This window comes from Erythrolamprus reginae, chromosome 3, assembly GCF_031021105.1.
Source record: "Erythrolamprus reginae isolate rEryReg1 chromosome 3, rEryReg1.hap1, whole genome shotgun sequence".
In the NCBI taxonomy this organism is placed as follows: Eukaryota; Metazoa; Chordata; class Lepidosauria; order Squamata; family Dipsadidae; genus Erythrolamprus; species Erythrolamprus reginae.
Window position 1 is genome coordinate 216,481,922 of NC_091952.1, and position 72,089 is coordinate 216,554,010.

General features: G+C 39.8%; 3 protein-coding genes across 4 annotated transcripts in view; 1 reads left to right on the plus strand and 2 right to left on the minus strand.

Annotated features, from left to right (window-relative positions):
* Nucleotides 1–21,898: 21,898 nt before the first annotated feature.
* TRAM1 (translocation associated membrane protein 1) lies at nucleotides 21,899–38,858 on the minus strand. Its single transcript, XM_070747918.1, has 11 exons — nucleotides 38,302–38,858; nucleotides 35,145–35,208; nucleotides 31,056–31,177; nucleotides 30,803–30,919; nucleotides 29,754–29,812; nucleotides 29,357–29,441; nucleotides 27,532–27,602; nucleotides 26,851–26,955; nucleotides 26,079–26,222; nucleotides 23,783–23,940; nucleotides 21,899–22,482 (listed from the first exon to the last, which is right to left on the minus strand). The coding sequence occupies exons 1-11, from the start codon at nucleotides 38,422–38,424 to the stop codon at nucleotides 22,409–22,411; spliced, it is 1,122 nt and encodes a 373-aa protein (XP_070604019.1). The 5' UTR covers nucleotides 38,425–38,858; the 3' UTR covers nucleotides 21,899–22,408.
* A 3,345-nt stretch (nucleotides 38,859–42,203) lies between these two features.
* On the minus strand, nucleotides 42,204–53,509 carry LACTB2 (lactamase beta 2). Of its 2 annotated transcripts, none has more exons than XM_070749187.1 (7): nucleotides 53,248–53,509; nucleotides 50,570–50,733; nucleotides 48,075–48,198; nucleotides 46,540–46,718; nucleotides 45,017–45,165; nucleotides 43,714–43,795; nucleotides 42,204–42,634 (listed from the first exon to the last, which is right to left on the minus strand). In XM_070749187.1, exons 1-7 carry the CDS (start codon nucleotides 53,367–53,369, stop codon nucleotides 42,594–42,596), a joined length of 861 nt encoding a protein of 286 aa, XP_070605288.1. In that variant the 5' UTR covers nucleotides 53,370–53,509; the 3' UTR covers nucleotides 42,204–42,593. The 2 variants fall into 2 exon arrangements, with proteins under 2 accessions (XP_070605288.1, XP_070605289.1); XM_070749188.1 differs by having other exon boundaries at nucleotides 50,570–50,730; nucleotides 53,248–53,464.
* Nucleotides 53,510–64,879: 11,370 nt separating this feature from the next.
* XKR9 (XK related 9) overlaps nucleotides 64,880–72,089 on the plus strand; it is an 11,699-nt gene continuing 4,489 nt past the window's right edge. Inside the window, exons 1-2 of the mRNA XM_070749189.1 lie at nucleotides 64,880–64,994; nucleotides 67,469–67,954. Of these exons, the coding sequence (XP_070605290.1) occupies nucleotides 67,665–67,954 (290 nt within the window). The 5' untranslated portion in view covers nucleotides 64,880–64,994; nucleotides 67,469–67,664. The remainder of the gene's footprint in view (nucleotides 64,995–67,468; nucleotides 67,955–72,089) is intronic.

A 72,089-nucleotide genomic window follows, 5' to 3' on the forward strand; every position in this document is an offset into this window, starting at 1 on the left:
ACAGATTGTCACAGAAAATATCCATTGGTTTGAGAGTCAACACTGATTTGATGGCACATCAAGATGATCATTCTAATCAGCCCAGGTTGGCTAGGCCTTGGGAGCCCTTGACAAATTCTCCAGCTTGCTTTATATCTGACACACATTTTATTTATGGATGACAAATACCTTCCTCTATATAATTATTATAGGTATAAGTGTTCTCCCCTCTGGGCTATGTGTCCAGGAAATAGGTTTCCTGTTCTCACATGTGTGATGCAGTTTTAAAAGACCTGTTGCCCTTTGAGTGATCATTACAATCACTGTACATCCACCATCATGTGGTGGATATAATTCAGGCAGTTTAAATCGTAACAGTGAGAGCATAGTTCCCTCTAAGCTGAGCAGTGAGCAATCGCTCACTTAAAAATCATCAACTCAGAGTTTTCCAAACCTGCCCAGAAGCCGAGAGGGAAGGAGAGAGAGAGGAAGACAGGAAGAGAGAGAAACAGATAGAAAAAAGAGAGGAAGGAAAAGAGAAAGAAAAAGAATGGGAGTAAGGAAGAGAGAAAGAAAATCAAAATCTAGTTTGAAACTAGCTCAACTATTTAAGTGGCATTTTGATATTGATGGAGTTGCCCTATTATGAGCTCACTGTTATAGACACACAGTACAGTATTTTATTTTGAAATTCTCTGAGGCAAAACAGGGTGGGTTTTTTGTTTGTTTGTTTGTTTATTTGTTCATTTGTTCATTTGTTCATTTGTTCATTTGTTCATTTGTTCATTTGTTCATTTGTTCATTTGTTCATTTGTTCATTTGTTCATTTGTTCATTTGTTCATTTGTTCATTTATTTATTTATTTATTTATTTATTTATTTATTTATTTATTTATTTATTTATTTATTTATTTATTTATTTATTTATTTATTTATTTATTTATTTATTTATTTATTTATTTATTTATTTATTTATTTATTACTTAGATTTGTATGCCGCCCCTCTCCGAAGACTCGGGGCGGCTCACAACATGTAAAAAACAAATCATAAGCAATCAGACAATTTAAAATATTTAAATATTTAAAAAACCCCATATGCTAACAGTCACACACACAGACATACCATGCATAAATTAAACGTGCCCAGGGGAGATGTTTCAGTTCCCCCATGCCTGACGGCAAAGGTGGGTTTTAAGGAGTTTACGGAAGGCAGGAAGAGTAGGGGCAGTTCTAATCTCCGGGGGGAGTTGGTTCCAGAGAGTCGGTGCCGCCACAGAGAAGGCTCTTCCCCTGGGGCCCGCCAACCGACATTGTTTAGTTGACGGGACCCGGAGAAGGCCCACTCTGTGGGACCTAATCGGTCGCTGGGATTCGTGCGGCAGGAGACGGTCTCGGAGATATTCTGGTCCGATGCCATGAAGGGCTTTAAAGGTCATAACCAACACTTTGAATTGTGACCGGAAATTGATCGGCAACCAATGCAGACTGCGGAGTGATGGTGAAACATGGGCATACCTGGGTAGGCCCATGACTGCTCTCGCAGCTGCATTTTGCATGATCTGAAGTTTCCGAAACTTTTCAAAGGTAGCCCCATGTAGAGAGCATTACAGTAGTCGAACCTCGAGGTGATGAGGGCATGAGTGACTGTGAGCAATGAGTCCCGGTCCAGATAGGGCCGCAACTGGTGCACCAGGCGAACCTGGGCAAATGCCCCCCTCGCCACAGCTGAAAGATGTTGTTCTAATGTGAGCTGTGGATCGAGGAGGACGCCCAAGTTGCGGACCCTCTCTGAGGGGGTCAATAATTCCCCCCCCAGGGTGATGGACGGACAGATGGGATTGTCCTTGGGAGGCAGAACCCACAGCCACTCCGTCTTATCCGGGTTGAGCTTGAGTCTGTTGACACCCATCCAGGCCCCAACAGCCTCCAGGCACCGGCACATCACTTCCACCGCTTCGTTGACTGGGCATGGGGTGGAGATGTAAAGCTGGGTATCATCCGCATATTGATGATACCTCACCCCATGTCCTTGGATGATCTCGCCCAGCGGTTTCATGTAGATGTTGAATAGCATCTGGTTATTTATTTATTTATTTATTTATTTATTTATTTATTTATTTATTTATTTATGTGCCGCCCAGTCCCAAAGGGACTGCCGCTCAGACACTATACTTTTCCGCCCACCCCCCGAAAAATTAGAGGGAACACTGAGTGAGAGATCAGAATAGAAAACACCCTGATCCGCAGGACACTGCAGTAGATCTTGGTTTAGACAACTTACAACAGGCCCCAACAGCCTCCAGACACCGGCACATCACTTCCACTGCTTCATTAGTTAGAACAGTGATTTTCAACCTTTTTTGATGTGCGGCACATTTTTTACATATACAAAATCATGGGGCACATTGAGCGGAGAGGAGTGGGGGGGCTAAAAAAAGTTTGGACAAAAAAATTCGCTATCTCTCTCTTCCTCCCTTTCACCCTATTTCTCTCCCTCTTTCTCTCTCTTCCTTCCTTCCTTCCTCTCTCTCTCCATCCCTCTTTCTTTCTCTCTTCCTTCCTTCCTCTCTTTTTTGCTCTCTTTCTATCTCTCCCTCCTTCCCTGCCTCTCTTTCTCTCTCTCTCTTGCTTTCTTTCTCTCTCTTTCTCTTTCTCTCTTGCTTTCTTTCTCTCTCTCTTTCTCTCTCTTGCTTTCTTTCTCTCTCTTTTTCTCTCTCTTCTTGAGCTTCGCGGCACACCTGACCTGAGTTAGAAGACTGTCTGAAATGATGATATTGAATGCTGAACGAAAATCTACATAGAGGACTCTTGCATAGGTATTTGGAGATTCAAGATGTGGAATGTAGTGCAGAGCCATATTAACATCATCATCTGTTGATCTGTTTGCCCAGTATACAAATTGCAGGGGGTTTAATAGTGGATCCTTGATGGTTTTCAAGTGGGACAGCACTAGCCTTTCAAATGTTTTCTTAACTACAGATGTTAGAGCAACTGATCTATAGTCGTTCAGTTCCTTAAAGGTGGACTTCCTGGGCACTGGAATGATAGTGAAGCATTTGAAGCAAGAAGGAACATAGCACATGTCTAGTGATTTTATTGAAGATTCCTATGAAGCCTTTTAAGCAAGAAGGAGTTATTTTGTCTGGGCCTGGAGCTTTTCCTGGCTTTGTCTGTGAATAGGTCTTGCATTTTATTTTCTGTTATCACTAGGGGTTGTGAACCCAATGCTATAGGGTTAGTTTTAGGAGGCTTGGCTGTTGTTGGTGTGTCTGAAAAGGAGGTTGTGGAGATAGGTGACTGTAATTTCCTTTCAAACCTGCAGTAAAACATGTTTAGGTCATCTGCCAGTAGCTGATTTCCTTCAACCTGGGAAGGTGGTTTGCTATAACCAGTGATATTTTAAAGAGTGCTCCATATGTTTGCTGGTTCATTTGTTGCAAACAAATGATTCTTTAGCTTTTCAGAGTAGCTGTTTTTGCTGCTCTGATCTCCCTTATTGGGACATTTCTGGCCTGATTGTACAGCATTTTATCACCTTTTCTATAGGATTCCTCTTTGAAATGACGTAGCTGCTTAAGTTTAGCTATGAACCAAGATTTGTTGTTGCTATATATTCGCAAGTTTCTGGTTACACATAGGTCTTCATATGTCATCAACTGACATATAATGTTACAGTATCTGTGACTTCATCCAGATCTGCAGAGTTTCTTCAAAAATGTTCCAATCAGTGCAGTCAAAGCAAGGCCATAGCTTTAACTTTGCCTCCTCAGTCCAAGTCTTCACTGATTTAATTGTTAGTTTTGTGGTTTTACGTCTTTGCCTGTGAGCAGATAAAAGGCGAATTATGCAATGATCAGAGTGTCCCATAGCTACTTGTGGTAAAGACCAATAAGCATCTTTTAGTGTTGTGTAGCAATGATCTAAAGTATTTCTGCCTGTAGTGGGACAATTGACACGCTGAAAGTATTTTGGTAGCTCTTTTCTTAAGTTTGCCTTATTTAAATATCCCAAAATAATGGCCTTGTTTAAATCTCCCAAAATAATACTCCAGGGAAATGGAATATTTGGCTTCAGCCTCCATAGTCTGTTTAGCTAAAGTTCTTCATGCCTTATTTACCCAGGCTTGTGGATGAATATATATCACAATTAGTAGAAATGAAGTAAACTCCCGAGAAGAATAAAAGAGTTTGCAGTTGACAAGTAAGGACTCCACGTTTTCATCACAGAATACACAGAATACACACTCCTTTCTCAGGATATGATTTTGTCTTTTTTAGTTTTGAAATGGCTTTTGAATATTCCCCTTAAGGTCATTTCCATGGTTTTCTACACAACCTGGGATCCAACCTATATGGCCAAAATATTAGTCCAGAGCTCCATAGAACCTAATATCCTATTTCCTATAGTGATCAGTCTGCAGTTTTGGCCTTTCCGCTCTATTTTTCCAATTCTAGAGCTGAATGGGATGGTCTTCATTCTGTGTTAATCTGTACCTAATGTTTCTGTTTAACATCAAAAATATCAGTGCCTGTTTCACAACTATCAAGGAAACACATTACAGTTCTAAGTTTTACTGTCAAAAGAAAAGAAAAAATATTTTCTATTGATCTTTTAAAAATTGATTTTAATCATGTAGTTTGGACATCCAATCTTAATCCTGTAAAATGAATCGGTCAACCAAAGATTTGCAGTAACATTATCAGTATTAATTTCCCTTTTGGTTTCCAGGACAGATATAGTGAACTGAAGACAACTCTATGAAAGCAAAGCCAATGACCACAGCAAAGACCAAGTAAGTAGACTAGTTCTTTGAAATGTCTCTGAAGAGAACAAAATATCATTCTCATGTGCTCTGGATGGCTATTCTGACACAGAGGCTTCAGGACAGTGGGTTTTTGCAGGTCGGAGTGACCAGGAGATGATAGGATTAGTGAACTTGTTCATAACCATGGCTGAGTCTTTTAAAGGACACTAAATTCTCAAACCTCACTCCCTAATCATTTTCGTAAATTGCTCATTACTGATAAGTTATTAGAGACCTAAAATACCAGGTGAATCTTTCTTTGATTTTTGAACAAAAGGAAAAAAATAATCATAAGCGTAAGAATTTAAAGAATCTGAAATAAACAGCAAAAAGCTAAACATGATTTTGATCTTAGAAACAAACAGACTAAGGATCCAAATAAAAACATTTACAATAGGATTTTGAAATTAATTATAAATAAAACAGGTTCTCGTGGGAAATGGGTTCTCTTTTGGTTTTCACAAGAAAAATCAAAGATAAAAATGTCATCTTCTAGAGAAACTAGACTGTCGAAAAGATGTTATTGAAAAAATGACAGATGTAGAACAAATTTTATTTGACAAGATACAAGATGATATTGAAGCTAGATTTACAACTGACAGACCAAGAGAACGATTTAGAAAAGATGCTTCCTTGGATCTGCAAATGAAATTAGCTAAGGTTTTAAAATTTAAAAGCAAAATAAAATGACAAACCAAGAGAATGATCTGGATACTTTTTCTACTGCATTTACAAAAGAGAATGGCAAAAATTTTGAAGAACATTAGGTGATGAAATAAAAAATAAATAAGAAAAATCAAATCCTATAACAATATTTGAATAAACTGAAGATTAAGACTATTAAAAAGTAAAAGGAATATAAACTTGCTTAATTTGATTAAGATTAAAATAAGAAATGATGAACTTTTGGCAACCTTTTATGGACTTCTTTAATACCAGAATGGAAAACATGATGCTTTATGAATTTGTTTATAGGTAAGGGATAAATTATGGGAGGTAGAGATAAATTTTGTAAACTTAGAGGGGCTGAAAGGGCACTAAATTTGTTTATGCTTGTGATGAAGGTTGGAAGTAACATTTTTATATATGTTTTGTTTTTGTTTTTGTTGTATTCTTCCTTTTTTCTTTTTTCTTTCTCTTTTTAATGATACTTTATACTTTTTCCTATTCTCTTTTTTTCTTTTAGTTTGTATTATACTTTACTATTATAATCAAAATTCTTAATAAAAATTATACGTGCAGCCACAGTGATATCCCTTCAGAGCCAAACTTTTGATTCCCCTCTAGTGTTTAAAAGAATTGCAATTTATGCAGTTGGAACCCATAGATTTGGTGAAATTGTCAGACTAATGGAAAGTATTGTATGAGTATAATAGTTGATACGTGTCAGTACAAACTATTGTAAAACGCAAAATATATTTCCAGTCAAGTTCAATTCCTAATTATTTAAGTATATATATACTTTTATTGGCAACAATTCTGAAATACAGTGGTACCTCTACTTAAGAATTTAATTCGTTCCGTGACCAGGTTCTGAAGTAGAAAATTTTGTAAGTAGAAGCAATTTTTCCCATAGGAATCAATGTAAAAGCAAATAATGCATGCACACCCATTGGGAAAGAAATAAAAGCTCGGAATTTGGGTGGGAGGAGGAGGAAGAAGAAGAGGAGGAGGACAGTCGCTGCCCAGAGTGAAGGGAGCGTTTCTTTTCTTTGGCTGCTGGCAGAGGTTTATTCCCTCTCCAAGCACCCAGAGAAATGAAAATGCTTTGTTCGCTCTGGACTGTCAAAGCCTCCTTAAGTGCCACTGAAAGGCTCCTCTGGCAGCCCAGAAAAGCCCAAGATGGTTGGGATTAAAGGAATGGCAGGAAACTGACTGGGCCTTCATGCCACTCTCAAATTTCCTGGGAAATTTTTCCGGGCTCGGGTTTCTAAGTAGAAAATGGTTCTTAAGAAGAGGCAAAAAAATCTTGAACACCCAGTTCTTATCTAGAAACCTTCTTAAGTAGAGGTGTTCTTAAGAAGAGGTACCACTGTACTGGAAGGTCATGATCTACAGATGGGCTGGCATGCCTACTTATGGAAGGATGAAAAACAATAACAAGCTACCTTCAATAAACATCTGATAAGAAAATCGCTCTTAAAAACATGGTACAAGATAAAAAAAAAATTCTACAATAAAATTCCCAGATGGCTATCCACTATGGAAGCTATAACACACCCAAATTTAATAGACCCAACTAAGATTATCAGTTACAAAGAAATCCTACACCCAAATGGAGACCTAAAAACTAGACAAGAACTGGAGTTACAAAACTACAAGATTGACTGGTGGACATACATACAAATCAAATCTAGATACAATAAGGACAAACAAACACCAGGCATAGCAATCTCCAGCCAAATTCTAGATAAGATCCTAACAGGATGCGAGGATAAACAGATAACCAAATTATACCAGATTCTATTAGAACAGGATAAAGAAAAAGAAGTGATCAAGAAGAGGTACCACTGTACTTTCTTCTGAGATGTTTGACTTCTCAGTTTGGCCTACAAACCTGGGGAAAACTGAAATTTCTTAGAAGTTCCAATCTAAATATTAACCAGTGTCATGCTGCATACACTTTGTTGACCTAATGCTGCCCCCTCCCTGCTGAAATAATCTGTGCTAACATTGTACCACTTGCCAGGCACACAAGAATTATCTTGTTAAACAAATATTTATCCAATATTGTTGATGTGTTTTTCCCAATTTTCTGTTAAGTATTCTGCAATAGACTCTTCGGCTATAAATGACTCAAGTAAAACTCAACTTCTGCTCTTTGATTATCACAACCTGCCAGAGGGTCTTTTTTCTGTTTCTCTCCAGATTTTGTATAATTAACTTTAAAAAACATTTGCTATAAAATAATATACAATAGGTTTTTTTTTAAAAAAACATAACTTTATGCAGACACAGCAATAGCATTGGTCACAAATACAGGCAATTCTGTCAGATGAATTCAAATAGCAGATTCCAAAATAACAAGCAGAATGATGTTACCCATGTGTACCTTAATTCTACTTAGCATCAGAATAATAGCATGTTTAATAGGCAGAATGCTATATTTTAATATTTTGTTTAGTCTCCTAACCATCTTCATTGCAACAATGCTGATCTTGTCTAACTCTAGCATTGATGATGTTTGTCAACTGCCTAATCACAGTTGGGAAATCCGAAGATGATGATGATGATGATTATTATTATTATTTATTGGATTTGTATGCCGCCCCTCTCTGCAGACTCGGGGCGGCTAACAACAGCAGTAAAACAGTACAACAAAATCCAATACTAAAAAACAGTTAAAAACCCATTACATATATAAAAACCAGTCATACATACAAACATACCATGCATAAAATTGCAAAGGCCTAGGGGGAAAGTGTATCTTAGTTCCCCCATGCCTTGCGGCAGAGGTGGGTTTTAAGCAGCTTACGAAAGGCAAGGAGGGTGGGGGCAATTCTAATCTCTGGGGGGGAGTTGGTTCCAGAGGGTCGGGGCTGCCACAGAGAAGGCTCTTCCCCTGGGTCCCGCCAAGCGACATTGTTTGGTTGACGGGACCTGGAGAAGACCCACTCTGTGGGACCTGAGCGGTCGCTGGGACTCGTGCAGCAGAAGGCGGTCCCTGAGGTAATCTGGTCCGGTGCCATGAAGGGCTTTATAGGTCATAACCAACACTTTGAATTGTGACCGGAAACTGATCGGCAACCAATGCAGACTATGGAGTGTTGGAGTAACATGGGCATATTTGGAAAAGCCCATGATTGCTCTCGCAGCTGCATTCTGCACGATCTGAAGTTTCCGAACACTTTTCAAAGGTAGCCCCATGTAGAGAGCGTTACAGTAGTCGAGCCTCGAGGTGATGAGGGCATGAGTGACTGTGAGTAGTGACTCCCGGTCCAAATAGGATCGCAACTGGTGCACCAGGCGAACCTGGGCGAACGCTCCCCTCGCCACAGCTAAAAGGTGTTTCTCTAATGTGAGCTGTGGATCGAGGAGGACGCCCAAGTTGCGAACCCACTCTCTGAGGGGGTCAATGATTCTCCCCCCCAGGGTAATGGACGGACAGATGGAATTGTCCTTGGGAGGCAGGACCCACAGCCACTCCGTCTTATCTGGGTTGAGTTTGAGGTTGTTGATGGTGACAGGATTGTTAGAAATTCTAAGAACTGAAATCCACACATCTTAAAGTCATTGAGATTGAAATAACTACATTGCAGCATCACTCTTCAGGTCCCAGGACCATGACATTTACTATTTTTAAAGAAAAATGGATGAGAGGAACCTTCCTCTCCTTTCCCTGCAAGCATTATGTCCTATGGGAATGGGGAGAATCACAGCAATGATAGCAGTGGGCAGAATCACAGCTAAAAGTGATACGGTGCCACGTGCTCCTGTCCTCCATTAAACGACACCAAGCTGGCGGGAGTAGCCAATACCCTAGAAGAAAGGCTCAAATTACAGAAAGACCTAGACAGACTAACACAGTGGGCCCACACCAACAAAATGATGTTTAACATTGACAAGAGCAAAGTCCTTCACCTAGGCAGAAAAAACCCTGGACACACATACAACCTGGGAGAAACCCCTCTTAGCTGTAGTGACTGCGAAAGAGACTTCGGAGTCTTGGTGGACAATCAACTAAACATGAGCCAACAATGTGCAGAAGCAGCTAAAAAAGCCAACACAATCCTAAGCTGCATCAACAGGGGAATACACTCCAATACCAGGGAAGTCTTAATACCACTCTACTACGCCCTGGTCCGACCACACCTGGAGTACTGTATTCAGTTCTGGTCACCACACTTCAAAAGAGACATTGAAACTCTGGAGAAGGTGCAAAAAGGAGTAACCAAGATGATTAAGGGATTGGAAACCAAGACTTACAAAGAGAGACTGAGGGAACTCCGGCATGGATAGCCTAGAGAAAAGGAGGGCCAGAGCGGACATGATAGCAGTCTACAAGTATACGAGGGGATGTCACAGAGAGGAGGGGATCACTTTATTCTTCAGGGCACCAGAGTGCCAGATGAGGAACAACAGCTGGAAGCTGACCAAGGAGAAATTCAACATGGAGATAAGGAGGAACTTCCTGACGGTCAGAGCGATCAACCAATGGAACAACCTACCAGAGGACGTTGTGAACTCCAACACTCTGGACATTTTTAAGAGAAGATTGAACTGCCACTTGACTGGTGTGCTATAGAGTTCCTGCTTGGGCAGGGGGTTGACCTCGATGGCCTTCATGGTCCCTTTCAACTCTAACAATAAACAAACAAACAAACATTCTTTCCAAGCAACTTCCATGAATCCAGTGTCTTTTTCCCCACTTGGAACTGAACCCAGAAGGATATTCCTTCCAACACTACTGAATTGTTCTTCCTAGCCCAGCATTCTGAAGTACAGTAGTCATACATCAGAAGTAGAATAGACTATTTCCTTCCGGTATTCTAGTGGAAGTGCAATCTTTTTCAAACAGCTGCCATTTTTAATTAAAGCACTAGCATAGTTGTGTCGAAGAAAAAAAAAAGGAGAAATACCGTTTTCTAAATGTTTGGCCCGATTATAAATGTTCAACATAGAATATGAATGAAGCCAATGCTCATCAAGATAGGGAATTACTTCATTATTGAAAAAAAAATAAAACAAAATATTATTTGCCTACATTAGAATCATATCAGAAGAAAGGGTATAAAATATTTGATTTATAAAACTTAAGGTGAAAAATGATTTTACCAGATATCAAAAAGAGATGTTGAATTGTTTTGTATATTAACTAAAACCATCGATTGCATTGATGGACTTGTCTCACAAGGTCCCCTGAATTCTTTTATCTTATTGCCGTGCCTCTCTGCTCAAAGGCCAAAAGCAGTGGTGGGTTGCTATTGGTTCGCTCGTACTGGTGGCGGAAATTTGCACCTGCTCGCCGAACAGGCAGTGATGGCTGGCTATTCATGCCCCCGAATCAATTCTCCTGCCACCACAGCTGGCAAAGAACCCTCTGTACATGCAAAATGTGCATAGAAACATAGAAACATAGAAGATTGACAGCAGAAAAAGACCTCATGGTCCATCTAGTCTGCCCTTATACTATTTTCTGTATTTTATCTTAGGATGAATATATGTTTATCCCAGGCATGTTTAAATTCAGTTACTGTGGATTTACCTACCACGTCTGCTGGAAGTTTGTTCCAAGGATCTACTACTCTTTCAGTAAAATAATATTTTCTCATGTTGCTTTTGATCTTTCCCCCAACTAACTTCAGATTGTGTCCCCTTGTTCCTGTGTTCACTTTCCTATTAAAAACACTTCCCTCCTGAACCTTATTTAACCCTTTAACATATTTAAATGTTTCAATCATGTCCCCCCTTTTCCTTCTGTCTTCCAGACTATACAGATTGAGTTCATTAAGTCTTTCCTGATACGTTTTATGCTTAAGACCTTCCACCATTCTTGTAGCCCGTCTTTGGACCCGTTCAATTTTGTCAATATCTTTTTGCACTTCTGTTATGATGCAAATCGGTAGGGAAGGTAAGTGGAAACCACCCAATGAAGGGCTGCAAAAATTTTACTACCACACTGTGGATGTGGCTTATTTGTGGGTGTGGCTTGCCAGCCATGTGACCAGGTGGGAGTTGCTTGAAGATCATGTGACCGGGGCAGTGGCTTAAAGGCCATGTGACTGGCTTAAAGGTGTCCAACTTGACATCACTCACATCAAAGGTTTGGGTTAGTGTGCCTGGCCTCTCCTTGCCTGAAAGAGATACAATTTCCTTATCTATTTACTATTTCTGAACATCCACAATATACTATTTAATTATATGTATATATGCCATATGTGTACATACATACTACACACAGGCACACAAAAATATCATCTATGTTTATGTACACACACATGCACGCATGCAAAGCTCTTCTAAAATTATATACATTCAACCTCATTTACTACTGCGATAGGAAAAAACATACCCAGAGGCCAGAAGAGAAAAAAAGAAAAAAAATCAATTTTTTTCTAGAGGTTCTGTGTACCTGACCATACCCTTAGGAGCCCATCACTGAATCCACCTCTGACTAAAAATCTTGCTTGGATTTCAGCTCCCCTTTTTCTCTGGGGGATAATTAAAAGTACAGTGTTTCCTTGATTTTTGCGGGGGATGCGTTTCCGCGAAGTAGAGATGCGGAAGTAAATACACCATTTTTGGCTATGAACAGTATCACAAGCCATCCCTTAACACTTTAAACCCCTAAATTACCATTTCCCATTCCCTTAACAACCATTTACTCACCATTATTACTGGTACTCACCATTGAATGAGACACTTAGTGATCCTGATATTTGTAAACATAATTATTTATTAACAATAATTATTGTTTTTGTTATTTATTTTGCAATGACGTATGACGTCATCCGGCGGGGAAAACTGTGGTATAGAAAAAAATCCCGCAAAGTATTTTTTAATTAATATTTTTTGAAAAACTGTGGTATAGGCTATTCGCGAAGTTCAAACCCGCGAAAATCGAGGGAATACTGTACTCTCTTCTGAAGAATTTCAACTTGGTACCTGCTTTACAATAAAATCCTTTGGCAGGCACAGGCACGAAATATTTTATTTTTTACATTCATTCAGTCAGCCAGTCATTTATTAAATCTCTGATGAAGGATTTCAGCTCCATGCAAGCAGGAATGAAAGATTTTAGTTCTGTACAGGTAGGTATGGAATTCAAATCCTTTGGCAGGGAACTCTTTTAGCCAGCCCCCAGAACCAAGCAGTAGCTTGTAATCTTCCCTGCAGGCTTTTCTGTTGACTCCTTGTGGAAGACAACAGGGAATATTGCAAATGGCAATCACATTGTAGGATGCCCTTCATGGCATCGGACCAGAATATCTCCGGGACCGCTTTCTGCCCCACGAATCCCAGCAACCGGTTAGGTCCCACAGAGTTGGCCTTCTCCGGGTCCCATCGACTAAGCAATGTCGTTTGGTGGGACCCAGGAGAAGAGCCTTCTCTGTGGCGGCCCCGACCCTCTGGAACAGCTCCCCCCAGATATCAGAGTTGCCCCCACCCTCCTTGCCTTTCTCAAGCTCCTTAAAACCCACCTCTGTCATCAGGCATGGGGGAATTGAAATTTCACTTCCCCCTAGGCTTATAGAATTTATACATGGTATGCTTGTATGTATGAGTGGTTCTTTAAATTGGGTTTTTTAAGATTATTTTTAATATTAGATTTGTTTTCATTGTCTTTTCATTGTTGTTAGCCGCCCCGAGTCTTCGGAGAGGGGCAGCATACAAATCTAATAAATAAATAAATAAATAAAATAAATAAATAAATGTAGGATACTTGGTAATAGGTTGTAACTGCAAACATGTTGCAAAGCATTCAGATTGCAATCATAGAACTCAGAAGCAGGGAGGAGGGGTTGCGACATAAGGTTGGGATATAAATGAATAAATTTTGCAGTGATTGGAAATGTTTTACATTGCATAAAGCACCATTTCTGAGGCCATCATTAATTTGAACCATCCTTAATCTGTTAACTGACCTTCTCATTTTTACTCTGTGTTAAGTTTTTCTTAATTTCTCTTACTTTAAAAAACTTGTGTATGTATGTATGTGTAGAATTTTTTTGAAAGGACAATATAGTGAATATTATACAGTGATCCCCCGCTTGTTGCGAGGGTTCCGTTCCAGGACCCCCCGCAACAAGCGGGTTTTCGCGAAGTAGCGCTGCGGAAGTAAAAACACCATCTGCGCATGTGCAGATGGTGTTTTTACTTCCGCAGCGCTAGCGAGGAGCCGAAGATTGGGAGCGGCGCGGCTGTTTTAAAACGTCGCCGCCGGCATGGGGGGCTTGCCAGCACCCCCCGGACCCCCAACCCGGGTTTGGGGGGCTGCTAGGAAGCCCCCCATGCCGGCGGCGACGTTTTAAAACAGCCGCGCCGCCCCCAATCTTCGGCTCCTCGCTAGCGGGCAGGCAGGCGGCGGACAAGCCGTTCACTGGCGCCGCTCGCTCGCGCTTCCCAGCTGAGTCCTGAAGCGAATTCGCTTCAGGACTCAGGTGGAAAGCGGCGAGAATGAACGGCGTGGGCGCGGGACGTGCGAGCGGGCGGCGGACAAGCCGTTCGCTAGCGCTCGCTCTCGCCGCTTTCCAGCTGAGTCCTGAAGCGAATTCGCTTCAGGACTCAAGTAATGAACGGCGTGGGCGCGGGACACGCGAGCGGGCGGCGGACAAGCCGTTCGCTAGCGCTCGCTCTTGCCGCTTTCCACCTGAGTCCTGAAGCGAATTCGCTTCAGGACTCAGGTGGGAAGCGGCGAGAATGAACGGCGTGGGCGCGGGACGCGCGAGCGGGCGGCGGACAAGCCATTCACTAGCGCTCGCTCTCGCCGCTTTCCACCTGAGTCCTGAAGCGAATTCGCTTCAGGACTCAGGTGGGAAGCGGTGAGAATGAACGGCGTGGGCGCGGGATGCGCGAGCGGGCGGCGGACAAGCTGTTCGCTAGCGCTCGCTCTCGCCGCTTTCCACCTGAGTCCTGAAGCGAATTCGCTTCAGGACTCAGGTGGGAAGCGGCGAGAATGAACGGCGTGGGCGGGCGAAGGGCGGGCGGCAGCGAGGAGTTTGCGTGGGCGGTGGGGAAACTCCTTGCTGATGCCCGCCGCTCGCCCTCCCGCCAGCAAGAGGGGGAAGACCCAGGGAAGCCGCCCAGCAGCTGATCTGCCGGGCGCCATCTACGCATGCGTGCCCATAGAAAAAAAGGGCACGCATGCGCAGATGGTGTTTTGACTTCCGGGTTCAAAAATCGCAAATTACCCTGTTCGCAATGGTCGGGGACGCAATAACCGGGGGATCACTGTACACAGATTAAACATGATCATTTAGTTAGTATTTAACAACATACACCAATACTTCCCAGTTTTAAAATGATGGCTTAATAATATAATGGTAACATAATACAATGCTCAAAAAAATAAAGGGAATGCTTAAACAACAGAATATAATTCCAAGTAAATCAAACATCTGTGAAATCAAACTGTCCACTCAGGAAGCAACACTGATTGACAATCAATTTTATTTTGTTGTCAGCACATTCAAACTTTGTACAGAACAAAGTATTCAATGAGAATATTTCATTCATTCAGATCTAGAATGTGTTATTTGAGTGTTCCCTTTATTTTCTTGAGTAGCATATTTCTTTAAAAAGGACTAGTGATTTTTAAAAAACTTTTGTGACTATCTATTGTATATGATGAGTTTGTGATTTATTAATAGCACAAATGGACGTAACTATAGTGTATGGAATTGTATAACTGTGGACATCCCAAGCTTCAGGCTTAATTGAGGAAATCCTATTTTTTTTTTCAGAAGAGAAAGCTCACATAATGGAACAGGTTTCTTTGATCTATCCATAGCAAAATGTAACCAAGTTCACAGGAGTTGGCACAAAAGTTGATTTTTCCCGATTATATTAGACAACGTTCCTAAATTAATGAATTTTGGTGCACTTGGCTGTTGTAAAGCTGTGCTGATAGTCCCTTTTGTAGTTAGCAGCCATTTCTTCTAAGATAAAGTATAGTCAGCAAGCACAGTGGCTCTCAAATACCTGCATAATTAGGGATACATTTCATAACACAGACACAGGTAGCCAGGAAAACAATGCCACAAATCCAGATTTTCAGGAATTTCAGCTTGCAGAAGCAGCTTCAACCTTCTTTAGCTCAAGTTTAATTCCTTTAGCTGAGATATGTCCTGATATAGCAATTTCTTCAATACCAAAGTAGTATTGTTTCCATTTAGTTTAAGTTCTCTTTAATGGCATCTGCCAAAAACTCCTGTCAGTCTATGGCAGAGCTCTTGAACAGTTGCTGTATAGCTAACAACACCAACCAGATGCCAACAAGAAGAGTCCTCAGGCTAAATTCTATTGCCTTTTGATAAGCTTCCAAAGTACTTGAACTAGGAAACAGTGAACTTTATAGAACCTCTGTTCATTACAATAGTTGTCAAATGGCAAGATTCTGCTGCCAATTTTATTTGCCAAAATATTGTGGAACATGTCCTTGGTTAACAACTGCCTTGTTTAGTGACCATTCAAAAATTACAACAATCCTGAAAAAGTAATTTTACAACTGGTCATTGCACTTATAACCATTGCAGCATAATGATTTGTACTATGGGTCATTGTGTTGCTTTTACAGTCAAGGTTACTTTTCAGCCAAATAATGGAACTTGATATACATGAACATCAACCATAATATTATTACAAGCAAAATGACCCAAACATATGGGTTAATGGCTCTGTCTGAAAAAAAAATGCTGGCAATAATTTTATTCTTGGATTACAAATACTGCAAGACTGCCACAAATAAATTTCTGTACAATCCCACTATTAATCATGAATTTCTGTTGTTTCCCAAACATGCTATCATTTTTTTCTTCAGCATTTATATTTGGACCGGGAGTCACTGCTCACAGTCACTCATGCCTCATCACCTCGAGGCTCGACTACTGTAATGCTCTCTACATGGGGCTACCTTTGAAAAGTGTTCGGAAACTTCAGATCATGCAGAATGCAGCTGCGAGAGCTATCATGGGCTTTCCTAAATACGCCCATGTCACACCAACACTCCGCAGTCTGCATTGGTTGCCGATCAGTTTCTGGTCACAATTCAAAGTGTTGGTTATGACCTATAAAGCCCTTCATGGCACCGGACCAGAATATCTCCAGGACCGCCTTCTGCCACACGAATCCCAGCGACCAATTAGGTCCCACAGAGTTGGCCTTCTCCGGGTCCCGTCAACTAAACAATGTCGTTTGGCGGGACCCAGGGGAAGAGCCTTCTCTGTGGTGGCCCCAACCCTTTGGAACCAACTCCCCCCGGATATCAGAGTTGCCCCCACCCTCCTAGCCTTTCGCAAGCTCCTTAAAACCCACCTCTGTCGTCAGGCATGGGGGAATTGATACTTTCTCTCCCCCTAGGCTTATAAAATTTATGCATGGTATGCTAGTATGTATGATTGGTTTTTAAATTGGGGTTTTAAATTAACTTAAATATTAGATTTGTTTATATTGTATTATTATTGCTGTGAGCCGCCCCGAGTCTGCGGAGAGGGGCGGCATACAAATCTGATGAATAAATAAATAAATAATAAATAAAATAAATATTTAAAAAATAAAAATATTTATAAAATAAACTCTTCTTCCTTCCCGTCTTCTCTTTTTTTTGTTGCACTAAAAAGCTTACCTAAGCACCAGGTAGAGGTTGCCTTGTAAATGTAAATCATGGATGGCTGCCTGGCCACCTGAAGTAACCCGGATGACACTCCGCCCCCCATTGAAGGGCTACCAAAATTTTTACTACCACACTGTGGGCATGGCTTATGTATTTTCTTTTAACATCTTTCAGTGCAAATTGGGTGTTCTGTGGTGGAGCTCCATTTTCGCTACCCCCTGCGTTGCCCCCGTAGCTCCCCCAAGAACCTCTCCTCTCAGCATTTGCCACTCAACCTCCACATGAAAAATTGGAACCACTGCAGCTCTGGAAGAAAGACGGGCTCTTTGGACAGAGTAACTGCCAAGGACAGGCTACCGACAATGAGGTCAGCAAACCATGGTTTCCTGGGCCAATATGGTGCTACCAGAATGAACAACCTTCCTGATCATTCAGGAAGGGGAAGGAGAGGGAATACGTACAGCAGCTCCTTGGGCCAAGGGCAATGAACAGCATCTACGCCCTCTGCCTCGAGTTGGGAACCGGGAGAAGTGTGGGAGTTGCGAGTTCGTTAGGGAGGCAAACAGATCCAGTGCCACTGAAAGGCACCTTAGAAAGGCCCTGGCCACTCACCAGCCAGTGGAGGGAGCTGCGATGAATCTGCAGCCCTCCATGCAAAAAAATAAAATAAAATTCTCCCTTCTTGCTCTGCTCAGCAAGCTCTGATTGATGGGCAACAGGAAAAAATTCAAGAATTCTCTTCCAGGAAGAAAAGTACAAAATTACTGCAGTAGCTCAAACTCAGGAACTAAAAGTTTTACGTCCAAGAGCTGAGGCTGTATTGAAAAAACTGGAGGCCGTGAGCAGGGAGGTGTATCTTCAGTTCAATAAATGCAGTCATGATGCTAGAACAGTGCTTTCCAACCTTGGCAACTTGGAGATATCTGGACTTCAACTGGGAGTTGAAGTCCAAATATCTTCAAGGTGCCAAGGTTGGGAAACACTGTGCTAGAGGACTAGAGATTACTCATCCTGGATTCCCCCATCGATCAGAGCCTGGAGAAAGTGCTCACTACATTCCATGAGAACAATAAACAATATCACCACCTTTTGCTAATGGATATGATTAACAAAAGGCTAAAGTTGCTATCAACCTGCTTCTAAGCCCTTTTCATATGGTTTGGTTATGATAAAATTTAATTTAATTTATTCGACTTCTATGTCGCCCAATCCTGTAGGACTCAGGGCGGCTTGCAACAATAAAAACAATACAGTAACACAATAATAGAAAGAAGTCAAATATTAAACAATAGTTATAAAACTCCAAAAATAACCCCCTATAAAAAATTCAATTCAATTCAATTCATTAGATTTGTATGCCGCCCTTCTCCGAAGACCTTAAATCCAATCTAACAACATGCATACCAGTCAAACATAATTCCGTGTGTCAGATGTTAAGATTCATGGCCTTCAGGCCTGTTGGCAAAGTGAGGTCTTACCAGCTTTGCGAAAGGCCAGTAGAGTGGGAGAAGTGTGAACATTTGGGGGGGGGGGTTGGTTCCATAGAGCCGGGGAAGCAACAGAAAACATTGCTTAGTCGACGGGACCCAGAGAAGGCTGATTTTGTGCAATCCAATAGGTCTCTGGGAGATATGTGGCAGGAGAGGTCTTTTTCTGCCATCAATCTTCTATGTTTCTATGAGACGGTCCCATAGTCAGGCCCTAAGCCATGTAGAACTTTATAGGTGATAACCAACACCTTGAATTGTGACCGGAGACTAATTGGTAGCCAGTGAAGCATAAATGCTTAATCCAGTCAGATTTTCCTGCTGCATATATGTATCATGCTGAGTTTGGGGCATGTATTTTCTCACAATATTTTGAGTTCTTTTTGTACATGTTTTTGCTTTTGTATGCTTTTGTATGTCTCCTCTCCTCAATCTTTCTTTTTCATCTCTAATATTACAATCTAATCAATTTTTAGTTACATTTTTTTTCTTTTAGTTTTAAAAGATGTATTATTCGATTAGCTGCAGGAAATCCTCCCTCCCTCCAATATAAGTAAGCATTTGTCAATCCTGAAGTGAACCTGTCTGAAGTCATCTTTGTGGCTTCAGGGTTGCCACAAGGCAGAAGAGGGGATAGGGATGAGGGAATAGTTAACTGGGACTTTGCAGTCAAAACAAAAAGCTTTCCAGTGAGAACCAAGGTCATTCCAACAGGTGGCTGGGAGAGGAGTGAAGTAACCAAGCAACTGGCCAGCACTTCTATTGAACAATGTGACTGATGACTTGAGAAGAGAAAACTTTCTCCTTTTAATTAGATGAAAACCATGGGAACTTTCAGAGTCAGTTTTCCCAGTTGTGCCAATATGATGTATCCAATAATAAACTGTTATTTGAGGAATCTACCTGCCTCGGAGTTCTGCTTTCAATGGGTGCACTTGGAATACTGATAGCATTACTTTGCCTGCCAAATATCTAAATCTGTCAAATCAACTTTCCAGAGTTGGCACAAGACTGAAATTTCATTTCAATGTTAAAGTTATGGCTTTGATACCGACTGCCACATACAAACCATTCACCATAATCAAAGCTTTCCAAGTGTGACAGTGTTCTTTATTGAGAAACAGAAGCCACCATAACGTTTTCTTAATCTCAGCTCAGCATGTAACTTTTTTTAACTTTTCCATTTCCAGCGCAAAAATATAGCAATGTGGCATAGAGTTAAATAAAGAAATGTAATCTGTGGCTTTTCATTTCTTTGCTATTTGTCTGGGGGAAAAAAGCTTGACTATAAATATCCATCACTCTATTCCTTTTCAAGATAAACAATACCATGGTAAATACAGAAAAGAAGAAAAATATTAAGCAAAAGAAAGAACATAAAACAAACAAAAATATAGCTAAAATTAGCTCTACCGTAGTCCATTTTCATTTCAAGTAGAAAAGGAAGTTGAAAGTATCTGGATACAAAGCTCACACATAATGCAAATCAGCTACATAATCCAATTATTCAAGGTAAGGACTTTTTCAGAAAACAGACACACCTAAATCCAACAACAGGAAAGTACTGCTGTCAAAGCCCTTTGTATCTTGGTTACAAGGCAGGGAAATCTGGTTCAAAGGATTAGTATTGGATAAACAGACAATACTGTTAAGAGAATAAACAGACAGAAGAGAAACACTTCTAAACAAGAGAATGGCTTTTCAGCTGCTTAGAAAATTGGATATCCCAAACTCATTTATGATAAATGCACTACTTTTGTACAGAAAAGGGGAACTTTGTGATTCTTCTTTATTTCCATAAAAATAGATTTTGATTAGTTAGGCATCAAGCAATTTTTACTTACTTTAAGATAACATTCCATTCTTTAGTTTTTTGGGGGTATTGTACAATATTTTGTCTTTTCTCCCCAAAATGATTTTAGTTTGATTAGATCTATTTTTATCATATTGATAACAATCAGCCATAATCTGGAGCAGAATTACAAGAAAAAGATGATAATTTTTGAGCATGTTTTACAATTACTATACTCTTGAAATCATGTATTTTTCACTTCCATTTAAGCAGCCACTTTTAAACTGTGAAGTTGAAACTTATCTACTACATTCTACCCAATAGCTATTCCAAGGACTCAGCTTTTTTGTTAACCTTGACCCATAAAAAAGCTGGCATTACTAATGATTAGATGACTCCTTTAGCTACCAGTTAAAAAAACAACAACGATGCTTATTCAAGAATCTTGGCTCCATCTAGTAATATCAAATTGTTAACACTATATAGACTATTTAGTCTCATTATATTTTTTGTTAGGTTTGCCTTATTCAATATAATGGTACAATATAGAAAATTAGAAGCAATTTTATAAACGACATATTTATCTAATTTATAAATTTGTGCCAAATGTCCAATAACAGCAACACTTTCTGGGCCAACGAAAGTATTTCACAGTATAGGGATAGGAACTTTCAAGTAAGCTTCCCACATTGTTCCTTTACAATTGAGAGCAAAAATGTTTGAGGTTGCAAGTAGTATTTCTTTCATCAGCTTAGGAAGAAAAGTTATAATTTTGTAGCCACTGCCATTTCTTTGTTCTCTTCTTCAGTTATATCAGTTATAATTAAAAAAGCTGAGAAACAATCATCATAACCCTTGTGGAATAATCGTTTAAGTGTAGTCATGGGTCTGGAGAAACCCACGTTCAGATCACAAACAGATCATAATACTCGTGGGATAACTTTGGGCCAGCCACATCACTATCTTGAAGAGCTGTTGTAAGGAAAATATGAGATTTTGCAATGCAATGCCTTGCGCTCCAAAAGGATAGGCTAGTTTTGAATATAATAACAAACAATAAAAGACACAATATTATTTTGAATTCCATACAAGTTGTATTTGATTGGTTAACTAACTATTCATATTCTTAGATTAGGATTGCGAATCTATAAACTTCATAAGGATGGTCATCACCATTACATTTCTGAAATTCGAAGAAAAAATTATGATTTCCAGAAAACTTCTTCCATTTCCCCCCCTCAAAATCTCTCCTTCCACAAACTACGCTATTGAAGTGCTGCTACTTTGAAAAGGAATTTCAATAAGAGTATTTTTAGCAGTTTTCAGATCTTGTTTAGATTTTAAAGGTGAGAGTAACAGTAGTCAGCTTCATGACCCATTTCCACCTTTAAACTTTGCAAAGTCTGAAAATTTCTAAGCATGTCATGGAATGTCTACTCTGACCCTCCAACAGACTGGGAGGCGGTAAGTCCTCCCTGGCTGGCCACCCATTCAGTTACTTCCTAAACAACTTACTAAATCCACAATTGCACAAGAGATTCCTAGATAAATGCATACACAGCAACATTTTGATCAGTCAACTGTGTTTTAATAAGGGAATTTCTTGAATCAGTGTAGATATTATCTACAAAAAATTGATTGTTTTGGCAGTTTACAAAGTCTGTTCCAAGCTGTATTTCAAAATATAAGCCTAAATATTAGAGAATGGCTAAAAAATAGTACAACTTTAACCTTAACTTCTCCTTTAAAACAAAATTGTCCTAACATCATATTCAAATAGATTAAATTCAATCACTATAAAAGTATAAGGAATGGCAAATTGTATTACTGTACTGGTTTTAAAAGTGAATTTTCATTAATACTCAAAAAGATTTTTATAGCTGCAAAAATTAAGTGGCCTTTTCCATTTAAACATTTAAAAATAAAAATAAAAAACATTGTGATATCAATAATCAAAAAGGCATTAATTTTATTATATTTTTTGTTAACAGTAGGAACTATGGTGCTGAAGGACTTTCCAAGTAAAAAGCAGTTCTCTTTGGGGATATTAGTCAATTAATTTAATAAAGTTCTGTTTTAAGATGATTTTTCTTTTCTGTTGCGAGGTGAGTCTGCTCCATTTGAGGTTAATGTTCCATTGATTCCATTTTCTAAAAATAAAAAACAAACAAACACAATTAACTCTTTCCTTTGGATCCCAAGCCCATAGATTATGAAGATTTAAATCATTTTAAAAGAGAGCTTTAAAATTAATTCAGGGGAAGAAGCTTCAAGCACATCCTAAATGTTTCTCATAGATGCTTTAACAGTATAATATCCAGAGATTTTTACTGGCCTATTTTAAAATGGTATTCATTTTCATCTCTAACCACAAAACGATTGCTGAATCATATTCTGCCACTTTAGAATATTTGAGAAAGGGAGGAAGCAGGTCCTTTTGGGGAGAATACAGCTCATCAGTTCTCCCTCTATGTGGTAACGTTCTCTCAGCAATTGTACTGAAGGCATGCAGGACCATCACTCCTATTTTCTGATATAGCAATGCATTTTTCCCTCTCTGACCCTGTATTCTATTCTAGATTTCACTTGAAGAACTTAATAGGTTTGCCCAAATCCCTCTTCCCCTTTTTTTCATTCCCAAGGTCAAATATGTAACAAGATAGGCCAAGCCAACTACTAGTACTCTATGAAGAAATGTGCATAATAGTCAGTTTGTGAGCTGCCTAGGAAATACAGGTAGTCCTTGGGTTATTATGGCAACTGGGATTGGAATTTCTGTGATTACGAGATGCAGGCATAAAGTGTGACATTCAGGTGATCACTGTTTACTCTTGGTAATCCTTGCAGTCCTGATTGCTATAACCCCAGAACCACGTGGGTTGTTAAATGAGGACCTGACATGATGACAACACGCACAGGAATTCCAGGCAAACAAGCAGGTTGGTGTGCGTATGTGTGAGGAAGGTGTGTGTATGTGTGTGTGGTGGTGGTGATGCTGCATGTTGGCCCTGTCGAAGAAGAGTAAGCACCATGGGGTGGGTGCTATGGGAGAGTGAGTGATTGACTTGCAACCTCCTGCTGGCTTCCCAATTGACTTTCGTTACGGGAAGCCAGCAGGTAATTTTGCCAATGGTGACCACACGCCTACAAGGCACTGCAACCATTGTAATGGCAAGTCAGTTGCCCAGTATCCATTCACACGAGCCACAGGAATGATGCAACGGCCACAACTTTGCAAGCTGGGTTGTTCAGCAAAGTTGTATCTTTGAACAGTAACTGAGTGAGTTTTAGTTAGCCAAAATATGCCTGCCCAATGATGTGTTGCAGACTTATATTAGAGAACTTGTTTTATCAGATTAAACCACATCATTATAGTTTCCCTATTGTGCAAACAACTGCTTCCCTTTTCTACTTCTGCCAAAAATACACAGAAATCATTAAAATACAAACCTCTTTCTTTTTTCGAGGGCTTGCCTTTTGTTGTCATAAACTTCTTTTTCACTGGCTGAGGAGGTGAGGAATGTTCTCTCCACCGTCTTAATTGGAAATTAATAAATTTCCACATCATAAAGGCCTGTGTTAAACAGATTGACGCCAGCACACTGATTCTATAAAGACCAGATATAGAATATCAGAATTCCTGATGATCCAGAGATAGAAAGAATTAGAAAAACTGTTTCTTTTAAGAAAATGCTTCTGGAAAGCTACTAATCTTTAATTTGCTTGTCACTAGTGTAAACAATTTGGTATATTGGTGGATTAGCAAAAGAAAGATCATGAATAGCAATACATATATTAGCCGCCCTTAGTCCTATAGGTTTATGTGACATATAAGTAAAATTAAATAAATAATCATTTTAAAAAAATGCCACACAGCATGTTTCTATGCAGCAACTAAATTAGGATGCTATGGATCAGAAAATCATATATAATTATTTAACCTAGGGCACATCAGTCTTGCATTCTGCAGACCATTTTTACTATATCCTCTGAAAGAGATCAAATCATGTGGCTAGATAAATGCCAGCACAATATTTGAAGAATAGAAAATATTGTGATAGCATGCAAAAGACTGCAAATACAGTCTTCTGTAATTAAAAAAAAAATAAATGAGTTTACTCTGAAAGTGAGCATCAAGCATCTTACTGGTATTTCTCCTCTTCTTTTTATACTTTCTAAATTATGAGACAGCACTAAACAGTCACTCTCTCCCTACTATAAAACAGTAATTGAACTATTAAAACATAACATTGAAAAAAAATCAAAATACTGTAAATTTAGTGCCAGGATTAAGATTAAGAAATGTGAAGCCCGCAGCTTAATTACAGATTTTTTTCATGTGTTAAAAATACAAATACAGAGCCTAGCAAGAGTTGGTGCCTCCAGGAAAGTTGTTAAAGGGGAAAATATGCCAGTTATGGCAAAAAAAAATTTGGTTTGCATGCTAAGAATGCTAGTGCAGGTACCCATACCCATACGCGCACATGTTAGTGCAGGTACCCACACCCATTTTCTCCCCCCACGCACTCCCGTACTGCCCCTGCACATGTGCATAGCCCCCCCCTCGCACCTGTGGACATTGAAGCTTGGGATGATGAAAAAAACGGACAAATGGGCAAACCGGAAATTCAGAAATATGGACTTTTGGTTTGCTCATTGTATTGTTTTTCTTACTCCAGAGGCTCCAAGGAAGCTTTTAAGCCCCGGAGTGCAAAAAAACAGCACAACGGGAAAACTGAAAATCTGTTTTTCCAAACTTCAAGTCTGCCTGTTGGCCCGTTTTTCACACTCCAGGGCTTCAGAGAAGCTTCCTTGAAGCCTATGGAGGGTGAAGGCTGAAAATCAGCTGGCCAGCGCATGCATGCACACTGGAGCTGACACAGGTCAATGCCTCGCGTGCCCTCCAATATATGACTCTGTGTGCCACTTGTGGCATACATGCTATAGGTTCACCATTACTGGAATATGCCAAAAGAATATATTTTTACACTGACTTTTAACCATGGTGCCTACTATTAAATATTTTGGTAACCATGAACTTGCAAATGGCTCTTAATTTACAATAGTTTATCATTAATTGGTGCAGTGACAGGACTGCTCCCAATTATAACTTTTGTTGATCATTAAGCAACTTAACCATGGTCATTAAATGAGACATTACATGACCCTGAACCCTGAACCTGGGATCATCCACTGGCTTTCCACTGACTTTGCCTGTAGGAAACTGGTTGCAAACAGTGATTATGTCTCTGTATGATACTGCAAGTGTTGTTAACCAGCTTCCCAGCAACCTGATTGCAATCAAGTGTTTGACTGCGATGAACGTAAGTGTGAAGATCAGTCTTATCGCAACTTTGAATAGTCATTAAACAAATAGTCACATCAAGGACTACTTGTATCATATAATTATTATCCTATGTATTCTAATTCAAAACAGATGGCACAATTAGCTAGCATGTGCTAATTTGGACCATTACAATTTAGTTTTGCCCCCTAGGTGATTCATGCAAGTCCAGATTAGCAAAATTATGTTTTTAAAGCATCATAAAAATGACAAAAGAATTTGTAAAATATAGTAAAAGGTATTTTAAATATTCATTTTCTTTCTTCTAATAATATACCCAATATTCCTAACAAAGACAACAGATTTCTCAAGCAATGAGTTCAAGACAAATCTCTCTGAAAATAATTTTTAATTATTTTGTTTTAATATTATATGCTCCATGAAAATATATCTGTGTTATACCTGATTGGTAGCACATTAAAGTTTCCAGTACTAAAATCCAAAGTTTGATTCTCTGCTCTAGCAAGGCCAAATCCAACAGTAAGGACAGAAAGAATTAAGGTCAGGAGTCTTCCCAAAACAAAAAGAACAGCCCACAATGTAAACCTAGCAGGAAGAAATAAGAGATACATGATTTATCAGAATTCATCTACCAATTGTGTTACTCAAATCTTCAGTTCAGATATTTATACACATTATATACTAAGTTTTCTGAGTGAATAATTCTGCCTGCTAAGATAAAACATTTTTGAAACATATAAGGAAAGATTCTTCTGTATATGATGCTATTGAGCTCTGGCATGGATTTGATACAACATTGCTATCCCTGAATGAAAAATAAAGCACAAAGGCTATTGTATACTCTACTGGAAAGGCTATTGTATACTCTTCAGTTGAGGGGATATATTCTATATGAATATTCCTAGGTAGGGACTTATCAAGATCATCCTTTAAAATAAACACATTTGAGGTCCTTGCATGTAAATGAATATACAAATCGTGTTTAATTCTATTTTGAACAAAAAGCTCATATAAGCACAGCTATTAATATATGACATACAGCATACATCATTGATTTATCTAAAAAGTAGGTAATATTCACTGAATTGTTATATGCAATATACATATGTGTTTATCCATGCAGCAAGTATTAACTAAATATGAACAATATTGCTATACAACGTTTATAATGTGAGAGATAGCATATTTGAGATGTGACAATAGAAGCACGTACCCTTTCTGGTGTTTTTCATCACTGAAGTAAAAAAGTCTGGAGATATGGAACAGAAACTCCACAAAGTAATGTAACACAAGAAGAACAAGACCAAGATGGGTCAAACTGTATAAAAAAAGAATACACCAGATGTTAATTGGCAAAAAACAAAAGACCTTTAGAACTGTTTGTCATAAAAGTGGATCTTGAGAATATTTGGTACATTTATGATAGAATACCAACATTAAATTCTCAACTCAACTCAAGGATAGAAACTGCTGTTGTGTCATCCTTCGAGTTGTGTAAAGAAAAACATGTTTAATTTAATTTATTTATGTGCTGTCCAATCCCATGGGACTCAGGGTGGCTTAAATAATATAAAATACAATATATCTATTTGCATGGTAAGGAAGGCAGTAGTTTCCCAAAATGGATTCTCTCTTTCTAGAGACCTTTGTTATTGCCATGTTATCTATTAAAATGTGTGATGGAATCCTTCTAAACATTGGTTACATATTGAAATTGATATGTGCATTTATGACTTATTTTTTCTTCTAAATTACACTACAGGAAACATTGCAAGATAATCTTTAAAGCATCATTGGAGGCACCATTTTAAAAACTTTATTCATGACAAATTATTGGATTGGATTGTACAAATTACTAGACTCTCTTCCCCAGCAAAATAACAATGCTACTCACTTTAACAGATAAGCTCCAGTGATATGGAAAAGATATAGTCCAATGTAAACAAGCTGGCGAGGAATGTCTTCCTATAAAAGAGATGCAAGCTTATGAATTATCCAAGAATTCTTATCATATTCAATTAGCTTTCATAATTGTATTTCTTATCTATATCCTTCTCCAATTGCTAGCTCCAAAGGTTGCAGAATATGCTGGCTGCAAATTATAGGAATTGTTCTCCATTATTTAACACTTAGAAAAAATATTAAAGTCAACAATTTACCACAAAACTGTCTGATCAATAAATCATTTTACTTGCTTTTGTTTTTAATAGAATATTCCATATTTGTTAGTGGTATGAAACACTTAACTATTTCATTAGTGCCAAAAAATAACCTGTTTAATTTATGTAGTGGTCTTTAAAAAGGACACTTTAACAGGACACCATGACAGGGTATATATAACATGCTAAGCTGTAATTATTTATTTATTCATGTCTCAGCCAAAATGCTTTATTAAAATAAATTATCATATTGCCCATTCACAAAAGTTCCACGATAGGTCAATTTATAACTTACGGTATTTTTGGTGTATAAGACGCACATTTTTCTTCCCTAAAAGAGGCTGATAATTTGGGTGTGTCTTATACTCTGAATGTAGCTCCAACTATCTGCTAATGATCTTCCCAGCTCTTACCTTGCAGGCTCTTTCATTGTTTCTCTCTGCAAAGAATGTTTTCCAAGCCCTAAGTCTTTGATTTGTTTTTCATTCCCATTTGCTCCAAATGTTTCTTTCCAGCCCAAGCCAGGTGCTAACAATGTTCCCAGCTTTTACCGGCTTGCAAGCTCTTTCATTATTATTCTCTGCCATGAATGTTTTCCAAACCCTGCCTTGTTTTCATTTGATCCAGATGTTTCTTTTCAGCCCTAACCAGGTGCTATTAATGTTCCCAAGCTCTTTCGTTGTTACTCTCTGCCAAGAACGTTTTCCAAGCCCTAAGTCTTTGCAGGTTTATTCCATTGGTCTAACTTGCTCCAAATGTTTCTTTCCAGCCCTAACCAGGTGCTAATGATGTTCACAGCTCTTACCCGCTTGCAAGCTCTTTCATTGTTACTCTCTCAGAATAAACTTTTTTAAGCCCTGAACAAGGGGATAAAATAATGTGCTGAAGCTGACCAGACTAAGGATGCTAGCCAGATGAATACCTGATAAGCAAATACTTTTCCCTATTTTCCTCCCCCCAAACTAAGGTGCGTCTTATACTCCAATGCATTTTATACTCCGAAAAATACGGTAACTGTAACATCTCTTACTGCAACAGTCCAAAACAGAATATGGGAATATATGAGAATGGGGAAGAGACATAATGTTAAACCAGAATCTTAAAAGAAGAAATTGTGGAAGGTTCCTTAAAATCAGGGGTCCCCAAACTTGACAACTTTACGACTTGTGGACTTCAACTCACAGACTTCTGGGAGTTGAAGTCCACAAGTCTTAAAGTTGCCAAATTTGAAGACCTTTGTTTCAAACTAATCAGATGTTATTTCTCAATATGAGAAGCTGCTCAAACTGGCTGCAGGAGCAGGGAAAAGAGAGGCAGATTTGGATTGGCTGAAGCAAAATCTTCAATAAGTAGGACATGAGCACAAGAGTCTGAAGTGACATATCAAACCTTACATGCTCTCTGACATTTTTTTCAGATTATGAGCAACTAAATTTCAAAGGTACTTTTCTTTGCAAATCCCTTAAACAAAATTCTGCTTTTTCATGTCAGGATAACCATATTTATTATTTATGCATTTAATTTGTAAGCTTATGGACAAGGTATTTCATGCAATCTTACTTTTTTTATCTTCTGAAAATAGAATTCTGGAAAGGCATGAAACCAGTATGCCATCTGTGAGATATAAAAGAACTTCATTTGAAACCTGCAGAATACAACATGTAAAAATCAAAATTAAAATGTACTGATTATATCAATCAGAAAAACATTATTGATCTAAGTTTTTACAGTGGAGTAATATTTGCAATGTTTTGGAGCACCTACAAACTAATGGGATAACAAGGGTTATTCTAGATGCATTGTTTATAAAATAAGTTATGTTATTTGCCTGAAAATACGAGATATCTTTATACATAATTAAGTAGATGATTATTTTAATAATTACAAAAGTCAGGTGAGATAAAACAAGAAATTATTAATTAAATTAATTAATTAAATCTTAATTAAAATAACTCACGGCATTGATGTGTGTGGGTAGTCTCTCCAGAGTGATGTTGGATCTGATACATAGTTTTCCTGAAAATAAGACACAGGAAATATTAGTCCAATGCCCTATAAAGTTGCTTAATCTCTTTCTAAGCATGGCCAATATCATGGAAGGCTGACATAGAAATCTTGAGTTTAATTACTTAGCAAGCCTCAAACGGAACTGTGATTCCTCGTTTTAAAAGTGCTTCTAAATTCAAGAAAGAGAAGCAAACAGTTTTATGTGAACTGCATTTTTCATAAAGCTCAAATTAATGCCAGATGCATATAAGACAACATCAACAAAATGTGAACTCCTTCTTTTACTATAAAAACTATCTGAGAACTTTTCTTAGACACAAGTGTATCTTGGCTGGCAAGTCCTCATTAACAAATAAATTGATAACTTATACAGCCCAACTATCATACCCACTTAATAATTTCATTTAGCAGCATATTTTAAATACACTGCTCAAAAAATAAAGGGGAACACTCAAATAAAACATCCTAGATTTGAATGAATGAAATATTCTCATTGAATACTTTATACTGTACAAAGTTTGAATGTGCTGACAACAAATGAAATTGATTGTCAATCAGTGTTGCTTCCTGAGTGGACAGTTTGATTTCACAGATGCTTGATTTACTTGGAGTTATATTCTGTTGTTTAAGTGTTTCCTTTATTTTTTTGAGCATTACATACATATTGCATTCTAGGTTTAGCATTTTAAACTTTGGTATCTACTGCCCCAGGTATTGATCCTCCTTCAATCTTTTCACTTGTACACTGCAGCCAATAAGACCAGCCATTATTAGTATATTATTTATCTTTGACTTTCCCTTTAAGCAATAAAATGAATGACACTGTGAACTTACAATTTTTTCTGGAAAACTTAACAATGATACTTTGAGCAATCCATTATCAAAGAACAAAACTAATGACTCAAAAGAAAATTATAAAGAAAATGAAAAACATTTTTGATGTGATGACTATTTTCAAAGCAACATTCTCCATTATATATCTTCCTATGACTTACTCACCGACACAAGAATGCTTGTTCCCCAGACGCAAGAGAAAAGGTAAAATGCACTGAGTTGTCCAGATTCATTGAATTTACTGTGTTTTGTTTTGGAAAAGTGCATTCGCCTGTTGATTTTCTAAAGAAAAAAGTGATCTCATTATTGATAGTTAAGATAGTAAGTTACATGTCATATATATATCAAAAGTCCATAATGCAATCAATCAACTTCTACTGTGGCAGTGCCCATTATTATTCTAACAAACAATACTTACATCTAACACATATTCTTGAATAACAGCATGTATGATTATTGCCACTAGCATGTAGAAGAAAACAGTAGCCAGATCTTTGATACCATAATGATATAATGTCACTGTTTCTGTAGGCTGGTTTTCTGAGAGGAAAAAAGAACAATATTTAAGAATGCATTTGTTTTAAACAGCCTCATCCAAATTTCATCAGCAATCAAAAACCTATCTAATCTTATTTTTGTAGTCCAATCCAGTACAAAACAGTAGTAGGAGAGGAAAACCAACCCAGGCAATAGTTTAAAATACTGACATTGATCAGATTTTCACTATCTTCCTGTCCAAAATTTAAATTCAAAAGTTCATTAGCAAACAAATATATTTAAGTTAAGCTGTGATTCCTAAACCCTGATCTGCAGATCACTGATGGTTCATAGCAGGGGTCCCCAAACTTTTTACACAGGGGGCCAGTTCACTGTCCCTCAGACTGTTGGAGGGCCGGACTATAAAGAAAACTATGAACAAATCCCTATGCACACTGCACATACCTTATTTTAACATTAAAAAACAAAATGGGAATGTACTATTTAGAGGAGGGGCAAGAAGACTGAAATTCATACATGTTTATGTTTTGTTTTTAATTTTCTTTTGTTAACATCTGATTGGCTAAACAAGGTTTTCTTGGTTTATAGAAAAATGTATAAAATATTTATAGAAAAATATATAAAGAAGGAAGCACTTTGGCATAATGATTAATAAGTTAGAAATATAATTGGTGTTGTACTTCTTGAAGGAACATTAAGGAGGGAATTTAATGAAAAGAAAAGTATGTACCTGGATGACAACATTAGAAAAAAAAACTTTTGCAACTTTTTTGATGATTGATATTAGTTACTGACAAAATACCGCATTTTATTCAGGGAAAATTAGATGGTACATTGTATTGGTTGAATGTATGTTGCGAAAATTTTTTAAAAATTTACACCCCCCGCCCAAAAAAGTCCTTCCTTCCTCCGCCCCCTCCCTTCATTTCATTCTTCCTTCCTTCTTTGTTCCCTCCATTTCTTCTTCCTTCCTTCCTCCTTTCCTTCCTTCCTTTTCCTGCCATTTCTCCTTCTTTCCCTCCCTCCCTCCCACTTCTCTCTTCCCTCTCCCTTTTTTTCCTTCTTTCTCATTTGTTTTTTTCCCTCTCCCTCGTTCTTTCCCTCCATCATTTTCTCATTTTTCTCTCACATTCCCTCCCCCCTCACTTGTTTTCTCTCCTTCTCTCTCTTGCTTTCTTTCTCTCTCTCTCTCCTTTTCTTCTCTCTTCCTTCTTTTTCTGCCCTGCAACACGCCGCGGGGCAGTCGGCTGCAAGCAGAGGCTCCCAAGACGGTGGCACTGACGTCGGGTCGCAGTACATTGCTGGCGCTGGCACTGGCCCGCTGGCTGGCCCAGGACGGAGGTGCCAGCCCCATGCCCAGCGCAGCAATGTACGGCGTCCTGCAACACATCAAGCCGCCGCCGCCGCCTTGCAGCCAACCGCCCCACCGCCGCATTACGACTACTGCTGTGCCCTCCCGCTTGACCCACGCTGCGCCACCTTTGTGGCTTGCCCTGCTGCCCCGCGCCCACCAGAGCTCCCGGTGCAGCCGAAGCGCGGGGCAGAGTAGGCGGCGGCTGCTTCAGGCCCGCCCCCGAGCTGAGCTTCCTTCGAGGCAAAACTGCAAAGCTCACCTGCCGCCTCGAAGGAAGCCGAAGGAAGCTCAACTCAACGAGGACCGGCTGTTGGTCCCTTGAAGCTGCCGCTGCCCACTGCAGAGATCCATTCGCCCGAACGGAGGCGGCGGGCTCAAGGGACCAAGAGCCGGTCTTTCTCGCCGCTGAATTGTTGCAGCCTCTGAGTCCGCCTCCGGGCGAAGGGATCTCCTCGGGGAGAAAGGAAGGAAGCCAAAGGAAGCTCAGCTCAAGGAGGACCGGCTGTTGGTCCCGTGAAGCTGCCACCGCCACCAACGCCCACTGCGGAGATCCCTTTGCCCGAACGGAGGCGGCGGCGGCGGGTTCAAGGGACCAACAGCTGGTCCTCGTTGAGCTGAGCTTCCTTTGGCTTCCTTCCTTTCTCCCCGAGGAGATCCCTTTGGCCGGAGGAGGACTCAGAGGCTGCAACAATTCAGCGCCGAGAAAGACCGGCTCTTGGTCCCTTGAGCCCGCCGTCGCCGCCTCCGTTCGGGCGAAGGGATCTCTGCAGTGGGCAGCGGCAGCTTCAAGGGACCAACAGCCGGTCCTCCTTGAGCTGAGCTTCCTTTGGCTTCCTTCGAGGCGGCAGGTGAGCTTTGCAGCTTTGCCTCGAAGGAAGCCAAAGGAAGCTCAGCTCGGGGGCGGGCCTGAAGCAGCTGCCGCCTACTCTGCCCCGCGCTTCGGCCGTGCCAGGGCCAAGTAAGCCGAGGCTAGGCCTGTCGCCCCCGGCTCCAAGCGCGGGGCCTGGGCAGCGGGCAAGCATCGGAGGGCCTCCCCGTCGCCTGGCCGGGACGGTGTGGCCGTTAATAAGTTAGTGCGCGAGGGGTCCTGATAAATTGTTTACTGCCCCCTCCAGACGCTCTTGCAGGGCTTCCAGGCTCCCTGCGGGGCAGTGAAGAAGCAAAAAAGGAGCACTCTCCCGCTCTCTCTCTCCCTATCTTTCTTGCTTTATTTTTCTCTCTCACTCCCTTTCTATGTCTCCCTCTTTCTCTCTCTCCCTCTCCGCAGCAGACCCCCCCAACACCAAAAGTGCCCAAACGCGCGCAAACTTCACCGATGCAAAAAAAAAAAAAAAAAAAAGCAAAAAAACCGGCACTGGAGGGACCAAGACGGTCTGCAGCTGAGTGTCTGGAGAGGAGGCAGAAAGCCAGGCGGCGGGGAGGAAAGCAATTGGCCAATTTCTTTCTCGCCTTTAGGGAGAGGAACTGTTGCTGCTCTGCCATAGGGTGCTTTCCTCCCCGCCCCCTGGCTTTCCTCTTCCTTGCCGCCGCCAGACGCTCAGCAGCAGAGTGGAGGGGAGATTCGGGAACTTAGTATATTATATGGTAAAATCTTGCACGCTGCTGCGGGCCGGGTAAATAGCCTCAGCGGGCTGCATCCGGCCCGCGGGCCGTAGTATGGGGACCACTGGTTCATAGGGATTCCCAAGTTGATTTGCCAACATCTGGCCTCTGCCTTAGATCTGCCCTTCTCTTTTCATTGGCAATTAGCTGGCTGACCACTGATGCAACAGGGAGGCTGAATGAACACAGAAAACAGGGTCATCTGGCTCATGGTGCACTGAACCAGGTCTCCAGTTGGCCAGAGTCTGCTCACCTCTTAGCTCAAAAGTAAACAAGTAATATATTATTACGACATACTTTTGATACAAAAAATAGTTTTAAAAGTTCTTTTAAAATGGAGGACATGACTATATTATAAATAAACTCATCATGGGAGTTCTTTTGAAATAAGAAAGAGAAGGGAAGTCCATATCTTTTCGGAACATTTAGCAGTTTGTGTTATAGAAAGTTTAGGGGATGCAAAGCAGATGCCAAACCATAGTTTCATACCATGTAAACTATAGGGTTTGTACGATTGTAGTTCCTCTTCTAGAAAACTGATTCCTTCTAAATTTGCAGTATGCAAAAATGTCATTTTGTTGGGACTGGCAAAGATTTGCTTGTACACCAAGTGCAAGTCAAAATTATAAATTTGGATCAAATTATGGCATTGAGTTTTTATAGTCTTTCTGTCTGTCAATCAATCAATCAATCAATTATTGGCTGCCCATCTTACCATAAGGTAAAGAATATAGACAAACCATATTTTATTGTTTTGATGAAAGAACTAATTCATATTTTCTACAAACCAAGAAGAAAAAGATGAAATCTTCATCAATGAGAGGAAGAATGAGCAGAACGGAAGAATAAAAAAATGAGAGCCTTTCAAACAGCACTGATACAGAATTGAAACAGTATAATTAGATAGCTAAACCACTTCTGTGGTCCACCCACTAAACATTTCTGCTGTTGCTTCTGTATGTCATTCACATTTGGTTACCATTCAAGATACAATATGTTCCTGGTGGACAATAATATTGCAGACAAATACCCAAACATTCATTAGAAGATTACCTGTAACAGGAATGGTAATATTGTACTGAAGTGTAACAAAGACAACAGCTGCTTTGGCTGTAACCTGCAATAAAACAATTTGAATAAATCATAGGAACATCTATATTCTTTCATATATCTGAAAAATACATTTAACAGACTGAAGAATAATGAACTAGGCAGAGTAAAAAATAAAGGATGACTGGCAATTGCAAATAAGCATTCTGGCATTTTCTGGGGGTTAGCCTGCTTGCTATTGTTGTTTGTTTGAAGCTCAATGGGAAGAATGTAAACTTCATTGCTCATTACCTGGAAGGAAACTACAGTATAGTCTGGCAAATAAGCTGTAAAATACAGTTGTCTAAATAATGTAATTGTATTAATGGTAATTCTGCTATCAAATTATTATTTTCAACTATAAAAGCCTTCTTAAAGCAGTCATTAGCCAATCAGAAATTTAATCAGGATAAATCCATTAGGACATCGCATATTGGCAAAAATACCACTGAACAGACTTCTGCAATCTCTTGTTCATACAGTGAAGAACTAAATTAGTATAATACTGATTAAATACATTTTACACAAAGATGGCTGAGTTCACCCTGAACCATCATTGATTTAATACTGGATTTACTCAATCCAATTTCCTGGTTTTGCACAACACCGAACTCTGCATTAACCATAGTGGTTGCATTCAGGAAAAAAAACCCTGAATTGAAAGCCAATTCATACAATGCACAGGATATTCAACCTTTTGAAGTTTGGGACCCCAGCCAATGATTATTCAGCACAAAATGACAGCCTGCTATTCTTCCTCGAAAGTCTAATTTCACCCCTTTCAAGAAGGCATATTTTTTCTCCACGGTAAGGTAAAAGTGATCCGGACTAGAAATATGAAAGTTACGCCATTTAAATCCTTTATTTATTTCCATCCTTCCAAGGGCGGTAAAATGAGGATCCAGATTGTTGGGAGCAATATGCTTAATCTCTGTAAACCACTTAAAGAATGCTGTAAAGCACCATAAAGTGGTATATAAGTCTAAATACCTGGTTCCCAAGGTGGGGCCCACGGCCACAGGGGGGGCAATTGGAACCTTTTTAAACCTAGTTAATGGCCTTTTAGGCTTCCTCAGCGTGAGCAATTCACTTTTTAAATAATAAGGATTATATGTCATGGGGAAGAGAGGCCTCAGGATTTTAAAGATGCTTAGGTGGGACTTGGCTAAAAAAAGGTTGGGAACTACTAGTTTAAATGCTATTGCTATTATCTTCTGGAGCAAATGTTCTAACGTGGGTGGGTGGAAGCTCCAAAGCCTCTGCTGTGGTCCCCGAAAAGCAAGGTATGGAAGTGGGGGGCAACGCTTGCAGCCCTTCTTCCGGCACCCGTTTCCACACTCCAGCTGTTCCACAAGGCCAAACTGGATACGTGTCATACCATCCCTCAGGGGCGGGAACCAACCCCGCCCCTTCGTATGTGCCTCGCGGACGGCTCTCTCTGTTTACACGTCACCAGCCATTTCACCTTTTTCCCCCCTCCCTCCCCCCGAAACGGAGGGGGAGGAGTCGCTTGCCGCAACGCCCCATGGGGTTTGTAGTTCTCAGGCTGCACGCACAAAAGGCAACGCCTCTTCTCTCTCTCCTCCCCCCCACCTCTCCTCCTCACTCTAGCTTCGGCAATGGGAGACGCCTCGCCTTCCAGCCTCCCCCCCCTCACCCCTTGCCGGCCCTTCCCGCCCCGAAATCGCCGAGGCGGCCAATTCCCCCCTCACACATACACACCGCCCCGCCACCGAGCGCTCTCTCGCTCCGAGTGCCACGTAACCCTATCCGAGACCAGGCACTCGAAGCGTGCAGGACACGGCTCCTTCTGCACACACACAAAAAGCAAACCCACCTCACGCAACTCCCTTTTCCTCCCCCTTCCCCACTTTTCCGGTTACGAGAAGCTCAGCATCGCAAGTTGCTGCTGCTGCTGCACGTTCGAAACCCCATTCGGTCCATTTCCAGGAAAAGGGCGTAAAATACAAACGGGCTTTCGGCGTTATGTTAAGCCCGGCCGCACCAGGGCAACTGCAGCTGCTACTGACGGTGCTGCAATGGGTGGGAGACCCTCACGGACGAGGCTCTAACCAACAGGGACCAAGGGCCCGACAGGCCCTATCTGTGGAGAAGGGAACCCGCCGTTCCCCGCCGGCAGATGGTTGCAACCTTTGAGTTGGGTAGCTGCTCTTCGCCATTCCCTGCTGCTGTCATTGCGACGTACCTGCCCCCCACTTTTTTTCAGACAAGAACAGGCCACTAATAAGAGGAACGGTCGAGATGACCAGATTGACCAAAGGTTGACTCAGCCTTCCTATCCTTCCCAGGTCGGTAAAATGAGGACCCAGATTGTTGGGGGCAATAGGCTTGAATCTCTGTAAACCGCTTAGAGAGGCCTGTAAAGCACTGTGAAGTGGTATATAAATCTAAATGTTAATCCAATAAACTGACTATGTAAAACGCTTAGAGAGGCCTGTAAAGCACCGTGAAGCGGTATACTGTATAAATCCAAATGCTAATCTAATAGGCCGACTTTCTGTAAACCGCTTAGAGAGGGCTGTAAAAGCACTGCGAAGCGGTATCTAAGTCTAAATGCTATTGCTAATACGACCCGGAGGACAGACAAGCCAAGCTGCCTTTCCACACTGGAGTCAATAGAGTAGGACCCGATCGCTTGTTATTTGCCTCTTCCTCTCTACTAGCCACTAGGTCAGTGTTTCCCAACCTTGGCAACTTGAAGATATTTGGATGCTGGCTGGGGAATTATGGGAGTTGAAGTCCAAATATCTTCAAGTTGCTGAGGTTGGGAAACACTGCACTAGGTGGTAGTTCCGAGGAACATTTGCGAGCGAGATGATTGCTTTCCTCCCCTTCTAATCAGCCAAGCAGTTTGTGGTTACGGGGGGCATCCAGATGCGGAGAGATTTAAAACATACCACCGATCCACGGGCGCTACGTTCACCCCACTGCAACTCAAGCTCCGAGCCTAGAGATCAGTTTTGGCTTTCCTGGTGGTAACCCTTCCGCCCGTGTCGCTCTGAAACAGCATCCCCCGCTAATCTCCGCCCGGCCTTTCCCAACGGGGTGGTCCGGCAGCCCGCCACTCGAGCTCCTGCCAGCGTCTTCTCCCGCCTCTCACCTCGAACATGAGCCCCAGGAGGAACACCATGGCCATGCAGGAGACGATGTCCGCGTGGTTCTGCACGACGAACTCATGGCTGAGCACGGGCGGGTTTTTGTTCGTCTTTTTGCGGATCGCCATGGCGAGACCCTCGTCGGCCTCCGCTCGGCGGCTTCTCCCTCCGTCCCGTTCCTCGCGTGTCCGCTGCGGAGCCCGAAAAGAAGAAAGCCCAGGCAAGCCGCTCCGCCCAACTTGGCCTCCGCCTTTTCGGGCGACTCTCTAGCAGCTCCAGCGTTGGGCAAAAAACCGCCACTCGTCGTTTCCTGCCCCCCTCAACTCGAAACGGAGGAGACCTCGCTCCCTGTAGGCGGTCGCGGGGAATGGGCGACAGCGCCCCCTTTCGGATGGGCGGGCCGAATCCGGAACTCGCAGCTGCTTGGCCGTGGCAAAGATGCGAAGACAGCTTGGGGGGCGTAAACGGTAGAGAAAAGTGGGTGGTCCTTTTGCCCGGCCCCCTTGCGCGTCACTGCAACGTTCAGGAGGGACGTTGACCAATCACAAAAAGGCTGCGCTGCAGAGAAGCGCGCGCCTCCCGAGTGGGTTTGATCGTCAGTTGTCTGCTGAAGCTGCAGTTTCCCCCCCATTGTCGGTCAGACAGGAATTGACAGGAGAGGGTGCTGTCCAAACAGGAATTCTTAGACCGCTGATTTTTGAGAGTTGCAGTATGAACACATCTAGAGGAATCCGGTCCTAAGATTCACCCAACATAATTAGTTCTTCTTTTTTTCCCTTTTATTGAGCAAGAGGTTTTACCACTAAAAGTGCCTTTCTTTTGTTAACTTTCTGTCGACTTGGAAAGGGAGACTTACAGGAAGATTTCAAATAAAAATCCCAGCCTGTCTTACTTTGAGTTTCAGAAAATATGCAAAAAGCCATTGCAGAGGAGAGTAATTATTGTTAAGATCCGGGATAAGAATTAAATCTCAAGACTAGTGAAGATATACCGCAATTTAAATTTGACCTGTGGGAAATGTAAAAAAGAGCAAGGGACTTACTTTCATCCATGGGGGTTGTGCCCGGAAGTGAAGAAATACTAGGATACATAACTGGTTACAAGAAGTGGTAGGGTTAACAGTAGAATTCACTCCAGAACTCTTTTTATTAAGAATATTGAAATTGCAATATGACAAAAATAATAAGTATTTAACATGTTTTATATATATATAATTTTATTGGCCAAGTGTGATTGGACACACAAGCTATTTGTCTTGGTGCATATGCTCTCAACGTACATAAAAGAAAAAGATACATTTGTCAAGAATCGTGGTACAACACTTAATGATTGTCATAGGGGTCAAATAAGCAATGAAGAAACAATATTAATAAAAATCTTAGGATACAAGCAACAAGTTAGTCATACAGTCAGTCCTAAGTGGGAGGAAAAGGATGATAGGGATGATGAGAAAAACTAGTAGAATAGAAGTGCAGATTTAGTAGAAAGTCTGACAGTGTTGAGGGAATTATTTGTTTAGTGTGTCACATGTTTTGCTGAATTTGAAAATTAAGGGAGACTAGGATAGATCTATTTCAGCCTTATTTTGGCCTCATCATATATATAAAACACATACACACATCCACTGTTAGGATTGTACTGTATATGCACAATATTAGAGAAACCAAAATATACCCACTGAATCTGATAATTAAAAAAATATATGAATGCGCAAGGATGGACAAGTTACAAATAGAACTTAAAGGACAAAAAGATTCAGATTATTATGGAATATGGGAAAAGTGATATGATTGGATTGATAATTGAAAGTTTAAGAGAAAGTGTGGGATGAAGATGTAAAACTATAAAATATTGTAAGATAATATATAAACTATAAATACAAAAAAATGTATATATAAGGCTGCATATTTTTTTAAAAAAATAATCATCTCATTTGTATATGAATCCAGCTGAAAACACCTGAGTAGACTAGACTAATATCCTTACTGTGCAAAATTTTAAACTTAGAACTTGTAAGCAAAACAGTTTGGGCTTACTCAGTGTCCCAGCAGAGGCCCAACTTGAAAGGAGTTTTATACAGTAGTAGCTTTCATTGCCCTCCAAATATATGGACTTTGATCTGCAGAATTGTCTGAAGTAACTACTAGTTTGGGAGCTGACGTGTACATAGAAATCTCTGATTAGGAGAGTTTGTACACTCACCTTTCCCCTGTATTTCTTGCTTGTTCTTTCTCTCAGCAATGATCTATTTTGGAAATTGCACTTCCGTAGCAAGTCAGGATAATCTAGTACAGGGAGATTCATTTTATGACAATGCCCGATAGTCAGTTAAAGAAATGTGGGAAATCTGTTCTTTTAAAATGACCACAATGCCTAATACATCTTCATTTTCTTTCAGTTAGCATTAGTTGCAGGGATATCAAACTGGCAGCATGCGGGCCGGATGAATCATGCACAGGCCACAACAATCACAGCTCCGCAAAGGCAAAAAAAAAATAAATCACGATACATTATGTGATGCCACGTGATGCGATTGAGTTTGACATGCATGTCTTAATGGATACATATACTGTATATATAATAAGAGTTTTTCAAAACTGGTTTTAAAATGGTCTCTTGACAGCATGTTACCATGGATTGCCATTTAATCCACTTCTGCGGCTCTTGGGAATCAAAGAACATGTAGCAACTTTGGATACCTTGACAGAATGTTATAAACATGTCCATTAATTCTAAACTCAAAATAGAATGTATTTTTCACTTAGATCTTTTAGTGTTGTTTTTTTCAAATATATATTTTTTTTAATTTTATAAGATACTATATTTTATTTTATTTTCTAATTGACATGGATGTTGCTGATTTGTTGTCAGCAAGTAAGCATGTAACTCTCCTTTAGTGCTCAGATGAGCTCCTTGGTGTAATTGAAGTCAATTTTTGAAAATGTTCAGTAGTATATGTAACATCATTATTCAAAGCATTTATTTCTTCCACTCCACATAGCATTTTATAAAGACCACATAGCTTATTCTAATGCCTTACAGGCTTTTCCTCAAGCATTCACCAAATGTTACTGAGCTACAATTTTCAGCATTTTTTATTACTGAAATATAGAACAACACTTCAGAGACACATTTTCCCACATTGCTTAAAAAGTGATATTGTTATGAATGTAAAAGGCTGCACGTTCAGGCATTCAATATCAGACTGTAGGCCAAACAGGCTCAGATAAATAGTTTACATTCATAAGAGAAAGATGTTTTCTGTGATATGAACATAGGAAGATAATTCAATCCCTTGCTCTGCTAAAAATAACATTTTAAAAATGAAAGCAGAGGTTATTGTCATGAAGATATAAAAGCAAGGGCTTTAACATTGCTCAACCACCACCGTATCCTTTGATTAAATCTTGAAGTTTCCATAAAGATAGAAATACAGGAAAATTGAAACAGGAAAAAAGATGTTTTAGGGGAGGCTGATCCGAAGAAATGTCAAAAATTCTAGTTTGTAATATAAATTTTAATTCTTCTGTATTGTGCTTTTCATTTCATTATTTCTTCATTTATATAATTTTAGAATTGGATAATTTTTATCTTTGTATTCAGCCACAATGCGTCTTATGCTTTTATTAATTAATTAATTCAATTTGTATTGTTTTTAAAAAGCAGAGGATTTTAGAATTACTGAAATGCATTAAAATTTGGAACTTGCAGACAAACGTAATTCAGAACTAAACATTTAATACTTTTATTCAACTGTACTTAAAATGGGATTGAATATTATATTGCTAGTGTTCACTAATCTATAGAAATTATATTCTATAGGATTTGTCTTTTTCTAGTCAAGTTAAAAAAGATTCTGAATAAATATATAATGATGACAATAATAAAAAAGGAAGACAACTGCATCTGAACAAAATTATTTATTTATTATATTTATTACACAAAGAACATAATGGCAATGAAATTAGAATATTTAAATAAAGAAACAAGCTTAAATCTTCTTATTGCTGAGAATCAGGCAGCCTACAATTTAATTTATAATATTCCTTGAACCAAACTTCTTTACAAAAATATTCAAACATCCGAAGGAAATTTGGAATACTTGAATAATCAACTTGTTCCACCCTGAACGATTCTTCCAATAGCTCTCTGACAAGTTATTATTTAATCGGATTAATAACAAAATACAGATCCATTTGTGTCTGTGATTTATATACAATTTTTCCATTTAAAATGGTAGTGCTTTTAGTCCAGAAAATAGAAGATCACGTTTGTCAAACTTGTGTATATGCCATATTTATAAAACACTTTTCCACTTGAAGTTAGAATTTTCATATACTGTAACAGAAAGAAGGATCATAGAAGTAATGTAATCAGTAAAACATCTTTAATGCCCTAAGCCAGTGATGGCGAACCTATGCCACCTGTGCCACAAATGGCACGTGGAGCCATATTGGAAGTCACGCGAGGCGTTGACCTATGTCAGCACCAGTGCACATGTGTGTATTGGCCAACTATTTTCGGCCTCAGGGAAAGCAGTTTCACCCTCCAGAGCAGTGATTTTCAACCTTTTTTGAGCTGCGGCACATTTTTTACATTTACAAAATCCCGGGGCACCAACCAAAATGACACAAAATGACACTCTAACACAGTACATATTACACATATAGTTAATAATATAGTTTCTAAATGTATTTATACTCACTTAGTGTGAAACCTGAGCCTGTTTCAATGAACACAAAAGGGATATCCTGGCAGGAATGGTAGCTTGGGGACCCAAGTTTAATTTCCCCACAGCACACCTGAGTATGTCTCATGGCACACTAGTGTGCCATGAGACATACTGCTTGGCACATACTGCTACAACAATAAGACATACTGCTTGGCACACTGCTTGAAAAACACTGCTCCAGAGGCTTCAGGGAAGCCCCGGAGTGTGAAAAATAGCCCAATGGGCAAACTGGAAGTCCATTTTTTCAAACTTCCGGTTGCCTGTCTGGCCATTTTTTCACTGTCCCAGCACAGCGGAGGTGTGCATGCATGGGGAGAAGGGAATGATGATATGCCAAGAAGCATTTTGTCTGATACTTTTAGTCATTCTTTTAACCACGTTTATAATATTTTTAAAACAAAGTTATTTTATTCACCAAATAAAATATATATAAAGGGTATTGGTTAACAATCTTAACAACCACAATTGGGAATGGCAAATTCCATTGCCGTTGTTAAGTGAGACATCATGTGAACATGATTCGCTGGCTCCTCCATTGGTTCTGTTGTGGACAGCCCAAATCCTGACCATGTGACTGTGGGGAAGCTATGATGAGCATAGTTATGCGGCCTTGTAATTTCATCTTCCTTTCATTACTCAGTATCCAACAATGTAATTGTTATATATAAATAATGAAGTTACTTACCAACTTTCCCTTCTTTTTTTAGCTTGTTCAAGTGATGATTGAGATTAATTTCTGCAGCTGGATGCAAATGGACAGGTGTGTCCTGGAATAAAGCATTCAAACAAGGGATATTAATGGAACTTCACTTTTTAAAAAACAAAACAAGGAGAACTCCTCAAATTTGGTACAGATTAAAACATTTTTCAGGCTTTGAGGCAAAGGGCAAAAAATGTTCTATCAATTCCAATTTTAAAGTGGGGAGAGGAAATCGTTTAGCCCTATCTTAAATCTTATACATTTTATCTGAATAACTTTACTTTTTCCAGGTCATCTCATGAATTTTTATTAGACGATTATCCTCAACTTCAGAGTGCAGAGGAAACTTCATAAAAGTTGTTTCACAGAATTCTAGTAGCAATTATTCTTCTAATATAATCTTACAATTAAATCATGAAAACCAGAAAACAACCCAAATCAAAAAGGAATGAAATAATAACAACAACAATAACAGAGTTGTAAGGGATCTTGGAGGTCTTCTAGTCGAAACCCCTGCTTAGGCAGGAAACCCTACACTACTTCAGACAAATGTTGTGAAGTATTGTAGGGTTTACTGCCTACGCAGGGGGTTGGACCAGAAGACCTCCAAGGTCCCTTACAACTCTGTTGATGTTGTTTCTGTTGTTGTTATTATTATTATGATAATATTTACCACTCAAAATTCTATGAAACAAATTTTATAAAGTTTCCTCTGCACTCTGAAGTTGAGATGACCTGAAAAAAGTAAAGTTATTCAACTTTATTCAACTTAAAGTTGATAAAGATAATACAACCAGATAGAGACAAGGAAAAGAAAGGAGGTTTCATCACACATTCCAAAGTTTTGGGCAATGAGCCAGGTTTTCAAGACTCTTTGGATCATCAGTAAAATGGTAAGGGAACCTCATTCCAGTGGGTAATTGCTGCTACAGAGAAAGTTGTGTTTTTATTTTTGTTCTACTTTAGTTGAAGTTACTAAAAAAGGAAAGAAACTGGTGTTTTTGGAAAAAAAACTAAGCAAATTTTATAAAAAATATGTCTGATTTTGAAAGATCTGCTTGAAGTCTGAACAAAGCATTCTAATCTTTAATATTTTTGTATTAATACGATGTACTTTCTAGCAAACTACTTGGTACAATATATATTATGGTTTCTGAAAGCAAGTACACATACATGGTGTCCTTTAGATAAAAGCTATTCTTGCTATGAATCCTTGCTTTCTTTTATATTGCATTGCTTTCTGCATAACTGATATGTATTCCTAACCCAAGCCAGACGCCATCTGTACCTTGTAAACGATTTTCACAAGTTCCCGTGTTGTGAGAGTTTTCCCAGCATTCTCAACCAGGACGTGTAGGATTTGCTGCTCCCGTGCATTTCTATGTAAAATATATTCTTGGATTTTAGCTCTTGCTTCTTTTATTACTGGCCCATGTCCTATAAAGACAACAACAGATGTTTCTTTAACCAAAATTCCTGTGAAAACTTACTAATTAATAGTGCTTTTCAAGAAGAGACAAATTGTTCATGTCTAAATTAACACAAAACAGCTCAACAGCTTCTAATTTATTTGTTGCAGCACCTTTCCTCTGGGGTGGGACCCCACAGACACAGATGTCTCATCCCTCCAAACATTCAGGAATCTATTAAATGCTTTCTTCAATTTATGCCTTCAAGGCATATATGATATGCCTTGAAGAATGATAAAGAATTAGACCTCATAGATTGGACCCCACCCCCGATTCTATGTAATAATCTTTGGGTTACTCGATACTTCTATCTTTTTCAAAAACATTTTTAATTGTAAGCCACCCAGAGTTTTGGGATCCAAAGGCCGGTATATTATGTAAAGAAATAAATGAGAATTGTGATAAAAATACTGGATGGGCTGAAAAATGTACAAGTTTAAGTCTTTGACGAATATGAAGCCAATTCAGTTATCCTACAGCTTTGGTTTCATCTACATTTCATAATAATAGGTATGGGGATAGAAGAACTTCTACTCCTTCTAGACCAGTGTTTCCCAACCTTGGCAACTTGAAGATATTTGGACTTCAACTTCCAGAATTCCCCAGCCAGCGAATACTGGCTGGGGAATTCTGGGAGTTGAAGTCCAAATATCTTCAAGTTGCCAAGGTTGGGAAACACTGGTCTAGACCATCTTGCATTCCCAGAGAAAAATACAGGATAAATAAATACAGTAAGTGGATATATTGTACAATGAGTTCAATTTGTTACATCCCTAAACATCATTTTAAAGCAGGTTGAATCTGACAAGACTTTCGGCTTAAATATTATTGTCATATTCCATTTCCACAATTTCTTTCATAGATTAGTTTGGAAGTGCGGAATTCTGAATACTGTTTTCCTTATGGGGAATTGGGGAGGGGTGATGGTGGAAAGACAGAGAAAATGAGTGTAAAGAACAGACATTTTAGCAGTCAAAGGACATTTCACAAGTCAAGTAAATAGAGGATACATTTCATTTACTAGGAAGGAAACAGCAAATTATATTACAGTCTAAAGCACAATGAAAGTGAAATAGTGTTTTATTTAAATAAAAAACATCACAGTGACCACTTTCTATGATGCTCCAGATGTAGATTTACAAGGTGAGAGACTCTGAAAGCTGGAACATTTCAGCACAGAATAATCTCTTCTGGAGAGAGAAAAAATACAAAATATCTTGCAAACAGGAGTCAATCAGAGACACCCATTTCTATTTCCACAGTATCCATGATTATAGAACATTGAGTTAAAAAATACTTGGGGCAAAGAGCTAATATAATTCATATTAAATGTACAACTTACCTGGGTATATTAGATCAGCTTTGATTCCCAGAAGTTTTTCCAATGATTTCATGTAGTCATAAAGGTCTTCAAATACAGCTGTTCCTTCTCCTAAAATACAATCACCAGAAAATATTGCATTTTCTTCTAGAAGATGTAAAGCCATGTGGTCATCCGTATGCCCTGGGGTATATAATACCCTGCAGAATGACAGAAAAGTGAAACGTGATTGTAATATTCAAGTCATACATTGAAGAAAGTTATTGCAGTGGCAAATGGAGATACATTTAAAAAGCTCAGATCCAAAATTTAAATTCATTTAATTCTTCTTCTGTGGAAGCAGAGCTACAAGCAAATTTTTCTTTGTAAAAATATTTTTAAAATAAGGGCAAACTTTAACTACCCATAATTTAAGATAAATCTCCTAAAGAAACCGACCGAGTAGGTCGGAGAACTGGCAAATACCTCTGGCTGGCCCCAGAGTGGGGTAGGAATGGAGATTTTGCAATATCCTTACCCAGGAGTGGGTGGGAATGGAGATTTTGTACAACTTTTTGTAATATTCTTTCCACAAGAGTGGGGAAGGGAATGGGGATTTTGCAGTATCCTTCCCCTGCCACACCCATCAAGCCACGCTCACAGAACCAGTAGGGGGGGGAAATGAATTCTACAGGTATACAGACAATCTTTGACTTAAAACAGTGGACAAATTGTACTGAGAAAAGAGCATCACTTAAAGATATTGGAGCCTGAGCACACACCTGGAAACCCAACTTATTTAGGGTTTTGAAGAAATTTAGTTTTGAATGTTGTGCAGAAAATGTTATTAGAAACCAGTAACTCTTGGAAGAATAGTGACATATTACAGAGATAAGGGGCGAGTACAAGTGAACTAGAGTGCCTTCATTCCCCTGTCCTATTGCTCTCCTATATCTCCTATATCTTTCTTCTATTCCTATATCTCTTCTTCTATTCTTTCATTGATATGTTTTATTCCTATATCTTCTCTTCTATTCTTTCTTAGATATATTTTACTATGAGTATATCCTCTATAACCTTCATTATGTATTTTACTATGTGTATACCCACTAAAACCCTCATTGTGTATTGGACAAAATCAGTCAATCAATCAATAAATAAAACATATGCATTAAAGGTAAAAGTTTCCCCATACAATCATTTCCTACTCAATGGGGCAATGCTCATCTCCGTTTCCTAAGAGAGCCATCCTTGTCTGAAGACACTTCTGTGGTCATGTGGACAGCATGACTATCTGCCAAGGCTCACGGAAAATTTCCACTGATGTTTTAATTGCTGAGTCATCGCACCCCTATTCATTAAAGCAGGGGTCTCAAAACCTGGCAACTTTAAGACTTGTGGACTTCAACTCCCAGAATTCTACAGCCAGCTCTGCATTAAAGGCTAGGGAAAACATATAATTTACTTTAACAATCTCACAAGCCCTTTTAATTCTGAAATAAAAATTTGCAAATGAACAGAAAAGAAATGTGTACATGAAAAACTTGCAAACATCAATATGAAATGTTAACATTTACCTCAGAGTAGCTCCCTCTGTATTTAAAACATCTCCATCTCTTAAGTACACATACTTTTGCTTTCCGTTTATTACTTCTTCTTGAGGTGGGTTACGTGGAAGCTTGCTGATGCAATATTCATAACCTAATTTAAAAATTAAATAATGTGTATCATATTAGAATTTAGATGAAAATTCATACACCCCTTTTAAAAAAAGATGGTATTTCTAGATTGATCTTAAACAGACTTATAAAATAGCTTCAAATGATTTCAAATTTTGGAAACTGGTTAATGCATTTAAAAGGTTGCTTTGTGTTATTAGTGTTTTATTTTTACTGTTTTTTTTTAACAAAATGGATTTATGTTATTATACAAGTGCAGATTAATCAAGGCAGAATATAGGTTCTATGCTAGTGATGGCGAACTTTCTCCCCCTCGGGTGCTGAAAGTGGTACATGTGCACTATCGCATGCATGTGTGTGCCCACACCCATAATTCAATGCCCCCATGCTGACCTGCCCCCGCATAAGTGCACGCAACTCCCCGTGCATGTGCATAAGGCCCCATGCCTCATTTTGGGCCTAGCAGGCCTCCCTGAAGTCTCCAGAGGCTTTTTTGGAGCTTGGGGAGAGCAGAATCGGCCTCTCACTCCCGGAGGCCAGAAATTGCCTATCTCCTGACTTCTGGTAGGCCCGGTAGGCCCATTTTTTGCCTTCCCCAGGCTCCAGAGACTTTTTGGAGCTTGGGGAGAGCAGAAATGGCCTCTCAGTCCTGAAGGCCAGAAATTGCCTATCTCCTGACTTCTGGTAGGCCCGGTAGGCCCATTTTTTGCCTTCCCCAGGCTCCAGAGGCTTTTTGGAGCTTGGGGAGAGCAGAAATGGCCTCTCAGTCCTGAAGGCCAGAAATTGCCTATCTCCTGACTTCTGGTAGGCCCGGTAGGCCCATTTTTTTGCCCTCTCCAGGCTCCAGAGGCTTTTTTGCCTCCCAGGAAAAAAAGAACACCCTCCTAGAGCCTTTGTAAGAGCCCTGTACTTAACTGGCATCCAAAATAGGCCGTGTGGAGACTCCTGGGAGGAGAGGTGTGGGACCAGCCAAAAATCAGCGGCCCGGTGCCTGCATGCACGCTGGAGTTGAGCTAGAGCAACAGCTCATGTGCCCACAGAAATGGCTCCGCGTGCCACCTGTGGCACACGTGGCATAGGTTCACCATTACAGTTCTATGTTATGCATGCTGCCTATTATTCAAATCATTATGACAACCACCTTACTACAGTCTAGCAAGACCTTTGTGCGTTAACGATTTGTTTTTTTTACAATACCAAATTCTACAACCTTAACCGGTTCTAGTGAAACGACTGTTAAAATACATATCAGCAAACACCCATGCAAATATTAATACAATCAATGTTCTTTAATTTGCAAAGAAGTTTCATTTCCTGCTCTCATGAAGAGATTTGAAAAGACCCATTTCTTCAGGATTTTGGAGTAGCTTGACTTGAACAAAGTCAATACAGTTGAGGAAAACACTTGTTTTGGTGTTTGGGAGATAATTCAGCTCACCATAGTAATAACGTAATTTAGGTTGGGGCTTACTTTTAAAAATAGAACAGATCATACACATACTTTGAGATAAAAACCCTTCTATTTAAAATAAATGTTTGACTTTCCACATTCAAAAAAAAAAAGCTGAAAGTTTCAAGTAATACATAAATAAAAACAAAATATTTATTTTAACCGATTTTTGTGTACTTAAATCCACAAAACTGATACAAATCAGTTTTCTTCCCAAATCAGCAACAGAAAGAAGACGGCATCTTTGGGTAAAAATAAAAGTATTGCAAGAGTCAGGGTTATTTAAAGATAAATTCCTTAGTTTAACACAAATGGCAAATGTCATATTTTTATAATACAGGCTGTCTCAATTTATGACCAAAATTGAGACCACAATTTATGTTGCTAAGCAAGGTGATTGTTAAGTGAGTCGCACCTGATTACGGTATATGTCCTTTTTAGCTCCATGGTTGTTAAGAAAATCACTATAATTGTTAATTGGATCACGCAGTTGTTAAGCGAACCCGTTTTCCCCCTTTGACTTTGTCAGAAGTCAGCTGGGAAAGTCAAAAGTGGCAAAGACATGATTACAGGATGCTTCAACCATCATAAATGCATGCCAATTGCCAAGCACCTTAATATTGATCAAATGACTGTGATAAATGCATTAAATGCAAAGACAGGTTGAAATTCAACTTTTCAGCACTGTTTTAACTTTGAACAGTTACTAAACAAATGGTTCAAAGTTGAGGTCACCCCGATCTTGATTTTTGCTAGCTTTATTTTTGGTTAAACATATTTACAAGTGGTTAATTATTCTCCCCATGTCTGTTAATGTATATTTAAGCCCAACGTTTTGACATCATTTCTCCTTTGCCTATCTATTATATAACATTTTCTGTATAACTCTAATCTGCTTTGTATACAAAGTACACGAATTTTAAAAACTGCAGAAAATACTTACTGGCTGGAATCTTTTCACAAATATCGGATATGCCTCCAGTGTGATCATGGTGCCAGTGAGTTACTAAAATTTCCTGGATGGAAATGTTGAATTCATGGAGTGTTTGTTTCAAACAGCTTATATATTCAGGGACAGATGGCTCTCCGGTATCTATTAAGATCCTTCTATAATACAAACAGATTATGTCCATAAACATCAATTAATAAAAAATGATGCTAGCAACCTTTTCATCCGGGTTAAGAAAGTGTAATGTGACATGAAAATAAATATAAGAACAATTACTCAATGGAATAGCTTGCCTCCTAGAGTTGTGGATGCTCCATTACTGGAGGTTTTCAAAAATTGCTTGGACAACCATTTGCCTGACCTAGTATAAGACTCCTGCCTTAAGCAGGGGGATGGACTAGAAGACCTCCAGCCCTATAATTCTATGTTCTATTTCTATATCACATTTCTTTTGTGTAATTCTTAATCCTAAAGAAAATTATAGGAAATGCGTATCAATAAATCAAACTGGTCATATAAGCCTTTTCAGTTGTCACTAAGCAGCTTACTCTCAAAATCACTAAATAGTGAGATGGGCAGCATATAAATTTAATAAATAAAATTCCATATCAGGAAAAATAAGCACACTCGTTCAAATACCCCAAAGAAAAATATTTAAGGACACGTCTGCTTTTAAAGAGTGCTTGAAGAGCAAGACTGCATTGTCTTTCTAAAACCATTAAATTTGGAGCCAGACAGTGGAATGCTGTTGCAAAGTAGTCTCTTAATTTCATAACGTTGAACTCTGCAGCTAACAAGCCTATGGGATGAAAGATAAATGGTGGAAAAAATCCAGAAAAAATCCAATCTGGTGAACAAAAGAAATGATTCTTTATACCAAAATGAATCAAATATGATCCAATAAAAATGTAATAAAGAAAAACTTGTCCACAGAAAGGGAAAAATATTGCAGTTAGAGCAGAGCAAGAGCAAAATAAACAAGATTCCAAGTAAGACTTATATTGCCTAAGAGGAGATAAATTGTAATAGCCAAAATTCCAGATTGGGCTCTGTAGATAGAAGACCCAGACATGTTTGAATTTTGAATTTTATTAAATTTATAGGTTGCCCAATTCCTGACAGACTCTGGTAAATAACCATGGTATTTTCTGACACGGGATTAGCACCCTTTCAAAATAGTGTGAGGTTCATATTCAGATACAGCCCAAACGACTCCTCTTTGCTGTGTACCTCTTCCTTGCCTGCAATCTCTTAGTTGAGCAACAGCACTAGAATCTGCCTGCACTTGTCCAGCCAGTTCCCACTAAGCAGTAAGGAGACTCATTGGTGGTTTCCCCCTCCCCCTCCACTAAGGCAGTGCTTCTTTTTAAAGAAATAATAGTTCTTAAATTTCAAAACCAAACATTAAAACACCAAGTAACCTAAAAGGGAAAAGGAAAAGGAAACAGCAAAACAAATTAAAAGTGATAAAAAGAATACAAACATTTTATAAAATGCTGACCCCCAACAATTTCAGCCAACAAATCTTAAAAGTTGTCAAGTTTAACACACTTTATGGTAAGGGAAAAGAAGAGTGGTTTTTTTCCTTAACTGGTCCAGCAAACAGCACCACTTACAGGATCTGTCAATGAAGTGGAATAGATGTTTAAAAATTTCTGTGAGCTTAAAGACTGGAGAACAGCCTTTAAATACAGCAATGGAAGAGTCCCGGGCTTGCATTCCTAAGGGAATAAGACTCTGGAATTAACAATAGGATTTCTGAATAGAGAAGATTGCATTGTAACAGTCCCAGGTTGCAGGAATGGCTTTAACATTGATTGATTGATTTATTAGATTTGTGTGCCATCCATCTGGTTCAAAGGCGACTTTAACTACACACATAGCAATAAATACGGTTTCCAATGTCTTTTCCTCCCCAAATGCTTATGGATTTGCCTTCTTCTTTAATAGGAAAGTGAACACAAAAACAAGGAGGCACAATCTGAGGTCTTAACCATAAAACGTATCAGACTTAATGAACTCAATCTGTATAGTCTGGAGGACAGAAAGGAAAGGGGGGGGGGGGGGGATGACGACATGATTGAAACATTTAAATATGTTAAAGGGTTGAATAAGGTTCAGGAGGGAAGTGTTTTTAATAGGAAAGTGAACACAAGAACAAGGGGCACAATCTGACGTTACTTGGGGGAAAGATCAGAAGCAACTGAGAAAATATTATTTTACTGAAAGAGTAGTAGATGCTTGGAACAAACTTCCAACAGACTTGGTTGGTAAATCCACAGTAACTGAATTTAAACATGCCTGGGATAAACATACTGTATATCCATCCTAAGATAAAATACAGGAAATAGTGTAAGGGCAGACTAGATGGACCATGAGGTCATTTTCTGACGTCAATCTAAATGTTTCTCCCGGCATCACGCAATGTACAATACCTGTACAATAAGGAGGAATCACATCAATTAATACTTAAGAGCAGATCAGGAGAAAGAGGAGGTCCAAATAGGAATTCCCAGGGAAGCCCTCGAGTTTCGAGTAAACGGACCGAAGGCTCATGCTAAGAAAGCGCGTCACACACACAGAGAGATACACCCACCGCCTCCAGCCAACAGATCCGAAGGAGCTGGCCGGCCGGCCGCGTCTACCCCTCGCCCGAGCTGCTTCTTACCCACCTGGGCCCGGTTCCCACCACGTAGGTGTTGGTCCCCTGCAGCGTCATAGGCCCGGGGTTACAGCCCAGGACGCGAATCACCCGCGCCGACAACTTCTCCATTTTGGGCAGCGCCGACAACATCTTCGCAGGCGCCTAAGATCGCCGCCAGCCTTGAAAAGACGGGCGGAGAGAGAGCGAGATAGACCGAAGAACGAAGAGATAGTAAAAAGGCTAGAGTGACAACTTTGGAGACTTGACTTGTTTGGCTGCCTGTCCTACTGTCCTCGTTCGTCCGTATTTACTCTGTGTTAATATCACTGCTTGCTCTCTTGTATATGTTCTGACAAAATAAATAAGTAAATAAAATAAACTTGGCTGGAAATCGGGAATCCGAGGTCGCGGCTCCCACGCAAGCTGGGGAGGGAAAGGGGCGGCTGAGAACCACATCCATTATGTAGAAGAGATAAATAGAGAAGCGCTTTTAGCAATCATGGGAGAAGTTTGTTTCTAAAAGATGTATTTGTCAGAAACAATAAATTTCCTACGTTATATATTCTATAATATTGTTGAATCAAAAAAGTTACTTCTAATCAGCTGGTCTTCTGGCTAAATAAATCAGAATACAAAATACAAACGTTATTTATTTATTATTTATTATTTTATTTATTTTATTTATTTTTATTTATTTATTTATTTTGTCAAGTACATACTAGTTGTATACAAAGATATAATATTTATATACATGATACTAGTAAAAGAAACAGGGAGGAAATGAACTTGTAGATGACCCTCGCTCTGTCAAAGACCTTGGAGTACTCATATCCAACCGCCTAAATGCTAGAGCCCACTGTAACAACATTGCCAAAAAAAACCTAAGAGTTGTTCATGCAATATTATGTAACAACATTGCACTGCTAACCAGAGCATACAAAACATTTGCTACCCTGTTTCCCCGATAGTAAGACACCCCCGATTGTAAGACGTATCGGGGGTTTCAGGGGGGTCGGCTAATATAAGCCGTACCCCGAAAGTAAGACATATGTCTTACTTTCGGGGAAACACGGGGGTATTGCCGGGGGGGGAGCCCGATGATGTCGCTTCCAAGCTCCCCGCGCACCCCTCGCCTTCGCCTCGCTGCGGCGCCACCGCCTCTTCCCCGGCTCGGCAAAGCAAAGGACGGCGCTGGTCCGAAGCGAGCCGAGCGGGCGGCAGCTTGCAGCGAAGGCGCTCGTCCCAGCAACCGAGTCCTGCCGAGGCTCGGCTGCAAGCGGCCAGCGAGGCCGACCAGCTCTGAGGCGAGCGGCCGGAGCTGCGCCCTCCTTCGCCCGCCTCCTTTCCGGCAGGCAGGTGGGGCTGCCCAACTGCGCAGAGTGGCTCCTCCCCTCCAGACACACGCTTCGCCGAACATGCGTCTGTGGCTCCACACGTGCATGCCGCTTGGAGCCCTGAGGTTGAACTTGGAACTCACGAGGCTCCTGTCCCGCGGCTGCCCTTCTGGACTCTGGGGAGATGCCTTCAGGAATGCGACCCTTTCAATTTTTTTCCAATGTAAGACATACCCCGAAAGTAAGACGTAGTGGGGCTTTTGGGGGTAAAAAGAAAGTAAGACACTGTCTTACTTTCGGGGAAACACGGTAGACCAATTCTAGAATATAGCTCACCAGTCTGAAACCCGCATTGCATATCAGACATTAATACAATCAAGAGATATTTTACAAGAAGAGTCCTTCACTCTTCCAGTTGCTCCACCAGACTTGAAATACTACAATTAGACAATTTACAACTACGTCACCTCTGATCTGATCTAACTAGTTCATAAAATCATATACCAAAATGTCCTTTCTGTTAATGACTACTTCACCTTCAACCGCAGCAATACACGAGCATGTAATAGATTCAAACTAAATGTAAACTGCTCTAAACTCAACTGCAGAAAATACAACTTCAGCAATGGAGTGGTTAATGCCTGGAATGCACTACCTGACTCTGGCTTCTTCCCCAAATCCCAAAAACTTCAACCTTAGATTGTTTACAGTTGACCTCTCCCCGTTTCTAAGAGGTCTTTAAGGGGCGTGCATAAGCGCACCATTGTGCCTACCATCCCTGTCCTAATTACTTTTTATTTATTATTATTTATTAATTGGATTTATATGCTATATTTTAACTTATTTTATGTTTATATAAACTACTATAGTGAAGGAAATGGTTCCTTCACTATTGTTGAGAGAGAGGAGGGGCAGGTGGGGGGGAGCAACCTAGTATTTGGGTAAAAAAATTTTTTTTCTCCATACGAACTTCTTCAATACATTTTAAAATATTTTCATATTAGTATAATAAAAACAGTATCGAGTTAGTACATTATTTATAATTAATCTCCCAAAATTATTAATTCCCAATTAATTACTTCCAATTAATCAGTCCAATCCCCCCAACCTTGACCTCTAATTTTGTCATCTAGATCAGTGTTTCCCAACCTTTTTTGAGCCGCGGCACATTATTCACATTTTCAAAATCCTGGGGAACATTGAGCGGGGCGGGGGGGGACGCAAAAAAGTTTGGACAAAAAAAATCTCTCTTCCTCCCTTTCGCTCTATTTCTCTCTCCCTCCCTCTTTCTCTCCCTTCCTCTTTCTCTCTCCATCCCTTTCTTTCTCCCTTCCTTCCTCTCTCTTTTGCTCTTTCTCTCTCCCTCCTTCCCCCCTCTTGCTGTCTCTTTCCTTCTTTCCTTTCTTTCCTTTCTTTCTCTCTCTCATTCTGTCTCTCTTGCTATCTCTTTCTCTCTTCCTTCCTTCCTCTCTCTTTTGCTCTTTCTCTCTCCCTCCTTCTCCCCTCTTGCTGTTTCTTTCTTTCTTTCTCTTTCTCTCTCTCTCTCATTCTGTCTCTCTTGCTGTCTCTTTCTCTCTCTCATTCTTTCTCTCTTCCTTCCTTCCTCTCTCTTTGCTCTCTTTCTCTCTCCCTCCTCCCCCCTCTTGCTGTCTCTTTCTTTCTCTCTCTCTCTCATTCTGTCTCTCTTGCTATCTCTTTCTTTCTTCCTTCCTTCCTCTCTCTTTTGCTCTCTTTCTCTCTCCCTCCTTCCCCCCTCTTGCTGTCTCTTTCTTTCTTTCTCTTCTCTCTCTCTCATTCTGTCTCTCTTGCTGTCTCTTTCTCTCTCTCATTCTTTCTCCCTTCCTTCCTCTCTCTTTGCTGTCTTTCTCTCTCCCCCCTTTCCCCCTCTTGCTGTCTCTTTCTTTCTTTCTTTCTCTTCTCTCTCTGTCTCATTCTGTCTCTCTTGCTGTCTCTTTCTCTCTCTCATTCTTTCTCCCTTCCTTCCTCTTTCTTTCTCTCTCCCTCCTTTCCCCCTCTTGCTGTCTCTCTTTCTTTCTCTCTCTCTCATTCTGTCTCTCCTGCTATCTCTTTCTTTCTCTCTTCCTTCCTTCCTGTCTTTTGCTCTTTCTCTCTCCCTCCTTCCCCCCTCTTGCTGTCTCTTTCTTTCTCTTCTCTCTCTCTCTCATTCTGTCTCTCTTGCTATCTCTTTCTCTCTTTTCCTTTCGTTCTATTTCTTGTTCTCTCTCTTCCTTTCTTCTCTGCGGAGGCCGACAAAGCTTTTTCCGGGTAGGCTGGCTGGGGGATAGGGCGCGCGCACGCACGCACGCACCCCCGACGTTCCAAAGAACCTTCTCCGACCTCCGCTGTGAGAAGGTTTTCTCCGAACGCTCGCCGCCGTTGCAGCCACCACTGCGGGAGGAGCTGGAGAAAGGGGCAGATCGGGCGAGCGGGCGGGTGGGCGTCAGCGGCGAGAAGCCAGGGGCGCGAGGGGAGTGGAGGCACTGGGGGGTGGGGGCAGCCGCAGAGCCAGCCTCCGCACTTTCATCGCTCCCCACCCCAAACTCCAACGCCCAGCTCCTTACGCGGAAGAATTAAGCTCTCCTTTTTCCTGCCTTCCTTCTTTGGGGCCCAGCAGGTTTGCGCCGGCAGCGCCCCGCCCAGCTGGAGCTTCCCTAGAAGCTTTGCGGCACACCTGCCCGTGTTTCGCGGCACACTAGTGTGCCGCGGCACACCGGTTGGGAAACGCTGATCTAGATATCTAATTTTCTTCTAATTGAATTCAAACTTAATTTCCTTTAAACCTTACTGAATTAATATCCTTCTGCTTTAGTACTTCGGGTGTGCCATAGTGCCTACTCCTCCTTCTTATGTATTCTCCAAAACCCTTACAAGAAAAAAGACTTTGTCAACTACAAACAATAAAAAAAGGAAAATTGTAATTTAGAAAAGAAAGGGAAAGAAAAGAGAAAAGAAAAAAAAAGAAAAGAAAAGAAAAATAATCAAAGAAAAAACCAAACTCTATTATTCTAACAATATAACAATATAAAGATTAACCAAACCATTATTTTAAATCTTCAATTAATACTCATATTATCATCATATTTCATTCCAAGTCATAATCAATTATTATTCAAATATTTATCACTTCATTGTCATTAACTTTCCCAATAATTTCAATAATCCAATGATTTATGTATTTCTATTTCTCTATAATTCTATACTTCAATAAAATTTAATAACTTGAAATATATCTTAAAAACAACATGCAGTAAATCTAACTACATCATTTCGTAATTAATACATATTATATAATCTGTCATTTATTTTATTTATTTATTTATTATTTAGATTTGTATGCCGCCCCTCTCCGAAGACTCGGGGCGGCTCACAACAAAGTAGAACAAATCATAAATAATCCGACTAAGTTTAAAATATTTAAAGATTTAAAAAAACCCATATACTAACAGACACACACACAAGCATACCATGTATAAATTAAACATGCCCAGGGGGAGATGTTTCAATTCCCCCATGCCTGACGGCAAAGGTGGGTTTTAAGGAGTTTACGGAAGGCAGGAAGAGTAGGGGCAGTTCTAATCTCCGGGGAGAGTTGGTTCCAGAGAGCCGATGCCGCCACAGAGAAGGCTCTTCCCCTGGGGCCCGCCAACCAACATTGTTTAATTGACAGGACCCGGAGAAGGCCCACTCTGTGGGACCTAATCGGTCACTGGGATTCGTGCGGCAGGAGGCGGTCTCGGAGATATTCTGGTCCAATGCCATGAAGGGCTTTAAAGGTCATAACCAACACTTTGAATTGTGACCGGAAATTGATCGGCAGCCAATGCAGACTGCGGAGTGATGGTGAAACATGGGCATACCTAGGTAAGCCCATGACTGCTCTCGCAGCTGCATTCTGCACGATCTGAAGTTTCCGAACACTTTTCAAAGGTAGCCCCATGTAGAGAGCATTACAGTAGTCGAACCTCGAGGTGATGAGGGCATGAGTGACTGTGAGTAATGAGTCCCGGTCCAGATAGGGCCGCAACTGGTGCACCAGGCAAACCTGGGCAAACGCCCCCCTCGCCACAGCTGAGAGATGGTTTTCTAATGTGAGCTGTGGATCGAGGAGGACGCCCAAGTTGCGGACCCTCTCTGAGGGGGTCAATAGTTCCCCCCCAGGGTAATGGATGGACAGATGGGATTGTCCTTGGGAGGCAAAACCCACAGCCACTCCGTCTTATCCGGGTTGAGTTTGAGTCTGTTGACACCCATCCAGGCCCCAACAGCCTCCAGGCACCGGCACATCACTTCCACCGCTTCATTGACTGGGCATGGGGTGGAGATGTAAAGCTGGGTATCATCAGCATATTGATGATACCTCACCCCATGCCCTTGGATGATCTCACCCAGCGGTTTCATGTAGATGTTAAATAGCAGGGGGGAGAGGACCGACCCCTGAGGCACCCCACAAGGGAGAGACCTCGGAGCCGACCTCACCCCTCCTCAAAACACCATCTTTTTATCATTTTAAATCCATATATTTTCTTCTTCCCTCTATTTTTACCAAAATACTAAATCTTTTTCATTTCCATTCTGACTTCTTTCTTACTCTGCCATTTCCGGGGTATCAGGTCATATCTATTCTTCATTTTCTTAGTGCTTTTAAAGTAGTGCTTAAATCATCAAGAATATGACTATCAACTCCATCAACCCCTTCTTCAATCAAATCCTTTTCTAATTCATTTATAAAAACCTCTATTTCATTCATGTTGAGTCCTTTAATCAGTTCATTTTGAGAATGTCCCTCTGATGACCCTTTTCTATTTCCATTTCTCAGTTTCTCATTCAATTTCAGCTGTTGAAGGCTTTTTTCTTCTCCTTCAATTTCGCTACAATCTTGATGGAAACTTTCAATGTAAAAAATGGTGTTGTCATTTCTATTTTCTTCTTTCCATTCTTGGATATCTTTAAGTATGTCTTTGAACAAATCTCTTATGTCTTCCATCTTTTGCAAAGTTAATATATCAAAATGTTTTATCCAAATATCCAATTAACCTTTATTTCATCCAGAAGCCAAAATTTTCCAAAACAGATTACTGTATATCCTTCTTTCCTTCTCACCCTTTCCAAGTTCAAATTAAGTTCCAGGCCAAAGTGTTCCTTTCTATTTATTTTTCAATTCCTCTTTATCACTCATTAAAAAGAAAACAATCTGCCCAGTTCCATTGGATCAAGGATGAATTCGGTGAATAACAAATCCAACCAAATATTGCCTCAACTTCACCCGCAGATGTTGTCAGTATGCAATCACAGTTACTCCTAGTTCTTCAATTCTGGCTTCTACAACAACTTTAAAATTTGAGTTATGCTAATTATGAAAGTCCAATCTTATGTCCCCAACTTCCACAAGTAAAAACAATTTATAAAATTCTTGGATTTTTAAAGAAATTCTAAAGTTCATTTGAATACTGAATAATATATCCAAAAATAGTACAGCCGCAGCTATTTCCACTTCCGTCCAACTTCCGAAACAAAGAGTTTTTTTAAAGTCTGAATCAAGGTCCATCCAGCCAATTCGCTCACTCTTTCCAGCAAACTTTTATTCTTCTTATCCTCCAGCACAAGAGCTTATGTTTCTTCTCCTTCCAGATGACTTCAAATCCTATCTTCCCAGCACGTAGTGCTGCGGCTAGGGCGACCAAGGTCGTTTCGCCCACTGCCGGTCAAGGTCACAAATCTACCCGTTGTGGGGCATGGCGATTTGACAGGGAACTGCTAGTTAAAATTGGAATTACTAAATCTGAGGTACAAAAGCTACATATTCCTCTTGAAGGCAAAGAATTAAACTAATTGAATTTCAAAACATCTGGATGATGTTCCAATTTTCCACCCAGATGGGCATGGTTCATTTTCATAGCTGATAGCGTTTAAAAAAAAAGAATTTATGGAGAATGGATGCAAGTGCAATTCCTTCGCCCTGGTCATTTCTATCTAGCTGGATATTTTGGGTATCGTCTAGATGTTTTATAAACCAGTTGCCATAAGACTCCATTTAAATCACCATAATCAGTAAGAACTGCAAGTGGTGTAGGTTTCAACACTTTAGCAAGTTCCAGTTTCTTAATCTGTTATTAATCTTTATTGCTTAGGAACAGAGATTTGGAAAATGACTAATCTCTGAAACTATTAAGGAATTTCAAATCCAAGAAGATCCTTTACTGACATAGATACTGAGATATTCAGTTCAGTCATGTTTTCAAGGGTCTCTCACAGTTTGTGGTGAAGATAAACTCTCTGAGAGAAAAGATGAAATATGTTCCTGGGTTCCTGGTAATTTCTAAATCATTTACATGAATAAATAAAAACAATGTTTTAGCTATGCAAACATTATTCCACGATATTTCAATAACATGTGCCTTGAGAACACATTTTTGTCTGTAGATGGCAGTAACAGCACTGTCATAATAACATTTGTAGGGAAAGTTAAATTGCAAAATGTTCCCAATATTGTATCTTTGCAAAGCAGTTGATAACATTTTCAGAATACTGTACTGTATACTTAAATATGTACTGTTGGGTGTAGTTAAGGTTATATGGTTCTTTTTGAGTTTTATAATACTGAAACATTAACTGCTTAATAGATTTGTAGCCATTTTTTTCAAAGATCTGATGACAATATACCCATATCAACTTTAAATAATACTCTAGTTAGCAAAGGCATTATTATTTCTTCACTATATAGTGAGATGGCTACATTACAGTGCAATCCATCCTTGAACTAAGGAATAAATTATTTTGCCCTATTAGCCAAGCCCTATTTTCTCTGAAGAATGGAACAGTAGACCCTTGTTATTCCTGCATTTTTAAGTCCTGCACAACTTAAGGAAATTGATTTTTCTTGGGTTTGTTTCCTTCCCACTAAAAGTCACTTTGTCAGGAAGGAAAAGAACACCAAACTAAATCCTTAAAACATGTGATATGGGTCTATCTAACTTTCTGCTTATGCAAGAAGCTATTAATCACTACTGATCAGCATTACCTGTTCTCTCCTTGGTATCTTAACCAGTGGGGCACATATGAACCCTCCAGGCGGTCAGGCTGGATCAAAAATGATCTTTTTGCTTTGCATAGACTTACATAGAGTTCTATAAAACATTGCAATATTCCACCTCTCCCAATCTATTGGTTTTTGACTATCTGGCTTTCAGTTTGGAGTTATAAGTATGGTTTTATCCATGAAATGACCAGTGTGCTGATCATAAAGAAATTACAGTATTTTGTTTCATCTTTTCCTGATAATTCTGAATAGTGCTGATGCCTGACATTTCACAGATGGAAGAAGAACAGAAAGTTGTTAGTAGATCTGTATTCAGAATCATGTCTGATTATATCCTTCCAACGATGCTCCAAAGATTTTATCATTTGCAATTCCTCATTATACCAAAGAACGAACCTTCCTTCATTATCAGATAAGGGCAAAAATCTCAGGAACAATCCCATCTAAAATCTTTATTGCTTTCTGCATTCCAGAGCTTCATTTCCACGCTAACCATATTCTACCAGTTTAACATTCTACTTTTTATTATCCAAGAGATTAATAGACCCCAATTTTGGAATTTTTTTTGAGCCAGATGGGATCCTGAATGAAACACATAATTTAATGAAGAAAAGAGTTTTACAGGAAAGATTGATTATCTCTCACTTTCTGCCCATTTTTCTCTTCATGTCACTTCCTTCTCAGGGCATTGCACAGAGTTAGTTGCGAGGGACTAATGTTTGGTTTAGCTTCTAAGTGGAGGTTTTGCCGGACACTTGCAAGCCTTGGGGATCTAATTAGTGCTCTAAAAATTGCAGCCAAAGCACAGCTGAGTTCCTTCATGGAGCAGAGAGGGCACATTTTAGGGAATTAGGGAGCATGAGAAGAATAAAGGCTGTTCCATCATCGAAGTACAATCCAAACAAAAATAGAGCTCGAGGTAAAATTATTGCAGCAGCAGCAGCAATTGGGAGGATTTAAATACATGATTAGCCTCGTATTTCCAGTGTCACAGATCAGATTAATTTTAGTATCAGGTAATTTCATAGCCCAACTACATGTGTGTAGTGCCTGTGGAATTGAGCGTTGTCAGTTTATGCGATAGTCACAATGCCTATCTTGAATGGTTGAACTAGAATACCACTTCAATTTAAAAAAATTTAGTTTGCAGAAAAAATAAGAAAAGGGCTTAATTCAATTTTCACAATATAAAAAAGATCTTAAGACACAGAAAGAGTTCCAAGAACAACAACAAAAGTGATTAGAGGATAAGGGAGGTTATAGGAATTAGGTATGTCTAATTCAATGAAAAAAAGGACTAGGAGTGATATGCTGACAGTGTTCCAATTTCTAATAGGCTGCCACAAAGAAGAAAACTTATTCTCCGACGCACCTGAAGGCAGAACAAAAAGCAATGGATGGAAACCAATCAAGGAGACAATCAACCTAGAACTAAGGAGACATTTCTAACAGTGAAAATAATTAATCAGTGGAATGACTTGCCTCAAGAAGTTGTGGGGGCTCCAACACTGGAGGTTTTTAAGAAGAGATTGGATAACTATTTGTCTGAAATGTTATAGTTTCCTGCTTGAGCAGGGTGTTGGACTAGAAGATATCCAAGGTCCCTTCCAACGGTTATTCTGTTATTAAGTTATCATAGGCAAGTGGAATCAGATACAGTGGTACCTCTTCTTACGAACTTAGTTCTTTCCGTGACCAGGTTCATAAGTAGAAAAGTTCGTAAGAAGAAGCAATTTTCCCCATAGGAATGTATGTATGTCTGTTTGTCTATTTTATGAAAATTAATTTAAAAAAAAATTGAAATAGGAATCAATGTAAAAGCAAATAATGCGTGCAACACCACCCCCAAAGTCATCTCTTTTGCCTTGCGCCGCTGGGAATCCCTGCCTCCGGACTTCCATTGCCAGCCAAAGTGCCCATTCTTGCATTGCTGGGATTCCCCTGAGCCTCCCCTCACTGGGAAATCCCACCTCTGGACTTCCATTGCCAGCCGAAGCACACGTTCTTGTGCTGCTGGGATTCACTTGAGGCTGCCCTCGCTGGGATTCCCTTCATTTTTGCCAGAGTTTCTTTGAATCCCAGTGAGGGGAGCCTCAGGGAAATCCCAGCAACACATGAACGAATGCTTTGGCTGGCAACAGAAGTCTGAAGTCTTGCATTGCTAGGATCCCCCTGAGCCTCCCCTTCCTGGGAAACCCCACCTCTGGACTTCCGTTGCCAGCCGAAGTGCCCATTCTTGGGTTGCTGGAATTTCCCTGAGGCTCCCTGAAAAATACTCGGAGAGTTAACTGGTAGAAATAGCAGTTGTTTATTCGGCTAGAGCTGACAGGGTTGGCTTTGTATTTATAGGGTTCACAATGTAACAAACTCTATCTGACATGGTAACAAGTCTCCTGCCAAATGAAGCAACCAATCAGGATGGCTTAGGGGGCTCCATGCAGATTCTGAACTTTGGAACCTTCTTCATGAATATTTAACACTCCCCTCACTGGGATTCAAAGCAGTGCTGGCAAAAATGAAGGGAATACCAGTGAGGGGAGCCTCAGAGGAATCCCAACAATGCAAGAACGGGCGCTTCAGTTGGCAATGTAAGTCCGGAGGCCAGGATTCCCAGTGAGGGGAGGCTGAGGGGAATCTCAGTGCTTCGGCTGGCAATGGAAGTCCGGAGGCGGGGCATCCCAGTGGCGGCGGCTCGGGTTTGTAAGGTGAAAATAATAATAATGATGATGATAATAATAATAATAATAATAATAATAATAATAATAATAATAATTTACCAGATTTGTATGCCGCCCCTCTCTGAAGACTCGGGGCGGCTCACAACAAAAAGTTGTGAAGAAGAAGAGGCAAAAAAATCTTAAACACCAGGTTCGTATCTTGAAAAGTTCCTTAGTAGAGGAGTGTAAGAAGAGATACCACTGTATTTTAAATGACCATAATAATTCAGTTAAAGGAATGATTATCCTCAAAAAAGTTTATGGTAACTCTGCGCCAATGTTGACTCTTGACAACTGCCTGGATTAGTTCCTGTTGTTTTCAGAAGTTGTTTGCCATTACTTTCTTCCTAGATTTGAGTGTGTGTGTGTGTGTGTGTGACTGGTGAAGGGTCAGCTGGTTTTGTGTCTAAGGCAGAACTAAAACTCACAGTCTCCTGGTTTCTAGGCTGATGCCTTAGCCACTGTATCCAGAAGGTTTATTTATTTTTTAGATTTGTGTACTGCCCATCTTGTTTAAGCATCACATGGCTTGTGGATGAAAGCAGTTTCACTTTATATTTTACCCACACCCAAACCTCTTCTGGGTGTAGACCTACAAAGTCCAAGTATGCAAAGCATGAATAGTTCCTTTCTAACAAGGATATAAAGTTTTCTACTGAAAATGAATATCTACCTGGCGAGTTTTAAGGTAAAACTTCTTTATTACAGTATTATTGAGATTAATGAACTCCTTTAGTGGTATCTAAAGAGTTTATGCTGTGACAATATAGAAAATACTTTATGTTTTTAAGAGGTATAATGAAACTTCAGAGTTTGAGTCAGGTGAAAAAAAGTATAAATTAACTAAAAGGTAAATTTTATGTATGTTATCCAGAGTATTTATCTGTGGTTATATCATCAAGCCAACAACCCCACAATTACATAATTCTAGCCGGAAGTGTAAATATCCGCAAAAATTCTCTTCTCTTGGATTCTTGAATCCAAGTGTTGGTTTCACTTTAAATATTTCTGGATTTACATGCAAGTTTAGATAGAAATAGCATATAATAATTTACTTTCAAGTAGCAATTACTCAACATTAACTATAATTACTCAATAAGCAACATGGTGGCACGAGAATCCTTGCAAGCAGCTTTTAATTGTTTGATTTAGACTACCATAGAGTCAATTTACCTAGCAGATTAAAATCTTGAAAGGCAAAAGTAACAATCCCTTTTCAAAGAATGTTTAAGTCAACAAGGCAGAGGTTTATCCAATTCCTTTCAGTGTGAATTTTATTTGTGTGTGCCTACAGATCACTCCTGACTCCAGATAACTATCTAGACTATATTGGCACGATTTGCAGAAATAATTTGCTGTTGCTTTTTTATAAGGGCTGAGAGAAAGAGAGAGTGATTAGGCCAAGTTTATCAAGTTGGCTTCCTGCTTCACAGTCTCCCAATTTTTAGTGTGATGCCTTAACCATTACCATAAGAACTGCAGTGGCATAGGAGCTAGAATGCACTACTTCAGGCTACTTTGGTTTCCTGCCGGTTGCCTGCAATTTGTCAGTTCTAATCTCACCAGGTTCAAGGTGGACTCAGCCTTCCATCCTTCCGAGGTGGATAAAATGAGGGCCAAGATTTTCGGAAGTAATATGCTGACTCTGTAAACTGCTTAGAGAGGTCTGTAAAAGCACTGTAAGTGCTATTACCCCAAACATATCTTCTGCGTGGCAATTGCAATAAAAACAATTGATTTTATAGTACTTAACAATTAAACAGATTTATTAGAGCATACATTTCAATGCAATTGTTAGCACGCAAGTTAAATAATGGAATGACCCAACCCTCTAAGAAAAGGGTGAGGCAGATAGTATGAAGAAGTAGGCAATATTGTAAGTTGCAATGAGGAATGAAGTATTTCTAGGCCTTTCCACATAACGTAGCTTACTTGGAGGAAATGCCCAGCTTGCTGGAATCATAAGAGCCTCGGTGGTGCAGTGGTTGGATTGCAGCACTGCAAGCTACTTCTGCTGACCACTGGCTGCCAGCAGTTGGACAGATTGAATCTCAGTAGGCTCAAGGCTGACTCAGCCTTCCATCCCAAATTGTTGGGGGCAATATACGTAACTCTCTGTAAACCGCTTAGAGAGGGCTGTAAAGCACTGTGAAGAGGTTTATAAATCTAAATGCTATTGCTATTGCTATAAAAACAGGATAGTCCTTCCTATGATGTGAGAAATATACTGTTTTCCAGTAGCATGTGTGTTCTATCATATGTATTTTATTTTTAACCTAGAATGTTTATTTACTTATTTATTTGAAATAAAATTACCACATTTTTTTCACAGTATAAGACGCACCTTAGTTCTTTGGGAGGAAATAGAGGAAAATAAATGCCTACCAGGTATTCATCTGACTAGTGTCCTTGGTCTGGTCAGCTTCAGCACATTATTTTATCCCATGGTTAGGGCTTTAAAAAAGTCCTATTCGGAGAGAGTAACAATGAAAGAGCTTGCAAACCAGTAAGATCTGGGAACATCATTAGCACCTGGTTAGGGCTAGAAAGAAACTTATTCAGAGCAAATAGAGCAATGAAAAATGTCTGCAAAGACTTATTGCAGAGAGTAACACTGAAAGAACCTGCAAGGTAAGAGCTGGGAAGATTGTTAGCACCTAGTAAGGGCTGAAAAAAAGCTTTGAAAAAAGCTGCTTTCAGAGTATAAGATACACCCAAATTTTCAGCCTCTTTTAGGGAGGAAAAATGTGCATCTTATACTCCAAAAAATATGGTATATAACCAAGTGCTGAAACGCTTTAGAGGATTATGGCAAGTAGAAAAAAAGATTTCCACTTTAAATAGTCTCTAATGTTTCTTTTTTCAGCTATTCAGTTAGTGCAGTGTTTCTCAACCTTGGCCATTTGAAAATGTGTGGACTTCAATTCCCAGAATTCTGGGAGTTGAAGTCCACACATCTTCAAACCGCCAAGGTTGAGAAACACTGAGTTAGTATATTTATTCCTGAGGAAGCATCTTCATAAACTCAGTTAAAGCATGCACATGGTTACCCTTTATTATAAACTTTCATTACACAAGGCTCTCTTTTATAGTTATTGAGATTGATAATTTGTTTTTGTAAACCTCTGTATTACTTAGATACTAATTATTTATTCTTTTTAGGGCTCATGAGAAGCATTAACCTTACCAGCAACTTTTAAACTGCATGCTGTTACTTTCTCAATGACGACTTAGTGGTCAAAGAGATTTCATGCTACACTTGTGGACCTGACTTTTTAGTTTAATCTACTGTTTTGACCAACGTAAACCCCCATGTTTCATTCTACTAAGAAAAACATTTTGAATTGTTCTACCTGCAATGAAAAACAGTCATGAAAAACAAGAAAAAAGATTTACTAAAGTAGATTTTTTAATTATTCTTTTGGGGCTTGTGGTTTATACATTTGATATTGGAACAGATTTCTGGACAGCAAAGAACTTATTGTGTGAAGGCCAGTACTTGAACGGTACCCTAATACTGGCCACAGGACTCTTTTCATCAATAATTATTCAGTTTTTCAGTTGTGCCTGGTTTAAAGAAGATGAGGGTGAAAAGCTACCTTGTACATTTTATCTATTACATTTTTTATATGGTGGATTATTTACAAGGTAAGTGCCAAATTTTAACCTAGAGTAGACATACTATATGTATAGGGCACTGATGGCAAACCTTTTTTTCCTCGAGTGCCGAAAGAGTGTGCGTATGTGCTATCGCGCATGCACAAATGCTTGGACCCATAATTCAATGCCTGGGGAGGGTGAAAACAGCTTCCCACAGGTCCCCGGAGGCCCTCTGGAAGCCGGAAATGGCCTGTTTCCCTGGTGGGTCCAGTAGACTCGTGTTTCGCCTTCCCCGGGCTCCAAAGGCTTCCCTAGAGCCAGGGGAGGGTAAAAATGCCCTCCCCCATCCTCCTGGAGGCTCCCTGGAAGCCAAAAACACCCTCTCAGAACCTCTGTGTGAGCCCAAAATCAGCTGGCTGGCACATACATGCACATTGGAGCTGAGTTAGGGCAATGGCCCGCGTGCCAACAGATATGGCTCCGCGTGCCACCTATGGCACCCGTGCCATAGGTTCGCCATCACTGGTATATGGCGTTCAATGAATGTTTATAGATAGTGATGATGTTAACACATAATGTGACTCCTTGTTGAATTTTTTTCCTCACTTCTCAAACTATTATTCCTCCCTGTATGAACCAGGTTTCTATAAATAATTGTTTCATTGAATTGATAGTAGATTTGTGTAAAGGAAGCATAATACAGTTTGACATCCAAGACAATGATATGCCTTGGGGGTCAAAATGAAGATGATATGTTTGATTTCCCAAAGTATGGAGGAAAAGCTAATCTGTTTCAACTGGTTTCTTTGCTAAAAGATAACTTTGTTCTATGTGCAGAAAACAATCAAAAGGCTAATAAAATAGATTACAATGAAAGACAAAGGTGTTTGTTGCACTAATACACTAATAGAAGATATTAGGTGGAAATATATCATAAATCTGTAGATCAGCAATATCTTGAAGACCATAAAATCACACATTCCTTTTATTTATTTTATTTTTGTTTTAATTATTATCCATTTGGTTCTTACATTATTCTTATTAGATTTCACCCAAAGGTGCTTTTTCAGAAGACAACTAGACTTTTTCATTTTTATTTGAGGATGTTTCGCTTCTTATCCAAGACACTTTTTCATCTCTGACTGGCTGGTGGGGAATAAAAGGCCTCTGGAATGGCGTCCGACTATCCAGTCAGAGTTGAAGAAGCTTCTTGGATGAGAAGTGAAATATCTTCAAAGAAAAATGAGAAAGTCCACTTGCCTCCTGAAAAAGTATCTTTGGGACAACCATGGCTTGGATGACTGATACTGTATCTCCATAGATATTAGAGTTTACTTATTCCAGGCCTGTTAAGCTAGCAATGGTGGGCCAGATATGTTATATGCATAGGCCACGCCCACCCCTGCTCCGCGAAGTCAAAAAAATGTCATGGTACGTCATGATCTGGCCTGTGACACAATCGAATTTGACACCTGTGACCTATTCTGTAAGATAATTAAAAATGTAAAGATAAACAATCAAATATGTTTATAAATATTCATACAATATTTCTAAGCCAATTTATACAATATTTATAAGCCAATTTATATTTATCTGACTTTCAAGAAATAGAATAAACGTAACTCATTAACTTCTCCCTAAAAAGTATAATAAAATACATTACTTTATGAGATTCAGTGTAAGGCAAAGTCCAAAGGTAATTTCTAAGCTGTGAATTATCTGCAATTCCGTAAAGTAGTTAGTCTGACTACAACACAGCTCATATGAATGAATGATATAACACCTTGATTTACTCAATTTATTTTCCTGGATTTCACAGTGCTTAGGCGCTAGAACCAGATGGTTAATGTTCTTTATTGTTTTATTTTAAAAAATCCTGCAGGGTTATTCTGAAGGATAAATACATATTTATTTATTTATTTATTAGATTTGTATGCCACCCCTCTCTGTAGACTCCATATAACATAAAAAAGCAGTGTTATCTTGACCGATGATAGACTTACCTTTCTGCCTGGCCAGGAGGCATTTTCCAAGGAACAGGAATTAGTTCCTTGATGTTATTTCACAGCTGCATGCTTGCTTTTTTGGTAATATTTTCTGTTGAAGGAACATTGTTTCTATGGTACAGGAAAAAGGCACTTTCATCTAGTGCAATATAGCATTTCAGATAAATTGTCTTTATTTCTTTTTTTTTTCTGCTATTGCCTCTCTACTTCTACCTCTGCACTCTAGAAATGCTCAGAGAGAGTAAGAACTGTATTTCTGAACATCGTTAATTAAAGCCAATTGTTGAAAAGTCATAAAATATACAGTCAATGCTCCAGCAGCTGCAAAGAGATACTATAGGCTATTCTTCCGTATGATGAAAGACATTTAAGTCAATAGTGCAGCTGTTTTAGGAGTGAGTAAAACAATGAAAAGCTGGCCATTGCTAGGAATTATATAAAAAATGTGTCCTATGCTTATTTAATGCTCTTATTCCTATTTTACGTAGTAGCTGGTTTCGCCATTGTTTCTACCTATGATGTAGAAGCTTTCTTCTTAGAAGGATGCCTAATCAAAATTATTCCTGCTGCCTGCATTATAGTTAGGGGCCCCTGATAGTACTAGCATACCAGCAGATTCTGATGTAGGGATCAGACCTAAATCTATGGTTTCTCTGTTGGCAATCAGACAAACATCCAGCACATATGAGAAAAAAGAGCCATTCCATCTAATAACTGACCGTTAAAGTCATTAGCAAGCCTAATACTCTGCAATCAATCAACAGCCATAGGTTTCACAGCCTGCACATTTTTTATCTTTTTGGAAGAGAACCCAATCTTTCTAGTGTGCATTGCAAATAGAAATGGAACACAATTTTCACCTAATTTAGAGATGCAATAACCATGATATATACTGTATATCAGTGTTTTTCAACCAGTGTGCCGCAACACACTAGTGTGCCGCGAGACATGGTCAGGTGTGCTGCGAAGCTCAGCAAGAGAGAGAAAGAGAGAGAGAGAGAGAAAGAGAGAGAGAGAAAGAAAGAAAGAAAGAAAGAAAGAGAAAGAAAGAAAGAAAGAAAGAGAGAGAGAGAGAGAGAAAGAAAGCAAGAGAGAGAGAAAGAGAGGCAGGGAAGGAGGGAGAGATAGAAAGAGAGCAAAAAAGAGAGGAAGGAAGGAAGAGAGAAAGAGGGATGGAGAGAGAGATGAAGGAAGGAAGAGAGAGAAAGAGGGAGAGAAATAGAGCGAAAGGGAGGAAGAGAGAGAGATATATAATTTTTTTTGTCCAAACTTTTTTTATTTTATTATTTTGTATATGTAAAAAATGTGCCGCAGCTCAAAAAAGGTTGAAAATCACTGCTGTATATAAATATATTGCGAAAATGTGTCCCAGGAAACCAAACTCCTGGCAGACCCGGTGTCTACTTCCATTTCTAGGGGTGACCCCTCAATAGTTACAACCAAAGAAATTTTTTTGGTCCCACCTCCAGCTGCTAAAAATACTTCTTCTTCCCCATCAAATAGCTCTCGATCAGGTTTTGTGGCGAAGCAGTCGCCACGGCGTTCTGGCAGACGTTAGTGTGTGTTGCATGACGGTGCGGCATGGCTGGCGGGTTGGTTGGGAGTCGAATGGCAGACTCTTGCTAGGTGACCCGCTCTTCCGCAGCTGTAACAGGTTGCCGTGCGAAATTGGCATGATGAGCGAGGGTGTGGATCTCCACAGCTTGGGCACGGTGGGTAAGTCGGCCGTTGTGTCAGTGTGGTCCTCTGATTGGTTTCATGGGTTGGTGTGCAGTGGCGATTGGTGGTAGTACGGAGTCGAGCGACTGTTTCACTTTGGTTGGTGTTATCAGTAGAGGAACAGGTTGTCCCGTGAATGCTTGGTTGTGGAGGAGATTTCACAGTTTCCGGAATACGGCGTTGTATGTCAGCGGACGAATGGAATGATATCTCCGCGGTGCAGGCATCATCAATAGCTATGGCTAGGGTGAGCTTGGAATGGGCTAGGAGTCGGCGCTGAAGCTGAAGGTCTCGCACCCCGCAAACCAACTGTTCCAACAGGGAATGTTCTAGATTTTCAAAATCACAGTCCCTTGCGGCATCCTGAAGGGCAGCCACGTATTGAGTGATTGACTCCCCCTCTGCCTGGATGCGATGCTTGAAATGAAAATGGCATGAAATGAAAGATGGAGCGGGAG

What these genes read in the sequence shown, in the direction of transcription:
- TRAM1 (XM_070747918.1), bottom strand. Translation starts at nt 38,424, where the DNA reads ATGGCGATCCGCAAAAAGACGAACAAAAACCCGCCCGTGCTCAGCCAT. An exon ending in TACCCACACACATCAATGCC is followed by an intron (nt 29,442 to 29,753) that starts GTGAGTTATTTT and finishes TGTATTCTGCAG; the next exon opens with GTTTCAAATGAAGTTCTTTT. An exon ending in GATGAAAAACACCAGAAAGG is followed by an intron (nt 26,223 to 26,850) that starts GTACGTGCTTCT and finishes TCTTCCTGCTAG; the next exon opens with GTTTACATTGTGGGCTGTTC.
- LACTB2 (XM_070749187.1), bottom strand. Translation starts at nt 53,369, where the DNA reads ATGTTGTCGGCGCTGCCCAAAATGGAGAAGTTGTCGGCGCGGGTGATT. An exon ending in TTGTGAAAAGATTCCAGCCA is followed by an intron (nt 48,199 to 50,569) that starts GTAAGTATTTTC and finishes TTTTTAAATTAG; the next exon opens with GTTATGAATATTGCATCAGC. An exon ending in AGCTGATCTAATATACCCAG is followed by an intron (nt 45,166 to 46,539) that starts GTAAGTTGTACA and finishes TTGTCTTTATAG; the next exon opens with GACATGGGCCAGTAATAAAA.